The sequence below is a fragment of the Sceloporus occidentalis genome, unplaced genomic scaffold, assembly GCF_023333645.1.
Source record: "Sceloporus occidentalis isolate IW3139 unplaced genomic scaffold, rSceOcc1.0.p SCAF_63, whole genome shotgun sequence".
Taxonomy (NCBI): domain Eukaryota; kingdom Metazoa; phylum Chordata; class Lepidosauria; order Squamata; family Phrynosomatidae; genus Sceloporus; species Sceloporus occidentalis.
The window spans coordinates 3629404-3701492 of NW_028317043.1; the positions used below are offsets into that span (position 1 = coordinate 3629404).

At 40.5% G+C, this 72089-nt stretch overlaps 3 protein-coding genes across 5 annotated transcripts; 1 reads left to right on the forward strand and 2 right to left on the reverse strand.

The window, feature by feature from the left end:
- Positions 1-9313: 9313 nt before the first annotated feature.
- LOC149287199 (ATP-dependent zinc metalloprotease YME1L1-like) lies at positions 9314-26313 on the reverse strand. 3 transcript variants are annotated; one of them, XM_089493207.1, is made up of 19 exons: positions 26281-26313; positions 20429-20560; positions 19718-19883; positions 19233-19331; positions 17683-17792; positions 17316-17466; positions 17145-17228; positions 16820-16902; positions 16143-16233; positions 15193-15345; positions 14723-14855; positions 14557-14619; positions 13753-13865; positions 12803-12958; positions 12059-12210; positions 11365-11491; positions 11201-11274; positions 10941-11027; positions 9314-9451 (listed from the first exon to the last, which is right to left on the reverse strand). In XM_089493207.1, the coding sequence occupies exons 1-19, from the start codon at positions 26311-26313 to the stop codon at positions 9314-9316; spliced, it is 2145 nt and encodes a 714-aa protein (XP_089349333.1). The 3 variants fall into 3 exon arrangements, with proteins under 3 accessions (XP_089349333.1, XP_089349332.1, XP_089349334.1); XM_089493206.1 differs by having other exon boundaries at positions 16820-16905; positions 17124-17228; XM_089493208.1 differs by lacking the exon at positions 19233-19331.
- Positions 26314-29643: 3330 nt separating this feature from the next.
- LOC149287200 (serine/threonine-protein kinase greatwall-like) lies at positions 29644-46987 on the forward strand. Its single transcript, XM_089493211.1, has 12 exons — positions 29644-29823; positions 31763-31900; positions 32121-32260; positions 32892-32980; positions 38198-38304; positions 38961-39105; positions 39756-39928; positions 40042-41187; positions 41922-42048; positions 45693-45806; positions 45886-45987; positions 46830-46987. Exons 1-12 carry the CDS (start codon positions 29644-29646, stop codon positions 46985-46987), a joined length of 2619 nt encoding a protein of 872 aa, XP_089349337.1.
- Positions 46988-50548: 3561 nt separating this feature from the next.
- LOC149287201 (acyl-CoA-binding domain-containing protein 5-like) lies at positions 50549-59934 on the reverse strand. Its single transcript, XM_089493166.1, has 11 exons — positions 59856-59934; positions 59125-59245; positions 58862-58934; positions 56978-57092; positions 56819-56851; positions 56233-56388; positions 53926-54026; positions 53051-53225; positions 51724-51914; positions 51116-51163; positions 50549-50662 (listed from the first exon to the last, which is right to left on the reverse strand). Exons 1-11 carry the CDS (start codon positions 59929-59931, stop codon positions 50549-50551), a joined length of 1203 nt encoding a protein of 400 aa, XP_089349292.1. The 5' UTR covers positions 59932-59934.
- Positions 59935-72089: the final 12155 nt, after the last annotated feature.

Below are 72089 nucleotides of genomic sequence, written 5' to 3' on the forward strand. Positions count from 1 at the left end.
CTGGGTGCCATGCATCTACAACACCCACGTTAATGCACCCTTGACAGAAACCTTGCTTTTTTGTTTACTTACACAATAACTCTGCCATCCCATACCTTCTCCCTCTATCCTTGCCCTGTGTGATGGAGGAGGTAGAGTGTAGAATGTAACTATGCACCCTACACCTACCAAGGGGGAGGAATGATGTCCATACAGCCATCCATTGGTTGATAGGAGGGCAGATTGTGAAAATTCACTGTATATTTGTATACACCAGTGCACCAACAATCCCAAGTGATTGTGGGTTGTATTGCTTTGCATACCCTCGTCTGAAACTCACCAAATGTAAACTTGTATTATAAGCACTCACATACACTAGCTAACGTCATATAACATGTTAGTTATTTTGAGGGTCTCCCTGGAGTCTTCATAATGAATAAAGGTATACACATACTGTCAAAATGTATATTTGTGATAAATTTGTCATACCAGACTCATTCAGATCTAAACTGCATACAGGTATTGCTTCTTTGTGCCTTTCTTTTGGAGTATTTCTTTCTCTTCCTGTCATGTTTCTCATGTTTCTAATATAGCTTATCAATAATTATGATGCATAGAAACTATTTTAGTTTACTAAAGTAAGCAAATGTCAATAATCAGATTTGTATGTCCATTTGTTTCCTAGGCAAAAGAAGATTATAGCAAAATATGGGGAGTAATATGTGGCAGTGCAGTAAATCAGGATGGAAGATCTATGACACCGATCACCAAACCATCACAAAAACAGCAGGAAGAGTTACTGAAGATCATCTACACAACTATTGACCCATCTAATGTTCAGTATTTAGAAGCACATGGCACTGGAACACCTGTTGGGGATCCAGTGGAAGTCACTAGCATAGGAAACATAATTGGGAAAAGACGTAAAAGTGGATCCCTGCCTTTAAAGATTGGCTCAGTTAAAGGGAACATTGGTCACACAGAGTCTGCAGCCGGCATTGCTGGTTTAATTAAAGTTCTCCTAATGATGCACCATGAAGTGATTCCACCATCATTACATTATTCTAAAGAGCTAGGTATTACACAGCTGGAAAAATACAATTTATCAGTTCCGATGAATTCAGAAAAATGGGAGAATAATGGGAACTTTGGTAGAACTGCTGGTATAAATAGTTTTGGTTTTGGAGGAACTAATGCTCATGTTGTGCTGAGGCAACATATACAGACGAGCTCTCAATATTTATCAAAGAGACCCATAGACATTTTTCTTTTGTCAGCAGCCTCACATAAATCTTTAAAACTCACCATTAAAAACACCATAGAGGAAATAAGTAAAGTGGAATCTTTTTCTCTGGGAAACTTGGTCTATACGTCTGCCTGCAGAAGAAGTCACATCAAAAACAAATACAGAAAAGCATTTCTGGTCTCTTCATTCAATGACTTACAACAAAAACTTGCATCAGCAAAGACTGAAACATCTCCAACGCAAGGGAGCCCTCAAATAGTGTTTGTATTCTGTGGGAATGGAGTCCTTTATAAAGGGATGTGTAGGATGTTACTGAGATCAGAACCTGTGTTCCGAGAAAAATGCATTGAGATAGATGAGTTACTCCAGGAATATACACCTCTTTCCATGACACAGTTACTAGAGAACGAGGCTGATGATTTCTCAAAACCTGACATAGCACAGCCTTTACTCTTCACCATCCAGGTTTCTTTAGTGGCCCTTCTGGCTTACTGGGGAGTCAAACCAGACTGTGTTATTGGAACTTCAGTTGGGGAAGTTGCCGCTGCATGTTGTTCAGGGCATCTTTCACTCAAGGATGCTTTAAAAGTGATTTATTACAGAAGTACACTGCAATCTAAAGTCACTGGAGGCAGAATGCTGGTGGTAGGCAATATACCTGTGGCTGAAATAACAAAAGATGTTGAGCCCTATGCAGGAAGAATAAATATTGCAGCTTATAACAGCCCTACCTCATGTACAGTCTCTGGCGATGCAGAGTTAATGGAAAAACTTAGTTACCAACTAAATCAGAAGTACAGTAAAAGGAACATATTTTTGTATGAATTAGATGTTCCTACTGCATATCACAGCTACATGATGGATCCCATACTACAGGAGGTAAAAGATAAACTGCAAAATCTAAACACACAAAAGCCAGGAGTTGATCTTATCTCCACGGTAACCGGAGGGAAAGCAACTGATGGGGATTTTACAACTGGACAGTACTGGGCCAGAAATATTCGGGAACCAGTTGCCTTTGAACAGGCCTTAAGAGCTTCTGTTCAAGGTAAAAGTAAGCCTCTGTTCATTGAAATTGGACCCAGAGGAGCTTTAAAAAGAAACATTCTTGACGTTTTAGGAGAAGAAACTATGATTTTACCTGCTCTTCATCCAGAAAAAGACCATGAGACAATCTTTACCATCCTGGTTAAAGTTTTCACAGAAGGATACAATCCTGACTGGAGTAATGTTTACGAAACATATAAATCTTTACCGACTCCTCTTCCTTGTTATCAGTTTGATCGCATTAAACAAAATATGAATTTTGAGAAAATTCGCCAAGGAAACCAAGCTGTAGCTGCCTCCACTCACCCACTTCTCCACAAGGTGAATGAAAACCTCACAGAATTCACATGTTCCATTTCTACAGCAGCCACGCCATTTATATATCAGCACAAGAACAACGGAACTGTTCTAGTTCCTGGAACATTCTATGTAGAGCTTGGTTTGGCAGCTACAATTTCCACGTTAAAACCTAAAGTGCCTTTGAATTCCCTCAGCATGAACATAAATTTCTCAACACCTTGTGTGGTTAACCAGGAATCTCTAAACCTGAAAATTAAACTGGAGCAAAAAGACAAAGACACTAATTTTGAAATCTTCTCCTCACATGTTTATGCATTGGGGCAAATTAAAAAAATGAGGGAAGATTCTAATGAGAAAAGAATCTCTCTTGAACACATCTTGAAACGATGCAATTCAATCTATGACGAACAAACCATTTATGAAGTAATATCGAAGTTTGGATTTCACTATGGGACAATGTTTAAACAGCTATCTGATCTCCATTATGGGGAAGAATTGAAGGAAGTAATTGCTACAGTAAATGTAAGCGGAGAGATTCAAGAAACAATGTATGAGTATTATATTCATCCGGTTATTTTAGACTGCTTTTTTCAAACAGGTATAATCGCCAGAGGTGACCTAAAAGAATCAGGAGTGTTGTTTCCATCTCAGATTGGAACACTGACGGTATTCAGACCCTTTCAAAACAAATGTTTATTTATGTAAAAACAGTCCAAGTAACAGAAAGCTATTATATCATCTGTGGATGCTTTACAGACAAAAATGGCTATGTTTTAACAGAAATAAGGAATGCTAAAATGGCGTTTGTCAGGCAAACTTTGAGTGGGGTTGATAACATATTCTTCCATAATAAATGGTTACCTTTCTCTGGGCTTGAAAAGAAATCAATACAGACACCAAGCGTCATCCTGTTTGCTGACATTGCTGGGATAGGGCTACAGCTATCAAAATACATACACAATGGGCTGACATATGTCATGTTTAATAACTGGCAACTGGACGATGCACAATTAAAAGAACTTAATTGGGGAGACAAGGAGATTGTGTTCATGTGGGGTGTCCATAGAAGAGGCGAAGACTTTTCAAATAATCTCACACAATACTTCGCAAAGTGCTGTGAGGTATATCGCCAGGTGATAGTTGCAGTGAGGAAAAAAAAATCTGTGGCTTCTATAAGAACAGTCACCTTCAGAACAGTTGAAACCACAGTGGATCACATTAATCCTGGATTTGCTCTGATTGGCATGACTAGAAGTTGTGCAGCCGAAATGCCTGATATTACATTTCAACTGATTGACATAGGTTCTTCAAAAACAGAAGACGTAGAAGCATTGGCACAAGTCATTCAGAGTTATGAACCAAAGGAACACCCAGAAGTCTGGATAAAAGATGGGCAAATATACACCAGTGAGATTGCAAGAACCAAAATAGATATTGAACAACAAAAGCAGTATCAAGTGGCACTAAAAATGTCTGACAATTTCACATTGTGCATTGACAATCCATACAGAATTACCACTCTTTCTGCTGAATTGGAAATTCCAAACCTACAAAGCTTCTGGACAAGAATGTTGAGATTCAGATTGACCGAATCTGCTCCATACAGAAGATTTCTTTCCTGTGAGTGTTTCGAGTTGGCAGTTTGGAGACACACTGTATTGGAACGCATTGTCTATGGACAAACATAAACTCCTTGCTTTGGATTTCACTGGCACGGTGACTGCAGTTGGGAAACAGACTGGAAAGTAAAAGTAGGTGATCAAGTTGCTGTCTGTTATCCGACCACTGCATCATCCAGAGCGAGTCTTCCTGAAGATGTTTGCTATTCAATTAATGACATCCCAGTCTTAAGATATCTGCCATGTATTTCCCAATTTATTTTAGCTTGGGAAATTTTGTGTAATCAGTTGCAACAACCCAAAAATAATCTGGCTCTAATAATTAAATCTTTAGAAACACATTCAATTTTGAGCAAAATTCTTGCTAATGCAGCGAAAAATAGAGGTTGGGAAGCAACAGTCTCTAGAGACATTGGCATTAATGCCAAGCAAAGCAGTGCCATGATTATCCTACCTTTATCTGGAAACATTTCAGAAGAAGACCTTATTCAGCTACCCTTGCTTAAGGATGTATTCGTGATATCAGACCAGAAAAATTCTGAAGGTCTTCAGATACCAGTTCAGCACGACAGAGAGGATGTTCACATTCATTTACTTAATCCAGTTGCCATCTTTCAGAAAGCATATATTAAAAGAAATGCCAAAAGCCTATGCAAATTCTTAGAGTCTGTTGATGCAAATATATTTCAAGATGCGCTGAACACAAACTTTAGTGGTGACATATTGTGCAGTTATTTCACAACACAAACACTGCCAATTATTGGACTTAACAAAAGCATTAGCACTAATATTCCATTATTTATCAAGGAAACATCTCTTTTCAAACGTAACGCTGTTTACATAGTCACGGGAGGTTTGACTGGTCTTGGACTGGAAACAGTAAAGTTTATTGCACGGCATGGAGGTGGTCATATTGTCATTCTGTCCAGAAGAATCCCCACCGTTGAAATGCAACAGGAAATAGAAACGATAAAGAATCAACAGATGAATACCCAAATAACATCAGTTTGTTGTAATGTAACCAATTACTCAGATGTGGAAAAGGCCATGGATTCTGTTCAGAAATGTTTTCCAGATATTCCAGTGAAAGGCGTTTTTCACAGTGCTGTAGTTTTACATGATGGAATTCTAGAAAGTCTGAACCAATCTCTGTTTGAGAAAGTGCTAGGTCCAAAGGTTGATGGGGCTCTAAATCTTCACTACGCAACAATTCATAAACAATTGGATTATTTTGTGTGTTATTCATCTGTTTCTTCATTTACTGGAAATGCAGGACAAGCAAATTATGCTGCTGCCAACTCATTCCTAGATGTGTTTTGTCAATATAGAAGGAACATGGGTCTTTGCGGTCAATCCATCAACTGGGGTGCCCTCAATCTTGGAGTTTTACTCAACCAGGACAAAATACATGACATACTGCAAGCAAGAGGTATACTACTTTTCAACACACAGGAGATACATGAATATCTTGAGAAATGCCTGCAATTAAACAATTCTCAGCAGGCCATTGTGAAGTTTGATTTTAAAGTTTTGCATGATAAAATGCTGTCTCGTATTCCAGCCCTGAGGAAGCGACTTTACAAGGTGGTATCTGAGGAAATCAAAAGTCCGACAGGTAGAATCCAAGATAAAGTATCTCCTAAATATGACAACATAAAATCAGAAGATTATGTTAAATTAATAATTAGTGAACTGGCTGGTGTCTCTGTAAGTGATATCACAATGACCTGTCTCCTAAATTCTTTAGGAATTGACTCAATGTTGGCCATGACTTTACAAAATAGCATTTTTTGTGAAAAAAATGTGAATATACCCATGTTAAAATTGCTTGATCCCAGCACAACTGTCTCATCGGTTGTATCACTTTTGAATGAAAATGCTAATGAATAAGTCACATGAATTAATTTACTAATGGAAACAAAGCTATAGGTAGCTCATTTTATTTATAGGAAGCACGATAGATCTATCCTATAAAATCTACAGGAAAACTATAGCAAAACAAAAAAACAATGTAAATCCTCCATAGAAGCCAAATGAGTCTTCTAAATTTAAAAAAAAAAAGTCATGGCCAAAAGTTTTGAGAATTACACAAATATTCATTTTTACAAAGCCTGCTGTCTCAGTTTAGATGATGGCAATTTGCATGAATGTTATGAAGATTGATCAGATGAATTGCAAAGTCCCTCTTTGCCATGAAAATGAACTTAATCCCAAAAATACATTTCTACTGCATTTCAGTCCTGCCCCAGAAGGACCAGCCGACGACATGTCAGTGATTCTCTCATTAACACGGGTGAGAGTGTTGACGTGGACAACGCTGGAGATCACTCGGTTATGCTGATTGAGTAAGAATTAACAGACTGGAAGCTTTAAAAGCAGGGTGGTGCTTGAACTCATCGCTACATGTATCACCACCGCTGTCTTCTGACTCTTGTCTACCATCATGATGTCCGGTTAACCGGCTGCTACCTGCTTGTCTGTGTGGATCTGGAAGTCCTGCAGGATCTAAGTCCTGTTATTTTCCACAATCTTCCGTAGAATCTCCCAATTGGAGGGCTTAGCCCATACATACTATGTGCAGATGTTCCTTGATTGTCAACATACATTGAAAAATAGAAAAACATATTGCTTTAGCAGAAACCTAAAATAATAAAAATAATTTGGACTACATCTTCTAAGTTGCATGTCTGACACTTACTCATGGAATCCCCTAGGATTCAAAATGGCAAAGTCTTTATTCATTAACTTCATCAAGTATCTAACAGATAGAGGAGTCAGACGCTCGCGCAGATTTAAAACTGTGCCTGAAATCCGGACAGCTAAGAAAGACAGAAGATACAAGTTTGCAATAGGATTTTGAAATTTATTTACATTTTAAATAATGTTTCATACACCTCAATTTACACATGTATATTTATTACATTCCAAGCTTTTGAAATAAGAGTACACGGGATATCAGAAACAGTAATATACAATGTCAGATTTCTTCTTTCATATTCTCTTCTAATCTCTGCTTACAGAAAAATCACAAAGGAAACCCGGTATAATGCGTGTGTATCGAAAGAGTATAATAAAAAATATACTTTGCTTAACATTGTCAGCCTTTATAATGGTCACAGAACGTATTTTTGAATGGCTGATGTGCTGCAGAGGTCTATAAAAATATACTAATGAAATAGAGATAATCACTTAAAATACGCTACTTTTTTAGTTCACCTCTGAACTAAACCACTGCAAAATAATTTGTATTTGCACGAGATGTACAAGGCAACTTCAGCATTAGGTCTTGCAATAAAACAATAAATGGAGCAAAAATACGTTTTCCAAATCATTTAGGCAAACTTTACAAGCTACCCTACACGAGCCTTGTTCACTCATATATAATAATAATTAAAAAAAAAACCACACACCAGAGGTTAGACCTACAAAGTTGGACCATAACAATCAATGCAATAGTCCAGTAACCAGAATCAGCTGTTATGACCGCTTTTCAAACTTTGCACCAGAATACCTTTTATACATAAGACCCATTGTTCTTTGGTAAAGGGTAACTTCACATCTGCCTCCTGCATTCTTGATGTAGACTAGAAGTCAACATTGACTGTTCATGTTCAGAACGATCATTAAAAGATATCACTTGGAAGGGCAAGTAGACATACAAGATATAATGAAATAATCAGAGTTTAGGTCAGGGGTTCTCAAACTGCGGCCCTCCAGCTGCTGCAGGACTACATCTCCCATAATGCTCCTTCAGCTAAGGGGCTGGCTGAGGAGTATGGGAGATGTAGGTCCCCTGGTTTAGGTCATAGGTTCCAAAAAAAAAAATTTTTTTACAGTAAGCCATCCTTTACTTGGCAGGGTGTGCCCTGCGCAGTTTTCCAAAATGCCATAATATGGTTATGGCATCCATAAACAACATTGTAGGTGGAAAGTTATGTCAACTCTTTAAAAAGACTCTGGGGAGGTATACTTAAAACTGGGTTCTAGTTTAAAGTTCTTATCACTATAGCAACCAATAAAATGTTCCTGCTCATAAGAGCATCCCATTGGTTGCTACTGTGAAACAACCACTTTTCCAACTTAATGACCTTTTATATATAGCACCCCCTCCTCCAAGCTGTATCAGATTTTCAGATGTCTTTGAAGGCTCTCTACCCACAGAGTACAGCGCCTTAAATCATGCCTTACACATGGTTATAACCGCCAGCAATCTGGACGAGACTTGTAACAATCTGGGTCATATCTTCAAGTACTTTTTATTCCCTAATCTCTTAAGGAATCACATTGAACATGGCAACCACTTGTGTTTCACATACTGCAAATGAGTACACGTCATTCCCTACTGGCTATCGGGATCTAAGGATCCAGTCTTGAGACCAATGCACTTTGACCCATTTGTGGTTACAGCGTTCAACTAATCCAGCATTAACCATAAATGTATGAGCATAAAAAAACCCCCCAAAAAACGGACTGCTCATTATCATGTGGTAAAAGCACCATAGTTTGTCAGCTCTGTGAGACATTCATACACTATAGCAGCTGTTCTAGTAGGACGTCTAGGATATTTCATTCATTCGCAATTATAGAAAAATGGTGTTACCTTGCGAAAGTGCATCAGCTGGTAAGTGCCCACAACTGCGCAGCATATATATATATAAATATATCATTCTTTTTGTGTATTTTAAAGGGACGTGCAACTGTTTCTCAGAAGCAGTAAGCACAAAAACAAGAACTACACTTAAGAGCAATCAATATTTTCTGTAAACGTGCAGAAAGTCACAGTGTGTGCCACGGGCTGAAGGATTAGGTGGGGCTTTCAAAGCCGTGACCAAACGTCCAAGTGGAATAAAGATTAACCCTAGATTTCTGATCAACATACAGTCGCGTGTAACGTCCGCGAAGCTGTGTTCAGGTCTTGCGAGAACGTTCATCCAGAGCCCTTCTTTTCCCACTTGAGCGGTTTCTGAATCCATGGCCTACTTTGACCCAAGCGTGGCTTAACACGAAAAAATATTGAGAACTCAAAACATAGGAAGATTTTGGCATACCCTCAGACAAATGTGAAAGTAAATATAAAGAAAGCTGAAGTGATATTAAACGGGAAATGGAAAGCCACCAAAAATCATCTAACTTTTTTCCCTTCGAGGACCATCTGAATTTCTTTAGCATCTAATGTTTCATACATCAGTAAAGCTTCGGCGAGGTTTTTGTGTTCCTTTGCGCGTGTTTTCAGAATATGTCTTGCTCGTTCGTATGAGTCCTAAGAGAAAAATATAATATGGGAAGTTAACAGAAGAGTTCATTCTTAAAACTTATTTTAAACTAAAATTATGCCACCTCAACCCTCCAATGCCCTGCATAGTCTGTGTGAAACAATCTTTAGGGCTAATTAAACCCTTCACTAGAATGCATTCTAGGCTGACAAACGAGGTTCTGGGCCAAAGGCACAGACAGGGAGATACTAGGTCCAGTGACAATGTGCACACCCATAGCATGTGTGTTCATGCGCAGACAGCCTAGGATCATGGCTGAAAAGATTTCACAATTAAAAGATACCGCTTAGAAATCTTTAGTTCTACCAACATTATCTTATAAAAATGAGCTCAACTCAGTGATATTTTACTTCTAATGAATATTGAAATAAGTCCAATAGTTAAAAGGGAAACCGTCAACGTCACATGTTTCACCTTAATGACATTTATTGTGTTTTTTGCTGACAAACACTTCATCTCACGCAATGTTTGTCACCAAACATTTCATCTCATAGAAGCCCAGAGATCAGCCCCCGTCTGTGCCAGAACCAGCATTATAATAATCAGTCTACGGTCCTGAAGTTCTCTGCCTTCTCACTCACCCCTAATTTAAAACTTTATTACATTGTATAGAAAGGAAGAAAGTTGTTTTAGGGAAAAGCAAATGATGGATGGACCATTTTTCCCCATCAAAATTAATATCATATATACACACACATCCATCCATATTCACGGCGTTCCTTGCTTGAATTTAAAGTGTATTCAAACATAATATATCCATCAATAATTCGGAGCATGCACTGGTCTTGTATCAGTAATAGAAATGTGTGTGTGGTGTGTGTATGTATGTATGTATGTATGTATGTATGTATGTATGTATGTATATATATATTTTTTTGGTGGGGAAAAGCTCCTAGAAAAGATTGTTATGGACGCATTCTGCAAAAATTGTCCTTAATATGCTTAACCCCCTCGGGATGACTAACCTGCCAGGGAAGTCACAAAAAAACACACAGTTAATGACAATTGACGTGCCAGGCATGTCCCAGGGTTAAATGAGCTTAGTGAGCAATTGACAATTCCTTTCTTTGCTCAGCCAGTGTTGCGCCAATCCCTCTATATCGAGGCATTGCGCAACACCAAAAAATATGCAGGGGCGCTGTGTGAACGTTCTCTGGAGTGATCATATTTGCCAAAAATCAAAGTCGGTCTGCGATAAGCCCTGCTTGGTTGAATGAATAAAAATGTGATAAAACTTACAAATAATAAGGACACCAGTCATATCACCATGACAACATAAGGGGAACCATTCAGTTACAAGAAAATGTAAAAAATTTAATGTAAAATAGGTAGTTTAACATGCTCGACCACTGCTAGAAATATACAATAAAAAAAAAATCAAAAAAAAACAAAACACCCTTCCTTGCCCCCAAACTACAAAATAAAAAAAAATGTGTGCTACCTTCCAGAGCATTTAAAAATAAATGACAACCTCACCTTTAAGAGAGTTCTAACTTCTTGTTCGATAGCCGCGCGAGTCTCTGGGCTCAGCTTGCCTGTATCAGTGTAAGTCATGACCCCAAGCTGTGAATGAGGAACAAAAAAAAAAAAAAAAGCATATCACAATAATTTATATATATATATATATATATATATATATATATATATATATATATTACACACACACATACACACATACACACACAAAGTTAGTCTTCTATTAAAATGCCCTCAATGTCATTTTAATGCCAATTTACCTTTTCACTCATCCCGAACCTGGTTACCATTAGCTTTGCTATTTTGGTAGCACTGTCGAAGTCACTCGATGCACCTATTTGTAAACGACACAAAGCCACATGGGTCAGGATTTAAGACTGGATTTTAAATCAAAACTTTAAAAAGGTCTCTATCTTTAGATTACCTGTGGTGATGTTCTCTGCCCCAAAGATGATTTCTTCGGCCACTCGGCCACCCATACTCACATCCATCTGAGCAAGAAGCTGAGATCTGGTCTCGCTCCATCTATCATTCTCTGGTAGAAGAGACACCTGCAAAACGTTCGTGGCGTTGTCCTTGTAAATGCAATTTATAATATGTATTACATGTTATACTAATACATACATATATATATATATATATACACATATATATATATATATATATATATATATATATATATATATATATGTAAGTTCCCACTTGCATTTGCTCTTTTTCCCAGCTGCCCAGCAATATGCCGTGCAAATGACATGCATATCGTCTGTATCTTGTATAATGAACGCACAAAGAGGGTATGTGCTTTTGGATTATTTGCATTTAGCAAAAATCTCAGAATAAAATGTTCCATAATTTATAGGTTCTGTTTCTAACCTTCCCCCATAATGTATAGGTTCTGTTTCTACCCCTCCCCCTATTTATTATTATGTATACAATCCAGTGAAATGAATAAAAAAAAACAACTTAATTCCTTCATCCTGTTATCACCCCATTTCCATCCATTAACAAAATAACTATTATAGGTTTAGCTGTAGCGCCTTCAAACTGTTCTTTCAGTATGCATTCTGCAGGATACACAACATTTCTTTGCACGGCATTGTACAAACATACGGACTTACATGTCCAAGAGTTGGACCTCGGGGCATTATGGTAGCTTTATTAATAGGCATAGCATCTTTGGTATAATAAGCAATAATCGCATGACCAGACTCATGATAGGCAGTGATTGTCTTATTTTTGTTGTCTATCTCCACACTTCTTCTTTCAGGACCTGAAACACACATATCAAAATACAACCGTTATGGGCTTATGTACACAGAAAGAAAAGCAAGTTGTACACTCTTGTTATTCTACAAATGACAATAGAAAGTTTTAATAGCTTGTCCTAGGGTCCACCAATGGATTGCCCAATAAGCACCCATTCCATCTTCACCTCAATCTGTATTGATAATAGGGATAGTTAATTTAATCGAAAAATAAATTCAGAGGTCCAGTTCCATTCCCTCATCATTTAGTACCCATAGTCCCAAGGGGTACCTCTGTTCTACGGCATGGGGACAACCAGAGTCTTCAGCTTGTAACTGTAATTAAATGTACTATGGTTTCAGCTGTTCTTAGCAGCCCAAGTGTAGCACCTAATTACATAAATTTAGTGGGTCTAAGTAGTCACATGATGGGCTTGGAGGAGCACTACAATCTGTAAGGGGTTGGGATAATAACCAATGGCTAAAAAGGCCATCATGTCCCCCCTATTCAACTGCGGCTTTATTATAGGACACAAGCAGAGAATTATTTTTCCTCAAACTAAATTTATTTAGTAAGATTAGATTAGATTAGATTTGAGTAAATCCTCTAAAACCAACCCATGAGTATTTTATCCTTTGCAAACTCCAGCTCCTTCAGCGTAACCATATCTTTCCCATCCACCGCAGCTTTTAGCGCAGCCTGATTCACCAAATTCTCCAGCTCTGCTCCAGAAAACCCTACCGTGCCGCGGGCTATAATCTCAGGGTCAACAGCTAGAAAAAAAGAATAAACGTGTTTAAAAAATAATAATCAAGTGTATAAAGGGTCATTTAAACATGCAAAACTACTTGTACATTGTGTGTAGGGATGGCACATCACAATACAGCATGTTTGTGTTTTATAAGGAAATGTATTATTTGTCTCCCCCCCCCCCAAAAATGAATGCCCATTTAATTATAAACATATTGTTCTGGTTATTGGATAATAAGAGCTAATTCAGCCTTTAGTGTTGTTTCTTTTGGTAAATTGAACATCAAGGGTGAACAAAAAAAACAAAAAAAAAACAAAAAAAAAAAACTTGGCGATGACAGCTTCACCGACTTAACAAGTCTTTGCAGTGCTCTCCAATAACTGTTTGGGACCCTGCTAAGCTTAAACGGAAGCGCGTAGAAGCCTAATGGCTCAACTACCATCAACCCATCCACTTCTCCCTGAAGTCTTGAATAAAGTCAACAAGGACACAAGTCTGGTGAACTTAGACATGGTGAAAGCAGCTCGTGCACAAGGAATCTGCAGGTACAATGGCTGAAAATCAGGGACATTTAGTAAATCTCTCACGTGGGCTCAACAGTGGATGTAGGAACACCAGCCATGCTCTAGTTCAAATATTAGCGCAAAGTCTTAAAAAGAACGGTTTAAATCAACAACAGTACAATTTGTCACTTTGAAATCTGCTTGAATTCTCATTATATGTATAGTTTGGTAAGAGGTGATTTTTGTGCCCGTGTTGGAGTATAAAATACAGAAACTGGGGGGTGGGGGGGGGGCAAACATTCTTCCAACTTACACATATCAAACTTTATTTTGCTGAGGTACCACTTCAAGATTTCAGTGCGACCCTTGACATCTGGTCTGGGAACTGTAACCTGCATATCGAAGCGGCCAGGACGCACCAACGCACTGAAATGGGCAGAGAGAAGGCTTTATTGCATGCAAAGTAAAAGGGTACTTAAAACACGTCGTTTCAAAAGAAATGGAAGTATGGTCCAGATATAAAAATTCAGGAAAAAGTCGGGAAAAGCTGCATTTTACTGGTGTCGAGATTATTGCCCTACAGCGCTTCCATCAGGGTAATTTGAAGCTTCGACATAGACAAGAAAAGCCTTGACAAGAAGCCCTGCAATCACATCTTCATAGTGCTACGTCATGGTGATGCCGTGGGGGCAAGTAACCTGCTTCACGTGGTACGAGCCACAAGACGAACAGAGACTGAAGAGAAGATGTAGACACAGCATGACATCTCTGGACTATCACGTTCACATCTGGCTGCTACGTTCTTTTGAATGACCGGTAGCCTGTTCCATTAAACCCAAATCCATCTCATTATTTACGGGCATTTTTCAGTATTGGATGGTCGCCGGGTGAATAGGGTAGCTGGTCATATTTATGTGAATAATGAGACCATGGGAACAATAATTTTGAAATCTTGTTCATCTATACCTTTTAAGTTGATTTAAATTATTTACACATTTTCTACGATTTCAAATGAAGGTTAGGTTTTAATTAAATATTTACTCAAAGATTTGGTTCATGTAGCAGGCTCAAGTTAATAAAATATACCCAGCCAATGTAACTGCATTTCGAAACATACTTATCCAACGCTTCAGGGAAGTTTGTTGCTCCTATGATAATGACACCTTCATTGGGTTTAAAGCTGAAGGGATACAAAGGATAGAAATGCAGGTTAATGTATTGCTCAGCCACATTAAAATAAAAAAAAAAAGGGAGACAAGTTTCCAGTAGCTAATAGTGCTTACCCATCCATTTCTGCAAGAAGCTGGTTTATGGTTTGTCTGGAATATGGATGCATGGGAGATTCGATTCTTTTGCCACCCACAGAATCCAGCTCATCAATGAATATTACACAAGGTGCATTGGCCTTGGCTTCCCCTGACAAAACAAAATTCAAATATCACATCTCAGCAAGGGGGGGGGGGGGGGGGGGGGGGAGAAAATGGTGGAGGTTAAGTTCCTTTTCAATACAATGTGCTTCAGGGAGTTATATGTGGCCAATAATCATTTTATAGCACAGATCAATTAGGAAACAATGTGTTAATATTTTGGGTGATCATAAACCTGAAAAGAAAAAAAAAAAAGCCACCTGTTCAATAAAAATGTATCCTACAGTGCACTTGCCGAGTGGAAGTGACTTGGGTATAGTATGAAGAACATAATTTGTGTTCCGACAGGGAACATTTAAAACCAAGAAAATATAATCGAGACATACTGAAAAGGTTTCTGATGCGACTTGCTCCCACTCCAACAAACATCTCATCAAATTCGGAGCCAGAAGCATAGTAGAACGGAACATCAGCCTCTCCGGCAACAGCTCGAGCTAAGAGAGTCTTCCCGGTTCCAGGAGGTCCCACCAATAATATACCTGAAAGATAATATTATAATATAATAATATTCAGAAAATTTGTGTTATTAAAGAACTGCTGCATAAATGGCAACATGGCATGTCTCTGTTATAGGACATGCTTGAATGGATTTTTACACAATTAACTTCTTTTTAACCCCCTTAAGGATCAAGTTGTTTTCTTTTCTTTTACCGTTTGTGAGCGAGGCTGTTTTAACATTTTTGTGGTGCTTGTGTTTAGACACCCCATGGGTATTTCCAATGCCAGTATTTTAACTTTCCATGCCGGGATTTTTTTTGGAAGAGCTGGACGGTTCCCCTGATGGTGGTCACCAGAGAATTATTTTGACATGTTACCACACTTTTTTATTTTACCAATTGTGATTAGTAAGCCAGGCTACTTTGACTTGCATGGTTGAATGCAGTACCTGTATCCAACCATCAGAGTTCTCAGGAGGGTCTGGGGCTTTCTGTAGCGGTCACAGTGCATCCTGGGGTGTGTTTTCAATTTCCCTGAACACCTTGCTATCAAGGCATTTCAGCAACACCGTTTAAGCTTAGAGGGAGATTGTGGATGTCCTCCTAAGCTCTTTTAAATCAGGCGTCTGTTGACATATTGTATATGGCAGTCATCGACTCCCCCGGGGAGGGTTCACAAGGGGTCCCTGGTGACATTGAGTCATTACAGTAAGACCGCAACCATTGGTTGCTTTATAAGCTCGTTTAATGCCATATTGAACTGACCATTTTCCCCATGATGTGTCTGGCACATCATCGGTCGTGAAGCGGCAAAGTTACCAAGGTTGTTTTGTGCTTACCTTTAGGGAGCTTGCCTCCTAGCACTGTAAATTTCTGGGGATTTTTCAAGAACTCAACAACTTCTTGCAGCTCATTTTTTGCCTCCTCAACCTGTATACATAGAAGAAAATATATTGGGGTTTTTTTAAATATATGTACTAAGAATTTTATTAGTCCATTAACTGGCATGCCTGCCTGATACCCCAGAGACTGAAGCAGTAGGAGGGGAGTGAATAAGAGTAGCTCTTTATATATAGAAACATACAAACTATACAAATAAAAAAAAATTACACCTATACATTTGCAAGCAAACCGACTAGCACAAGATATATTCCTCTTCACTATTAAGCGACACCATGTTTTGCCGACGGTCTGTGATCATTAACCTAGTCCTATGCCAATATCTAACAGTGACATCTTGTGGTAGATTTTGGTAATGCGTTCCTTTTTCTTCCTTACTAAGTTTATAGCAGAGAAGGAATAAAACAAATTATGTTCTTGATAACACTGCCTTTTTGGATATGCTCTAGGCAACCCAAAGTCAGTTTCATGGAAATTCTTAATAAAGCAATATCACTCATTTCTTGCCATTTGTTCAACAACAAAGTCTGGTTAGATATTTGACTGACATTTCCACAGGCTCTGAAAGATAAGTTGTCTAGTGGCACTGATAGTGTAAAAATATATTTCTACTCACCCCTTTTACATGTTCAAAAGTCACATTTTTCATATGAATTGGATCTACAGCTGCATCAAGTCCCGATGTTGTTCGGAAGCGAACTGAAAATAGGAATGTTAAAGAATGAAACAATAGAGACTCACAAAAGATTCTGTTTTTCAAATCGAATCGGTACAGCAAATATAGATCAGAAAATGTCAAATCCTGAATGCCGCTGCCTTACTCCATTGTTCAGTACCTCTGTGCACATTCTTTCCTATCACATCTATTCATTGGGGGAAGTAAAAGTTAAGATGATGTATACAGAGCCTTCACCAAGAAATTAATGAAAAGTGGATTTTACCTGATAAAAATGGTGTTTTTGACAAGCCATAAATTCCAAGCAGCAGCAGAACTAGAAGCAACAGCCGTGTTCTTCTCAATGAGTCTAGGTAAAGATACATAAAAGCATCACACACACACACTAGCCAAACATAAGCGTGAATAAGAGTGAGTTAGTCTTTATATTATTTACCATTGGTTCTTTGTGTGAGAGCTTGTGCTTTTAAGAATCCTTCCGCAAATCCCGTCTTAAAAGCATCTTGATGGCCCTCAGGAACATTTTTACTTTTAACAAGTTTGTCCAGGTTTTCCACATCCGGAACACGATCTCTCAGCAGAAATCCCTAAAAGAAAACATTACAGTTTGGTAATTATGTCAATTAATGAGGGCAAGCTAAAAATTCAAGGTCTAGAGACTGGGAAAAATAATTGGAGACAGTGATACTAAGGTTTTGGTAGCGGTCCCTCGGGGTAACATCTATTTCTTCCTTAAAGGTGTAAGCTGGGATAATTTGGCTAACAGGACAGAACAAGCTCGGTATGGACTTCAAGACATGTACCTTCATGAAGGACGGCGCGACACTTTCAGCCTCAGCAATCCTCTCAGACGTTGACTGCAGGCGTCGAACTTTCGGTTTCAATGTTTTAAAGCCTCGTGACTGAATTAAAACTGCGAGGACAATTACAGATGATCAGTAATATTAAGTTATACAGCAATGATGTATATAATGGAGCTTTAGAAATAATTGAGAGAAGTAAATGATCTGTAAAAACTATACATTGTTCACTGTGTTTATTAAGAGTTTGTATGCTACCCATCTAAACATTATAAATACCCTCACTGTTTTTATCCTTATGAGGATATAGTTGCATTATTTCCATAGCCATTAATGTTACATTAAACAACAGTCTTTTCTCCCACGGGCATCCAGTTCTCAGAGTGAATTTAATAGTTTTTAACCCAGTTGCTGCGGAATATGGTACAAACAACTCGATGAATGAAGACATTTAGGAAGTGGTCTGGTGTACAAAGAGGGAATTACCGATTATAAGACGACCCCCCAAAATCTGAATATTAATTTAGGGGAAAAAAAAGAAAGCCTGAATATAAGACGACCCTATAGGAAAAAAGTTTTACCAGTAAATTTTAATTCATGTAAACTATTACATTTTTTAATAAAAGCTATGATTGAGAAAAAAAAATTTTTGTTTTTATTTGCTTGTATTTTCCAACCTGCCCCCCAGTTACGCACATCTGCCGTGCCACTCCAATATGGCACTGTGGCCCATGATATGCCTTTTAACCCTCTATATGCCACTGTGCCTCATGATATGCCTTTTAACCCCCTATGTGCCACTCTGCCTCCAGAAATGCCTTATACCCCTATATGCCACTCTGGCATTTAGGGGGTTAAAAGGCATATTATGGGGCAGAGTGGCATATAGGGAGGTATAAGGCATTTCAGGAGGCAGAGTGGCGTTCAGGGGGTTAAAAGGCATTTCATAGAGCACTCTGCCTCTAGAAATGCCCTATGCCCCTATTTAACACTCCCCCCTACACACACACACTTACCGGGGCTTCCAATTTCCTGCTGTATACCGGGGCAGCGGGTTGACGTCCACGCAATCCGCGTAGACAACGTACACTGCAGCCGGAAGGAGGTGTGGCTAGCAGCGGGGGTTGTCTGCGTCCATCGGGCAGACCTTCCCCGGCTGTCAGAGATCAGAGTTCCCCGGCACCGACGACCCCGATTAGAAGACGAGCGGTATTTTCCAGAGCATTTGCTCTGAAAAAAACCTCGTCTTATAATCGAGCAAATACGGTAAGTCGTAATTACTAGCACAGGCCTTGGCGTTATTTATTAACATGTATGTGCAGTACAACGAAGCATCACCAAAAACATTGGGAGAACTGGAATAGTAGTATAAAAATTAAGAACGTGTTCCTTGCACTAAATTTTATTAAATTGCAAAGTACAAAGCATTGTGTATATAAAAAAACCCATTGTAGTACAAGTTGTTGAGGGCTCTGGGTAATCCTAAAGTGGAAAGATTTTTAAAATTAAATCTATATAAGAAATGCCAGTTCCATCCACTCAGGACTCCTTACCTGGCCAGTACTGTAGATCTGTACAAACTTGCTTTAATGGGCTAGGCTGTTGCCTCAGCAAGGAGGATGAGCTCAAAGCATTGAAAACCTTGGAATATCCTTAAACACATAAAAAAGAAAGTTAGCCCAGGTTTACCAAACTGAAATGTGATGAAAAAGAGCGTTCCACATATAAGGTTTATGAGCGAAAATACGACCTTGGCTTTACTTTTGTATATATTATATATATATATATATATATATATATATATATATATTATATATATATATATATATATATATATATGGCTTCTCCCTATAAACATATAACGTAATGATGAAATTTCCAATGCACTTTGTGAAGTGTTCCATACAGATTTCCTTGGCTATACACAGTGTTCCCCCAAAGGTGAACAATCCATTACTGAAGCAACGTGTTATTTCTTCATTCTACTGTCTAAGGAAAGCATTTCAATGAGGGTATAAGAACAGGGCCACCCACTCACCATGTTTATTCTCAAAGAACGACTCCGCAGAGACATGGGATGTGTGCCAGCGGGAAGAGGGGCTTTTTTTGTCTGCGTGGATGCCAGGAAGAAGTGTCTCGAAAAGCTTGCCCAGTTGTTTAGTTCTTAGCTCAGATAAACCCAGGTCTTTCAGATTGAAGGTGGGCTGGAAAGAAGAAAAAAAAAAATTAGTTAAGTGTTATCAGAACGCAAGTTCAGAAAATAAATGTCCATTCTCACAGAGGACGCTGCCTGGCTTGACATCCGAAGCGAGTGCAATAAAGTCATCTGTAGTTGTGCGCATAGATCGATAAGCAATTCTTTGGCCAGTAGTGCTGCTGTATAATTGTATCTGCAGCTACAGGTAATCGTGGCGTGGGCACAGAAACGGGGCTAAAGTCCATTTACGGCATAGGAGATAAACCTAAGCGCACCATAGATCAATTTTAGCTGTGTGAGAAGGGAAAATCCGACGGGAATCTTACTCAGGGGAAATATACTGTCTACGTACTCACAGCAATGGTGACAAAAGCATGATGCAATCAGAGAGATCTTTTATGCAAGATGGTCATGAGTGTGATTGTGAGCGGAACTGACCGCCTGACACAATGTCGGCAAATACCTTACAGAGTATTACACAACAAAAATAGGTCAAGTTACAGAGCGGATTCTCGCTTTCCTACAGTATTCTCCGTTTCCAGGGGTTCTTACCTCAGAGGTGTGGATTTCATTGTGGGGGTTCACGTCACGCTGGGGGTTCTGGATAGAGGCAGAACTGGGGAAATAGGCTGTGGTTTTGGGCGTATGAAAGGCAGTGACGAGATGGCTTAAAGGTATCGTTACCTGTTAAATAAAAACAAAAAGAGAAAACGGTTGGATTATGAACAAGGCTTTTCTTGGGAGGACAACCGGAACAAAGTGACAGCCTGAGCATTGGGATCTGTGATAGACAAATCCAACATATACATAGAAAGAAAGAATTTGATGCCTGTCTGGTTCCTGCTGTAAACACCTTCAATCAGTCCTTGGTCTTGTCTGAGGTTCAGAAGCCATTTCCCCATCCCATACATGTTTAAATAAGCTTACGGTGGCCCTATTTCCAGACCAGTATCAACAACACACACAAATCTGGTGGGAGATGCAAAGTAAATAATAGAGAGCCAGCTATTAGAACAAAAATGAGTCTTGACCTCTTATACAGCGATGAGTTTAACGTACATGACCTTTAATCAAATTACCAGCAGAGATAGACACGTCTGCATGAACCGGGCTACTCTGAAAAGAAGTACCGGTATATGACGACAGCAAAGTACATTTCATATGACTGATTATAGTTAATAGCTCAGTCGTGGCTGTCTGGATGTACCTGTTCCGAGTTAGTTTTGTCCAGTTTACAGTAAGCGAGAAGCAAACGTGCCAAAAGTGTTTAACAAATGTCTTGTTTTCCCACATTTTGCTTGCAAGGCCTCATGAACACGATACAAGTAACTATTCTATTTTCTAGAGCACAAGAACAGTCTAGACACAGATCTGGAGAATCAGGGGGCTGTGGGATACGGTACACGCTGGGGGGTTTTACGTATAATGCGATACTTTGGTGTAATGTGGTGTAACCACCATAGGCGACTTGATCCACATCTACTGCCATGGAATTTCTACAGAACCCGTATTAAGCGTTACAGTTGGGATGTACGTATGTATTAGGAAATGCACAATGTTTAGGATGGTTTTATAGACATTATATACTATGTACTGCAAACAACCGGTTAAACTGTTTCCTATGTTGCAAGATTTAACCCTTGTGAAATTATTATAAGTCCCCAGTCGACCACGTTTCTGTTTCCAAGGGCACGATAATGGCTGCTGCTGTTTAAACAGAAGTCATTTATAGCGGATCACAGAGGCTGAATGATCCGTGCTTCACAAATAACACCCGACGGTACAAAAGGCTATCTGACGAAAGGGTACATTAGCTAATACTATAACGTAGCATCCAGAGACAAATTACTACTACACATCAGGCACTCTGTGAGCTATTAGAGACATCCCAACCATCATATACAGTATACGTTAATCCACAAGACAGCTGAATGGTCCCTTTAATATAATCCTTTCCCCCTTGCAAGGCTGGCAGCGAATATACCCTACGGGCGCAGGCACCAGAGGTTTCGGGGGGGATTCTGCAGAGGGCAAAATTATGCCATTATGTAGGGATGCATCTAACGATCATTTTCATAAACAATTAGCTGGCCGGTTATTTTTTCGATTAATCGGATAAAAAAACCAAAACAGCACATTTTTCATTTATTTTAAAGTGGGTGTTAAAAACAAACAAACAGCAGAAAAAAAAATGTAAAATTGACTTTAACGTGTGTCATGGTACTCTTATCTCTTTATTACAATGGCATTTCTCATAGAAGTACCGGGCAGCAACGTTCACTGGCTGCCAGAGAGGAGGATTCAGGTCCCCTGCAGCGCTGCGGGAGATCTGGTTCTTAGTCTTAAAACTAATTCAACTAATTGACTTTGAAAATCATTAACGCTTTAGATTATGGATTAGTTGTTGCAGCCATAATTTAAATTGTTCTGGGCATGCATTTTCATCCATTAAAAGCACGTTTCAAGTCAATCTGAATTCAATCATGCCATTATTTCAGCAGGAAGACCAGTTCTCTGGGTGCAAAGGGTGGCACTACGAGTGTGTAGCCTGGCATAGGTCTTTAACATCAGACAATAACACAACTGCATATGTGAACATATGTAAAGTAAAAAGCGCTGCCTAGATCGGTGGCGTTATATAAATTACCTCCAGTAATAATAATAATCACAAAGCGTTCCAATATGAAACCATAGTCTGGTTTACATTACAGATTCACGCTAATTATGTCATACACGGATTGCGGCTTGAGTTACATGTGCTATTTACAAAAGGAAAGCAAATGATTGACACAACAGCCTCACTCTCATATTTTACACACACACACACACACACACACACAGTTACAGTTAGTAGTCAGCGGTTAAACTAGGATCTGCCTTCGGTACAGTTTAGGACCAAGTTGGGCATGAAACACAAAACTTTCTCCCCAAGAACTCAGAGAGTACTTTCATGGCCTGGGTAAATCAGGTCGAATTCATTTACCAGATGGAAGTTCTAGTGTGGTCAGCTAGAGGTGCGGGTCATAAAGTTGAACTTAAGTGGTTTCACGGGAGGTCATTTGTCACGGCCCTGGAACATCGCCCTTTACCTATTTCCTTCTAGGCGTCCGCTGCTACTCTCCTACTGAGTCTATGGCCCTCGAGACTGTTATTTCCTGCGTCTCTTTACGTTTACTTTTATATTAGTGCCTTTGGTCGGAATGACTAAGTAGTGGAGCTACCTGCTGGACCCTGGGACAGACATGTTTTATTCTGTTTTTGTTTCCTTTTGTTTCACATATTGTTTTATGGCACTGCAATATTGGGTACCTCAATGCTTACCTGTCTTATTCCGTCCTCCCCCCTAGGGGGTGGCTTTATTCCACTGATGTACCTGATTTGTTCCATTAACGTTCTCAATGTCTCATGTTTTCCCTGCTATTTCGATCACTTCCCCGTACCACATCTGCCTCAGGTCATGGAGACTTACTCCTGCTCTATAGTCGGTGCTACCTGCGTCGATGGCCACTATGCGTGGGCTGGCCTCGTGTCGCCCACTGGTTACGGTCTCGATATGATCCCGGTTTACCCACTTACCGGCCCATGGCGGTATGATATGTTTATTTTTTCGTGTGCAATATCCTCCTATGCTGTATTTGTAAACTGGTCAGATGATGTGACTCTGTACTCGATACTTTGTGCCATGTCTATGTTAACATACGTGCAATAAACTGAGAATTGAGAAAAAAAAACAAAAAAAAACTCCGAGAGTATATGGTTCGAAGAGACATGGTGAGCGATAAACGTAGTACTGGATATATCATACACCGTATACAAAAAACAAAATACTGTCTGCGCTTCTCACCCTAATAAAGTTGGCAACAAATATATAAACATAATATAAATGAGAGGTTTTGGTTATATGAATTGGCCAAAGCATAATTAAGCTCACCCGCCACGTCAAGGCACACTCTCAATAGGGTGAGATCCTACTCTCACCTCCTACATAGTGGGCACACAAAGCAGTTTATACTGCTACCAAAACCTTATTAATGAGTTGGGGGAGGTGCAATTAAACCTCCTCCCATTTAACCCCTGGACAGCAAGCTGCAACCAGACTGATGAGGAGCCAACAACCTCAATTATGTGCAAACAGGGAAAAGAAAAAATGTCAGTGCGCTAAGCTTAGCGCACTGACATTTTTTCTTTTCCCTATATCATACACCGCACAGACTTATGCCAGCAGATTATTGTAAGAGGTGCTATGAAAAATTGTTGGCGCTATATAAAAGATAATAATAATAATAGTTATTAAAAAAAATACATAATACATAACGAAAAAGAAAGGAAGTTGGGCCAGCTTGCAGGTAGAAAGTGTGTAACTTAACTGGTAACATGTATGCCATTGTACAGCGCTACGGAATTTGATGGCGCTATATAAAACAATAATAATAATAATATTGTCATAAAGCACAAAACATCCAACAGATAAGAGAACAGAACATATGCTTTTAAGGATATTATTAACAAGAAGATCGGGGAGCAAGTGTGGAAAGAAGAACTGAACTGTGCAGTTATAAAACAAAGCGTTGTAGAGTTACATAAGCAGGTCACATGTTTAACCAGAATGGAAGACTACGCGGGATAAGGTTACTATGTACACGGGAGCCTCAAAGTACGCCTGTCAACCAAAACACCGTGGGACTGACGAGCATTCTCCTAGCTGGATACTAAGCTTCCAGTAATGTTCCTCGGTCCCAATACAGACACACAGATTCCCCCCCCCACCCCCCACCCCTACGTGTAGATGGACAGATTCTATTTGTTTGATATTAATTCTGCACTGAGAGGAAGCGCTGGAGCAATGGAGGCTCCCAGGAGCGCATTACAACGTCCTGTACATTCTAGGATCATGCACAGACACAGAGGGGTTGTGTACAAAACAAAATAATGCGGGTCACCATACCAATCAAAGCCACGACCCTACAGACTGGACCAGTCCACGCGTTACTACACAGGCCCCCGCATCACAGTGTAAAGTTCTGTAACGTGTAAAGACGTGACCTCCAATGTCACAAAAGCTCATTCAATAAAACATCAAACCCTTTGTTTGCTTACATACAGACACGTCAAGTAAATAAATAAGAAATATATAGGGGCACTCACGGACATGGCATTTAAGCAGTTTAGTAGCCGAGTTTGAACCAAGACCCACTCAACTTGGAAAACACAATATTATAAGTAGCAGAATTTCTGATTAGAGGTGAAAACACATTAACTTGCACCGGGCAGAGAATAACATTTCAGAAATAGCATTGTTATGCGTTTAAAGGTCCGCTTACACTAAAGCAAATATCTGCAAAAATCGGAAGCAGGGGAGGAAAAAGACACCCAAGGGGATTAACGTTACAGCAACAAAGCAGCAAGCAGGTGTTCATAAGAGTATATACACTACACCTAATTTCTTCTCATCTAAGCCTTCTCTAGGACTACCACCTACCCCTGGAACACCCTTCCCCAGTTTAATGCGAATCTCTTGTTGTCTTTGGTCCTTCATAATAGAAGCTCCCTGAAGACTCATTTCAGCCATCAACTGACAGCTTAAAGCTCGCCAACAGCCCACCTGCCTCCAGCTCACCTTCCCGAGCCCCTCTCCTCCCGATGGCTTATACTTACGCCCGGCAATATTATTATATAATGTTTAGAATGAGATACATGTATACCGCTGGTCCGGCACAAAGATTGCCGCTACAGAACCTCTTGTGTAATAATGTAAGCTCGCCTTTTATTCCCGTAAGTGAAATTGCTATAATGTACTCATGGACAGCACTACGGAATATGATGGTGCTATACAAATCAATAAATAATAATATAGCCCAACTTTCTAAGCCTTCCTAACATCTTGCTTGGATAAGTCATAATTGTTATGTTACAAACTACGTGTAATGTCCTGTTTACCCATTGTACATCGCTGCATTATATGACGGCGCTATATAAACCCAATAAATAATACATCACACTTAGAAAATAGCGACATCTAAACGTGGGACTAAATCTGTTTCTGGTACACCTTATATGCCATGTTAGCATTCACCAATCACACACACCTCTGACTGACAGCCTACCTGCCAGATAATTTAAGAAACTAACAGGTTTTTATTTTATTTTTGAAACTGAATACAACTTACTCTAAAAATAATAAAACTGTTACAGAGTTCAACATAATCCCCTCCCCCATACAGCTACAATGTGTCCGCATGTATTTGCTTCTCTGTATCAGACTAACGCAGCGTAAACTGCCGTGCCGGCTGATCACATCGGGTAACGTACTTTCGCCCCGTACGTCACACTAACACGTTCCGGAATACAGCCTGCGTGTCAGCCGCACCCTCAGCCAAGCCCACTGCCCGTCTCCCTCCGTTTACCTGCGGCTGCACCGTGCTGCACAAGGAGAACATGTTACGGGGAAAGCCGGGTTCACAAGGCGCCCGGTCCTCTCAATCACCAGCCGCTCGCTGACTGCAGGAAGGAACCTACACGGCGTGATGTAACAAAGGTGACCCGGATAACCCAATAATCAAACGCTTCCGGGGTGCGTGCGTCACTTCCGCTGGTTTCTTTACCCGATGCTCCAAGCGATGATCCTCACTTTGGTTCCGTTTGCGGTGCGAGTGGTTATCGGCGTATTTGGCATTTACCGTGAAACGTGCGGTTTTTGCTATAGTGTAGCTGGGAAGTCCTCATAGCAGAAATCACATTTTCAACAGAAACTTTCCTTATATCGCAGGCATCATACTCTATATGGGGCTTCTCTTATAGTTCCCATTGTACAGCGCTACGGAATTTGATGGCGCTGTATAAAACAATAAATAATAATAGTTAAGCAAAAGCAGGAGAGCAAACCTCACCAAGTAAAACTTATCGTTTTAATGAAATTAGACCCAAAATCAGTCCCGACTTACTGTCCGCTATCCACAGAGATACACAGTGTGCCGGATACAATGTAACAATATTAATGATTCTGGGAAGTGACACAAAACGTTCATCCAGATCCGCAAATGGTATTGTATTTGTTGGAGTTAAAAGATAAGAGTGTAACAACTAAGTATGGAGAGCGTCCTATTTCTATCTACCCGCAAGGTGTGGGAATGCCCGGTAGCAGCAGGAACTACACACAGCTTTAAACATAGAATCTGACGGCATATAAGAACCATTCGGCCCCTCTAGACAGCCCGTGTTCCCTGTTGTAACAACTCAGACTTTAATCAGTCCATTGTCTCGTCTGGGTTCAGGATAGCTTAAGACCTGTCGTGTGCGTGTTTAAATTCCACCACTATGTTAGCCTCTACCACATCCACAGAGAGGCTGTCCCATTTACCTAACACCCTCTCAGTAAACATTTCGCTGACAGAGGTCTGCCTCGTCAGATGAAGCAGCAGCTGAGAAATAGAGTCTTAAACTTTGTGTGGACTAGAATGATAGAGCGTAACAAACACTCCATCAAGCGTGACATTATTAGTGGATCTGGATGAATGAGATGTTGCGTCGCTCTGCAGAATCACTAATATTATTCCTACATTGTATCCGGCATGCTGCGTATCTCTGTGGAAATCGAGCAGTGAGTGGGGACTGATTTGGGGTCTAATTTCAAATGTAAGTTTTACTGGGTGATGTTTGCCTTGCTGCTTTTTGCTGAACTATAAGGGAAGTCGCGTATAGCGAATGATGCCTGTGATATAAGGAAAGTGACAGTTTCTGGTGAAAATTTTACCCCCTATATATATATATATATATATATATACTCATATATATATATATATATACCCTGGAGCCTCTTAAGATAATTTCAGAATTAAAGAGAAGCAGTAGAACACGGTGGAGACATTAGACGTTAATACACATACACTTTTTATGATCTATCGTAGATAATGACACATTGTCCTAGTAGTTCGCATCCGTGTAATAAATCCCCACTTTGTTCATTTAAAGACCGTCCCTGTTAACCAATAAAGCCTACAAAAGACAAGATCAGCATCTTCACAAATGTTTGGTTTTTATCTTAGTCTTTATAAAGCTTGGCCAAGATAAAGGTTTGCAAACTTCACACTAATAAAGCTGGATATTCTTCACCAGACTGTGAGTGTCTGTAATATTTACTTAACCCCGGTATCTGAATAGCACTGCTAAACGCTGAATCCACAAAAATCCTTCACTCTCAGATAAACTAAATGACTCTTTAGGGTTTATTCACTAAAGTGGGAGCTAGAAGGTGAGTTTTAATTTTATCTCATTTAGATCACTTTGCATTATGAAGAGCCATCCATAGTGAGCTTCTCAAGCTGGAGACACATGGTGGATCCTGTCTAATGCGTACTTTAATTCACTTGACTATCACTTCTCCAACTATGCATTATACAGGGTCAGCTAAGTCCTGGCAGGAGATTTCAAAAATGTATTGTGAAGTCAGTAAAACTGCACCTCGCCTGCAAAACTTGACACACTTCAACATTTACATGATACATTTTACGTGTGACCTAGAGATCTGTCACACTAGTTACATGCAGTTTGCTGCATTAGGGCGTCTTTAAAAATGCTCCTTTAAAAATGCATCCAGCTGGGCAGCAACACTATCAAAACATTCTTGGAATAGACCTGCATGACCAGGTAAAAGGAATATCTGATAGTCCTACAGTACTGTTCAAAGGTTTTGGGTCACGTATAAATCCCCTTGTTTTTGAAAGAGAAGCAAACATTGTCCATTAAAATAAGAAATGGATCAGAGATACAGCGCAGACGGGGTTAATGTTGTAAATGACTATTGTAGCTGAAAACGGCTGATTTTTAATGGAATATCTTCATAGGCGTACCGAGACCCTTTATCACTCCCATCACTCCTGTGTTACAATGGCATGTTGTGTTTGCAAATCCAAGTTTAAAAGGCTAACTGATCGTTAGAAAACTCTTTTGTAATTGTGTTACAGCTAGAAATGACCTTGATTTTTGAATGGTAGCGAGTGTGTATATATAAATATATTTATATATACATAGTTTGTTTGAGCAGGGCCCTCCTCACCTGTTGTCTCTGTAACTCAATTTGTTATGTTACATACTACTTTTGTCCTGTCTACAGCGCTACAGGATTTGATGGTGCTATATAAAACAATGAATAATATATATCTATTAAATATTATATACCATCCCCCGAAAGCTCCTCTTTCAAAGATGGAAATGGATCACATACTGCATGTTTCAAATGCTTTCATTCACTACCTATGGTTGGCCACTAGATTGTAATATTATTGTAATATATATAATAATTAATATAATTGGAGCTATTTTAGATGCAATAATAAGAGATGGGTAACTGCAGACTAAGAAACTCCACGGCACGAATTTCCAGTATAAAGGCGACCCTTGCACGCTTTCCACGTGCAACCTAAACCAAACATGATGTCAAATGATTGCTAATGCTAAACCGAGCAACCAGGGAGACTTCCCTTAATAAAAATGGCGACGCTTCCCAATGGCTCAGCCTATAGGAGTCAATAAAATGAAATGCCCAGCCTCCTTTCCTGACAAGCAGAGGTAGCTGCAGCTCATTGGCTGAACGGATTCACTTGTTTACTGAATACCTTGCGTTCCATTCGTGGTCCGGCGCATCATTGCGTCATTGCCCTCTCCAGCCTGAGCATAGGATTGGTTAGGAACTGCAATGACTCTATCTGGAGGCGTGGCTTGTTTTTAAACCGTACTGGCGCGGGGCTTCGGACAGGAGAGCTACTTGCATAATGGGGGTGAAGGAGAAGGCACAGACCGGGGACACGTCTGCCTGCGGGGAGAAGAAGCTCAACGTCCCCCAGCCCCCTTCTATCGAAGACTTCACCATAGTGAAGCCCATTAGCCGGGGCGCGTTCGGTAAAGTCTATCTGGCCCGCCGGAAAAACAATGAAAAGCTCTTTGCTGTCAAGGTGAGCTGACCGGGTCATTCCTGCGCATTAACCCTGTCTCAAGAGCCACGTTCTTTAGGCACGCACAGAACTATCGGGACAGTGTAAAAAACTTGAAACAGCACGAATAGTTCACGTGTTGCTATGCTGATTGTGCTGTAATATAACTAGAATATATATAGAATGTATAGTACATCCCTTCTCTACATGGAAGTCGCTATCTGCCCATAGAAGTGGATCCATGGGTCTTCTCATCATGTTCCTGGATGTCCATGTTTGGGTAACATGGTACCTGCTGGGGGCTCCTTATTCCCCGTTAACCCTTTGCATATTGCTGGAGATGTCTACATAACGCAGCCTGATATTTGTGATGGTTCTCCTGCATTCATAGAGTTTCATAAACTACTGCTTACTACTACACTAAAGAGAAATAAATGTTATTTTGGTATTGACCGCTGGACCTTTCGTTTCCTTGTAAATATATATGGAGAGAAGATGTGATGGAATCATTTAAGTACATAAAGGGGTTAAACAAAGTACAGGAGGGAAGATTATTTCAAAAAAGGTGAAATGTTAGGATAAGAGGCCATCATCTCTGACTATAGGGTCAGAGGTTTAGATGTAATGTAAGGAAGGTTTATTGGATGATGCGCACCTACCAGTTTTACTTCTCTGAGAGAGCAGTAGATAAGAGGAATAGTCTCCCAGCATAAATGTTAATACCAAGAGGGAATTTAAACATACATGGGATCACATAATTCTTTCCTGAATCTAAGGCAAGACTGAGGACTGATTATGGTCTTACCAGAATAAATGGGCCAAAAGGGCCAGAGAGCCCTAGTACTTTTATTTGGTTCCTACAGAATTTGACAGCCTACATGGTCATAGATTGTCCTTAATGTCCACATCATGTCTGGACATGTCTTTCTAAGGGAGATCTGTCTCCTCCCAGGCCTTGCACTCTAAAATGCTCTACACTGTGACTAAACCTGTTCAACCGCTAACAGATCAACATAAGTAATAAATACTAGCCTTGTTTATACCGCAGGGAAGGCTACAAAAAAGTATTTTTTGCCTAACATAGGGTTTTTAGACTTAATTTACTGAACAGGCTATTACCACCGCTATGACCACACTGTTACTGATTATGTAAGATGTTTCTGTATCGAGATTAACATACTTTGTAGATCAAAAACGATTTCTGATACATGTTGTTTTAAAATCAGAGCTGCTCCTGGATCATTATCTCCCGACGCTTCCTATTAAATGGTATTGGGATATTTCAGGCTGTTGTGTACGGACTTCTCCCATGGATGATGATGTGATTCACAAAAACCCCTGATAGGTTTATTTAGCGGCATGGTAGACACAAAGGGATAAAGCGAAAACAAAATAGGCTTTTATGATAAATCCCTGATGCTTTAGCTTGTAAATCCCGTCCCGTTTGAGATATTGTACTATAGAGACAGACCATTATTTGAGTGGATGAGCCCCCCCTGTGATTGTTCCATTGTGTCTAATATGAGGATGTTGTATGTCGAGTGTTAACCTGGGTGCGGTAGGCATTATTATCGCTGTATGTTATCCTACTCCAGTGGGTGAATGAAATAAAGGAGAGAGGGGGGATGCGGTGTAAACATTTTAATACATAAAGGGATTTAACAAAGTACAGCAGGGAAGTTAATTTCATTGGAGGATGAAGGTTTCAATAAGAGATCGTAATTCATAACTAGAGGATCAGAGGCTTACATGTAATGTATGGGAGAGGCATAAAGCTATCCTGATTCTAAGATGAGACCAATGACTGAGTCTCTGCGTCGGGAGATATGGGTAGTCCCATCAGTGACTTATAAACGCTATGCATGCTTTTGATTCATCTGCAGTACCGCGGTAAGGACGATGGCTCGTGTATAAATGCACCGCTTTTAACCCGTGTGTTCCTGTCCTGTTCATCATTCAGGTTGTCAAGAAGGCGGACATGATTAATAAGAACATGATGCAGCAGGTCCAGGCAGAGAGGGACGCCTTGGCTTTGAGTAAAAGCCCCTTCATTGTTCATTTATTTTATTCTCTTCAGTCAGCCAACAACATATACCTGGTGAGTACAAACTGGGCGATGACCCACCTTACACGCCAGTAACACGCTCATTGCAGTCTGCATATTGAGTCCATATTGAGTCCTGTATTTACATGCAGCTCATACTGTATGTCCCACTGAATTGCACTCATAAGGGACTATACGGTTTAATTATCGTTATCAGCCACATGGTAGGGTTGGGAGAAAGGAAAAGTGGTAATAAGTAAGGATTTTCTTTCAGGTCATGGAGTACCTCATCGGTGGGGATGTTAAATCTTTGCTCCATATCTATGGCTACTTTGATGAAGAAATGGCAGTTAAATATATCTCAGAAGTCGCGTTGGCTCTCGATTACCTGCACAGACACGGTATCATTCACAGGCAAGTAGTCTTTATCCTCGGTTACTTTATCCTATTACCTGGGTACTACAAACGCTCCAAACTAATGAACAAAAATGTCTTGCATTACTCTTTAGCTGAAATGGAAAAAGACGTATGTTACTGGGCACAGACTGTATACATTTTATATATTAATTGGCCTCCAGCACACTTAAGCAAAATTTAAACGCGTATTCAACAGACCTCAGTAAGCATTCTGAAGGCCAACTCCATTGAGCTTCTTCTGCAAGAAGGTCTAGGCTTGCCCCTACATAAGGTGTAAATCTAAGATTTCTTGAAGGCACCTCAATGACTTATACATTCTGAAGGGCCAGCTCAGCCCTTCTAGCAGGGTTGGTCCATCATGATGTATAATGAAGTCTGTATGTTGAAACTTCAGCTCTCCTGCAAACTTCTTTTTTAGCAAGTAAACCTCTACAGTGTCTGTTTTCTTTAACTTACAGAATGTGTGTGTACCTAGGCTGGGCCTGCGTACTCTTTTGCCAGAAGAGTTTATTTTCTATATATTTTTTTGTTAAAAATCTAACGTTATCCATGGTTTTTTTTTTGGTTTTTTTTTTACTATAGTTTAGAATATATTGTTTTTATTCTAATATATGTTTTTCCTCCGTAGGGACCTGAAGCCCGACAACATGCTAATCTCAAACGAGGGCCACATAAAATTAACAGACTTTGGCCTCTCTAAAGTTACCCTGAAGCGAGGTGAGTGCCAGGCTGACCTTTATCCCAACTCCTATTCACATAAATTTCAGTTTAACAAATATTTTCCTGTCATACAGTGGCAGTACAAGTGGGTAGTATTCTTTCTCAGGACAAGTAGAACCTAAAGGTAATTAAATGGTTAACACATCCGAAGCCCCTCCTCCTTATCCATAAAAACCGGCACCTCTCCAAAGATGGCAGTTTTTTTCTTGTCCCTTTCAGGGACGGACAGTAGATCCTCGGTTCCGGACGGACTTCGCTGGTGAGGCGCACGGGTGGCTGCCTGGGGGTTCCTCTTGCTACGATTGCTCCCAGGGTGGTGAGCAGAGAGAGGCTTTTCCTTCCGTAGCAGTTCGCGTTACGGAAGAGGTCTGTTTTGCATCCTTTTGTGGATAGGATGCGGGAGCATGCGCATTGTGGTGGAACGCACGCCCGGGTGTCGTTGCGTTCCACCGAAGATCCGATCGCGCTACTGAGCATGCGCGAATCGGATCTTCCGGGGGGCGGCATTTTTGCTTTAAAAGGCGCTTTTTTCCTTTCTGACTGCAGGAGCATTTGCCAGTACAGGATAACCGTGTCACCAGCCCCCCTACACGGTTCAGAGGAGTTTAGGGTAAGATTTTGTTTTATCTTTGCTCTATACTTTCTCTGCCCTCAAAAAAAAAAAAAATTCCTTTTTGTCAGATGTCTAGTCCGGTTCCTATAGAAATTCCGGAGAAAGATAAAAAGCCTCCACCGGCTCCCAGAAAAGCTACTTCTAAGCATGTGGCTTGTTCAGAGTGTGCTACCCCACTCCCGGATGGTTGTCGTAAGAAAATGTGTAATTCATGCTCGGCAGAACAACTTGCTACTGAAAAGCAAAGAGACTTGCATTCCTTCCTGGGTTGGTTCCAGGAGAATGTGGCCCAGACCTTTGAGGCTTTTCAAGTTTCTGCTGCTCATTCCCAAGGGAAAGGAAAGGAAAGTTCGCATAAACGCAAAAGGTCCAGATCATCATCTAAGTCAGACCTTTCCTCCGGTGAAATCTCTCAATCATCTCTTTCTACTACAAGTGATAGTTCAGAGGATGAGGTTTTTTCCCGCCTCAGGAGCTTCGTAAGTTTTCTAAGGAGGTAACACGAATGTTGCTGGAGGAGGATTCGGAAAAGGTTAAAGGTTTTCCGGTTTTACCGAAATTAACAGAACTTATGGAGAGGGAATGGAAGCACCCAGGTAAAAGAGCCTTTATTTCAAAACCGTTCAGACAGCTGTTCAAACTTCAAGGGGAAGACACATGGGACGATCCCCCTAAAGTGGATTTCCAAATTGCACAGCTTTCCAAAAAGACAACCATTCCCATTGGAGGAGTGTCATGTCTTAAAGACCCCATAGATAGAAGGGCAGATACTTCTTGCAGGCGCATATTTCAGGCTGCAGGTTCGCAGTGCAAGGCAGCGGTGGCCAGCGCAGCGGTGGCTAGAGCCCAGAATATTTGGATTCAGGCCTTGGGAGAATGTCTCTCCGATGACTCAGATTCTGAGATTTCTAGACTCCTCAACAGGTTAAAACTCTCCAATAGTTTTTTGTTGGATTCATCTCACGAATCTCTTAAATTGTCAGCCAAGACTATGGGATTATCCTCTGTGGCACGGAGAGCCCTGTGGTTAAGATCCTAAACAGCGGATTTGGCATCCAAGGTCTCTTTATGTGATTTACCTTTTGAAAGAAAAGAAACTATTTGGAGCTCCGCTAGAAGACCTGATCAAACAGATGTCTGATACCAAAAGAGCTTTCCCTCAGGATAGAAGGATCAAGTGGAATCGTAAATACCCTTATAGAAATGCCAGACCTTTCCAGTCTTCCCACTCACAAAATTTTCGTAGTTCCTACGGAGACAGAAAATTCCAAGAACGTCCTAAAAGGCAAGAAAAGAGGAAGTTCTGACAAAGTAGGAGGAAGATTGCAATGGTTCAGAGACACCTGGGAACAGACTACTCAAAATATTTGGATTCAAAAGATCATTTCGGAGGGATACAGAATCAAGTTTTTTCAACCTCCTTTGAGCCAGTTCCTTATTTCCTCATATCCTTCGGAAATCAAAAATGTAGCCCTATATTTGGCATGCCTCGCACAGCTACAAAAGGGAGTCATAGAGAAGGTCCCAGTTCATCACAGATTCCAAGGTATCTAGTCTCGTCTCTTTCTGGTTCCAAAGCCGGACGGCTCCTTCCATCCGGTTTTAGATCTGAAGAGGGTCAACAGTTGTATCCGCTATCAACGTTTCCGGATGGAAAACCTCACTTCTGTCATGCAGATTCTGCAGAGAGGAGACTTTATGGTTACACTGGATTTAAAAGACTCCTATCTTCATGTGCCTATAGCCGACGCATCCAGAAAGTTCCTCAGATTCTCTGTTCGGGTAAACAAGAGGATTCATCACTTTCAGTTCAAAAGCCCTCCCATTCGGTCTGTCATCAGCTCCAAGGGTTTTTACCAAGATCCTGTGCCCATTGACGTCAAGCCTAAGACTACGGGGTGTCGCTATCGTACTATATTTGGACGACTGGCTCATCAAGGCCGAATCTACACAAGAACTGCTGGCAGACTTGGACACCACGATTCGTTTTCTAGAAAGACATGGCTGGATCATCAACAAGGAGAAATCCAATCTCCTTCCCTCCACCAGGATCCAATTCCTGGGGTTGATAGTGGGCTCAGTTTCCCGGTGCATCTTTCTCCGGCAATCAAAGATCAGGAAGATAAGACGGGAAATTTATTTTCTTCAAAGGAATCCTACCTGCTCTTTCAGAAGAGCTATGAGTGTCCTGGGTATTCTCACAGCATCCATCCCTGCGGTCCGTTGGGCAAAGTCTCAGCTGCGTCCCTTACAATGGCAGATCCTTTCAAATTGGTCAAGAAGGGAAGAAGACCTAGACTCAAACTTCACAATATCACACCAAGTCCTATCTCATCTGAATTGGTGGAAGAAGTCAACCCATCTTTCCAGGGGTCTCTCGTTCCAACCCCAACATTGGATAACTCTAACCACGGATGCCTCAAGAATCGGCTGGGGGGCGCATTTAGGTTGCCTCTTCACACAGGGAATTTGGTCTCCAGACGATTCTCATCAGTCTTCAAATTACCGAGAATTAAAGGCGTTCCTTCTAGCCCTCATGGCTTTCAGACCCTAGGTAGAGGGTCATTCTGTGACTGAGAATTCAGTCAGACAACGCGACGACAGTTGCTTACATAAACAAGCAAGGAGGAACACGAACACGAAATCTCCAGATTCTATGCTCTGTGTTAATGAGGTGGTCCCAACATCTGCAGGATATCTCGGCAACCCACATCAGAGGCTGCTACAATCTTATTGCGGACGACCTCAGCCGGGCAAGGTGGTCTCAGGCAGAGTGGTCTTTGACCACTCAGACCTTCTCCATCTTGGTGGCAAGATTTTGCCTTCCAGAGATAGACTTGATGGCTACCAGAAGAAACAGGAACGTTCCGGTTTTTGCGTCCCTCAACAGGCTGGACTCTCCTCATGTTCTGGACGGCCTTTCAATTCAATGGAATTTCCGTTTGGCCTACATATTCCCTCCTGTAGCCTTGATTCTCCAAAAGATTTGTTCGGACAGAGCCAGGGTCTTGGCCATCATACCTTACTGGCCAAGTCGAAGTTGGTTTGCCCTACTCAAGCAGCTTACCTTGGCATCCTGGGAACTTCCGACTTCAGATCTTTTGTTGGACAACAGGAAGCTTCATCCAGACCTCCTTCGGATGTTTCAGTTGACGGCCTGGCTGTTGCAAGGATGATTCAGCGGAACCAAGGTGTTGACGGAGACCTGTCTGACCTTCTGTTGAATTCTGTAAGACGCTCTAGATCCAGGATGTATTTTCGAATTTGGGAAAAAATTCCTTCTGTGGTGCTCTGCTAGAGGTTTAAATGTTTTCCCTCAGAATATCAGCTCTATTCTTCAGTTTTTGCAAGACGGGTTGGCTTCAGGTCTCAGTGTCTCTACCCTAAAGGGTCAGATCTCGGAGCTTAATCATTAGCCCAGACCTCTGATGAAGCTCTGAGGAGCGAAACAACATGTCAGGGGGACTACTTGTCTGAGTTTTTAATTAGCCTCTGTCACTGGTCATAATTGAATTATTTCTGTTGTTAGGACTGCAGCCATCAACAGTATGTATGATCTAATATTAGTGTTACACAGCTTATGTTACAGTGAGGTATACCTTTCATGGTAGGACTGGTGACACTGGTGTTTTTAAAAATCTTTTTTTGGTTATACCTTTTTAATAAACATATTAATAAAAGTTATGTTTTAGGGTGGGGTTATCTCCAGGTCAAGTATCAATCAGCCCTTGGTGCTTCCCTCATTTTTTCCGTCTCCTTCCTCCCCGGAAGAATGTAAATGGCACTCCTTGGATGTTAAAAGGGCTTTGGACATATATATCAAGCGTACTTCATCCTTCCGTACCACCGACCACCTGTTTGTTAACTTTTTTTTTTGTCATTCTGCTGGTAAAGTGGCTTCAAAGGCTACCATTTCTCGATGGCTTGTTGATACCATTCGTATGGCATACCAGGCCAAGGACAAGACGCTTCAATGTCCCGTCAGGGCTCGCTCCACTAGAGCCGTGTCTGTTTCATGGGCTGAAAAGGCTTCAGCTTCTCCTGAAGAAATCTGCAAGGCGGCTTCCTGGTCCTCGTTCAATACCTTTATACAACATTACCGACTAGACGTCTTCTCCTCCTCTGTGGCGGATTTCGGGCGTAAGGTGCTCCAAGCGGTTGTCTCCTAGGCACTCCCAAATCCCCCCCCCACCCCTATTTCTCCAGGATCTTGTTACATCCCACTTGTACTGCCACTGTATGACAGGAAAAATAAAAAAATTTTTACTTACCGTAAATTCCTTTTACAGTGGCAGTATGGATTTCCCTCCCTTCTTTGAGAATAAACTTCCTTTTTTTGCATCCATTTCTGTGTGTTCTTGTTACTAACTGCCATCTTTGGAGAGGTGCCGGTTTTTATGGGTAAGGAGGAAGAGCTTCGGATGTGTTAACCATTTAATTACCGTTAGGTTCTACTTGTCCCGAGAGAGAATACTACCCACTTGTACTGCCACTGTATGACAGGAAAAAGGAATTTACGGTAAGTAAAAAAATTCTGTTTTTATTGACCTCTTTCCTGAGATTAATAGGACTTTTTTTTTTTTTTTTTTTTATATATATAGAGATTAATATGATGGATATTTTAACAACACCATCCATGGCAAACCCCAAGCGAGATTATTTCCGAACTCCTGGACAAGTGCTGTCATTAATAAGCTCATTAGGATTTGTAAGTATTTCTTCTTCAATACTAACCTTAATAGTAATAAATGCACCTTAATACAGAGCGAGTGGCTAAATGGTGAGAACACTTGAGCAGGATCTCTAGGTCCCTGAGAGAACGCTAATTACATCTTCAGCCAGTATTCAAAGCTCTTTAACAGGCAAAATCCACGATTTAGAAGCGCCAAAGCAGCCAATAGTAGTCCTGTTCTGCGTGTGTATGCGTCGGGTCAGTCTCATGGCCGTCCTCCGTCAGAGTGCTGATGACATGGAGGGCTACGGTGTTTCTGCACCTTGCGGTTACTCTCGAAAAACTTCATCAGGGCAGCAAAACAATTCTAAAATCACTGGTACACTGGAAATGACAAAAAAGTACATATAAAGTGCTATTATTAATCTAAAAAACACTTATTAGTTAACCCATTTATGTATTGTATAGAGAAAAAGGTATGACTGCTCCCTCAACCAACCCCATCGGAAGGGGTACATTTGCCCACAAATGTCTCATTTCAAAGTAACATCATCTGGGTCTGTGGTCCATACTAAAAGGTTTTGGGTTTTTTTGTATTTTCATACTTTTCTGACTTTTCATACTTTTTGTAATACAGCTTCAGAAATTAAATTATTCTAATCAGAATATAATTGTATGCTTTTATTTAATAGAACACACCGGTGCGAAGTAAAATGCAGACATCTCTTTCATCTTTGACTCCAGCATCTGTAGACAGAAGCCAAGGAAATGTTTCTACTCCTATTTTAGCAAGAAAAAAAGAGAGCTCGGCAAAAGGCAGCAAACTCGTTATAAATTGTGAGTATCATTGATCCAGCCTAGCTGGAAGAGATTATATTTTTCCCCCTGCTTGAGACTCCTTCTGATTTTCCATAATGTTAAGTCACTGTTTTTAACTCTGTTTCCGAAATGATCATATCTATATATTATCTGGGATCATAAGCTTGGTGTTAATGTATGAAAGATATCTATCTATCCATCTATGTACAATAAATATATATTTACATAGACTTGTGCATTCGGATTTGTACAAATCGCGAATTTACAGTTGTCTATTCGTACAAAGCCACAAAAACAAAGCCAGGCCCTCCCATGAAGAAGAAAACAAAGCAACAAGCTCTGAATTTCCATTCAAAATCTGTGGGCGCTTTTCACTCTCACATTCTTGTTCACACTATCTCTCATGCTCTCTACATTTTTCCCTACATTTGACATCTTCATCCTCATCTCTGCGGAGGTAACACGATGCAAACTTCTGCCAAAATTGCAGTGCCTCTAGTGAGGTCCTCTCCCCCTGATTGGAGAGTCGGGGAGAGGGCATCCCCAGAAGCGCCACCATTTTGGCAGAAGTTTGTGCAAGGTAGTTTCAATAAAATAATTTGCTTGCAGTACAAGCAATCACGGTTACAATGTTCCTTCCAGAACTAATGGTTCTCCATTGCTTTTAGGTCCAGAGGTCAACATGTCTAGCCCCAGCATGCCAGTAAAATGTCTGACTCCCAACCTGCTTAAATGTAGGGGCCGGTTTGGCACATCTAGCACTAGCAGTCAATCCCACATCGGTATATCGAGTATAGAGTCAGATTGCTGCAGCAGTCCCAGATGGGAAAATGGACTTCAGGTTAGTCTACTTGTCTGGCGTTGTCTCCACAAAGACCTCTTTTCAGCTATTATTAACTATATTGTGTGTTACGTCTGACTCAGCCCTGACCACCCATGTTTTTATATTGTCAGGACCCAGATGGACCTCCTTATTTGAACTACAGTCGCTTGAAGAATAGCTTGTCTGATAAATCAAGGAGCAAAGGACCAATCGGCACAGTTGTTCAGAGCATTAAACTAAATGAACTGGAGTGTGCTATTTCACCCATCATTAATCGAAGAGGTGCCAGGAAGGTGAATGTCCAAGATGAGCCTGTTCTAGGGGATACCCCTCTCGCTTTCAGCGCAAAGACTTTTAGCAGGAAATGTCTTTATGAAAATAATGCTGAAGACAATAAGGAGAACAAGAGTAAAAACGACATGAAAAGACTTGAAAAACTACCTAGCTCTCCAGAATCTCCCCCTTGGCTGACCAGTTCTTCTTTAGAAACTATGGCATATAATGATGAGAAAAACCTGGATAAAAGTGGTGTTAAAAGGGGCTATGAGTTGGTTGAGAAGAGCCCTGGACAAGATATTCTAAAGGAGAAGAAGTGTACTGCAGAATACCAACGTGCTTTTAAAATACCGAATGTAGGGGTCAATTTCAGCACTGGTTTAACCATGGAGATCGAGTCACTCTTACTTTCTGGTAACAGACGCTCTGCTCAACAATACCCCGGCAATAATAATACAGAGAAGGGATATGTTCCTCCTCCCCTGACTCCGGAGAAGTCCAATACAGAAAAACCTGTTGCTAAAAATTTGTTGTGTGAGTTAGAAGGAAAGGATAGCCCAAACTCTTCCAATGTATCTGGGAGTGAAAATCAGCTGGAAAAGGAGGTCTCCGATGTTGACAAAAGTATGAAAGAACTATCCTTTGAGGAGTCGGAAAATGAAGACCGCAAGGAATCCACCCCTGAGGATAATGGCGTAGGCTCTGTAGTTGAGAAGACCGATAAGATCAAGCACCACAAACCGGCAAGAGAGGAGTTGAATAATACTTCGTGTGATATGTGGGCATCTCCTGCTCCAGCCAGAGCACTGACCAACCCTAAAAGGAAGCCCGTGGTGGCTTTTCGAAGCTACAATAGCACCGTGAATGTATCGAATTTCTCAGAACCCTCCAGAATCAGTATTGGTTCCATGGATAAAATCCATTTTTCTATGGCGTGCACAGGTTCTTATCCATTGGCTGTTACACCGGCTCAGAAAGACAGGAATTACAGAAATTCTCAGGTATAACTGCTTTATTGTCCTAAATGTGTGCACCAGATTGCTACTAGACAACACCCCCACCCTACTTATTATCATGTTATCTCATGGACGTTACTATATATATATATATATGATTCATATATAATATTAAGTAACCAGCCACTGCTGTGGCTGCCTACAAAGCCGGCTAGCATCTTGTCCAACCGTTTAAATGAATGCTCTTTTGCCTTCCAGCGTAAACACAGACACATTTAATTGCTGTAGCTGCACGTTATCAATGTGTCTTTTTTTTTTTTTTTTTTTTTTTTTTTTTTTTTTTTCTTTCAATGCGAAGGCTGGTAGACTTTGCTAATCGTATCACAGGTCCCTTTAGGGCAGTAGAGTCGTGACTCTCAACAGAAAAATGATCACGGTCAGTAATAGGCTTTCCATAAAAATAAATGTCTTTCTGTTGGACTTCAGTGTCACGGGAAGACCAGAAACCGCACAAGAAAAGGATCCACAAACTGTATGAAACACGACAACACCCTTTATGAAAATGTGTATTAATTAATAACATTTGAAGCTATTTAGGAGATAGGCATTCTCCGTATAAATTGTTTTATTGCCTTAGACTGATATACTGTTAGGGTCCTTGCTGTATGAATATTTGAGGAATCTTTCCATATTCATTGCTATGGAATTTGATGCCGCTATATAAAACAATAAATAATAATATTCTATTTTTCTTTTTTTTTTTTTTTGTTCTTGCAAAGGGACTTGCGGAGACACCTTACAGAACACCAAAGAGTGTGAGAAGGGGAGCACCGCAGCATGAAAATGAGAAAATTCTCGGGACTCCAGACTACCTGGCACCAGAGCTGCTTCTGGGCAAGTTTCATGGTGAGTTACAGGCGGATGGATGCTCTGTGCTGCTGATGCACATATAGCTTATGTTTCTACCCCCCCAAAAAAAGAATTTTTATAAAATAGATCATAAAATCAGACCTAAAAAAGAAAATGAATAGTGGTTTTATAATCTGTTGTAAAGTGTAATTTTGTGCAGCAGAATATAACTTAGAAAATCCAATTTGTTTTAATGTTGTGATTGTCTTCGAGGAATATGTAGTGCTTACACATTTCTTGAACTGAATATGAACATAAAAGCTTAACCGGCAACATGAGCTCACACTGATTTAGTTAAGATGGTAATCTTTTGAAATGACTGCTTTTGGGGACATCTGTATGTGCAAATAATGGTGATCTTCTTGTTCCAGCAGTAACACTGTATGGGCGCATGTTTCACGTCTCGCTGACACTAAACTAATTATTAATAGAAGCAGTCCTCGTTATACATTGATTGTTCTTGCCGTAGTTCACAATGGCTCAATGCCTCAGTTTTAGATATGACCTCGAGTCACGCTGTATTACATCATATTATATTCTCATCATTATGCCCTGTTGACCAGTAAAAGACTGGACTTGTTTCTAGGCGAGTACACACACAATCCCTGGCCTGTTCGTGGTCCGGGGGGGCTTGGAAAGTTGAGCAGCACTGTGTTCAGCATACGGTCTATTTAATGCGATTAATATAGTTTAATAAACATTGTATTGTATGGTGCTTGTTAAAAGAACGGGTATTTCACCTTTTGCTTAGGAACATAATTCTCTTTTCCTGGGCCCTTACCCATTATAAGTGCAAGAGCCATCTATATTAATAAGAAGCAATTTTGTCAGTGAACAATTTTTATTTATTTTTTTTATGGATTTTTATATAATTTTTATAAATATCTTTCCTGGAAAAATGTACATTTTAAAGATGTGTTTATAAGGCAATTAAGCTCTATAACCTGTTTTGTTTTATATACAGGGCTGCTGCCATGTGGTGAGTCCATGATTACCGCTTGGGCATTGGGCTGCTGCTTTCCATACAGTCAAACTTTGATTCTCTAGATCTACCCAGTTTTAGCGGCATATGTGACTTATATTCCAGCATCCGATAAATATCGTACTGAAAAGATTTACCTAGATATCTTATCTTTCTGGACCGTCGCTGTCATGTTACTGAAGGGTTTTAGATAAACCCTACCTACATGGCATGCTAATGTATAACTTGGGCGCGTGCCTCTGAAATGAGACCATTCTCTGAGGTTTATTCAGTAAAGTCTTTGAGTGTAGTGAACAGCTCTCTTGCCCTCGCTATACGTTAAGAAGGTCCAACCCTAGAAGAACCGTGTATAATGCATAGTTAAATCTCCTGCGTTACCTATGCCTTGTGCATCAAGTCTCTGAAGTTTTATTTATTTTAAAAGCCATATTGATTATTGAAATCTACATTATCCAGCTCAGCCTATTTAGTGGTTGGACCTTCTTAATTCCTAACAAATTTAGTTATTTGCAAGTCCTCCTGCAGTCTCTGATTTAGTTAATAAATAAACTCTTCTTAAAGACAGGAAGAAGAACATTGTAAGTTTTCCAATTTCGATTCCAATCAGGACTTCTTTAACACTTCTGTAAAGTTGTGTAAATTGTATCGGATTGGGTGATTTTTAAACACATGCTTTGTTGGTTCTCCCAAGACTATATTTAACTTGCATTTTGGGTCTGGATGAGTCAGAAAAGCCCATTTGTCTTTGCGTGTCCTCTTTTCATTGGTTTCCATGGCTTGCTCCACATTTCTATCCGGAATTTCTTTAGAAAATTAGGCCATACATATGTGAGTTCTTGGTGCCATTTGGTAAAAGCACCATTTTTTACCTGGGGGGGGGGGGGAGACGACGACTATTTTTTAACAGTTGAGTATATACTTTTCACTTTGACTGTACTGAAGGCTTGGGGGTGATCTCTGGTGGCTTCCAGTCTTTAAACTGGAATATTAAACATATCAAAAAAACTTTCTCAAGTGTATTTTTTTTGCATTTTCTAGTTTTTACTGAGGTTTTACAAAACTTCTCACCCATTTCTTAGCCAATGGTTCAGCAAATGCATGAGAAAAGGTTTCCCTACATAGTGTTTTTTTTTTGTGTGCAAATCTTACCTTTTCATAGGTTACCTTTTTTCACTGTTTTGAAATACCGCCTTAGTGGAGGTTTTCTTTATAGCGTTATATGTCCTTTTTTAGTTGGGAGATGCATGTCAACGCAAAGCTGCTGCCGTTGCTGCACAACGGCTCTAATATCTGTCGGGGTTCTGGTGGCTGACGGGGGATGTTTAAGCTGGATGGTGCGCTTAGCTTGAATTGGGGGGGCCACGCTGAAATGTGAAATAATCTATGTATGTGGTTAATGTCATATAACCAAACACATAGGGTGGTTCCTTGTTTTTACTCTGAAATGGTCAAATGGTAAATAAGTCTTCGAAATATATTTTATGGGGAAAAAAAAGATCATTTTTAACTAAGGTTCGAACTACTTATAGCTGTATACACATGATCCTTTCCCTAGTGTCTGTGAATGTGCTCCGGTAAGTATAATTTTTTTTTTTTTACGTATATTTTTTGTTTGATTAAATGGGGTCATGTGCAGAAGAGGACCTTGTCACCCGGACATTTGTGGATGATGGCACCAATATAGTTGTATAGCTCTTCTTGCACCTTATAATTCAGGGCTTGACAAATTTGTTGTGAATCTAGGCGCCAGGTAAAAAAGTTAGGAGCCAGGATTTTTTTTAAACTAACAGTTGGTCAGGAGTGATCTGATCATCATCATCCCACTTACTAAACTCACAGCATTTGACCTGGAAGCACCCTGGACTTTCAGGTCAGTGCTGTTTTTTTATTTTTATTTTTATTAACGCTTTCAATGCTGATGTTCCATTGGAGCACAGCATTGACCGATATTTAGTCCCCACAAGCTTTTGGGGACAAATGTTAACCCCTGCAATGCCACGAATGTGTCATACAGTTGTGGCATTGAAGGGGTTAACGCTGCACTGTCGCTCTCATGGAGCGATCGGACAGAAGGGGAGGGTTGGGGCTGGTCTCCACACTCATGTGGAGAACGAAGAACCTTCTCCCCTGTCCCTGAAGCTGCCTCTGGCATTAAAGGGGGTTAACGCTGCACTGTCGCTCTCATGGAGCGAACAGGCAGCAGGGGGGTGTTGTCAGTGTGGGGACCCAATCAACACACAACCCCCTTCCCTGAAGCTGCCTGTGGCAGCTGAAAACACGATTGCTGGTTTTCCTGCAACCGCGTTTTCAGCCTACAGGATCACTCCGTGGGAGTGATCTCAAGCTCGGGGGCGGGCTCGAAGTGGCTGTGCTGTCTGCCCAGACTCCTGGGCAGACAGCAGCAGCAGCGCCCCCGCGTGGTGACGTGGGGGCAATTTTTTGTAGATGTAAGAGGCTGACAAACACCTAGGCGCCGGGACAAAATTCTGTCGACCTGGCGCCTGGGATTTGTCGAGCCCTGTTATAATTATTGTTCCAGGTATTTACCCTGCAGGAGGCAAATACATATTTTTCATTCTATTTTAACATACCCTCCTTCCTACTTAGAATGATGTAATATTACTGGGTAGTCCCTGATCCTTGATATCTCTCTGTCCAGATCACGCTGTGGACTGGTGGGCGCTCGGCGTTTGCTTGTTCGAGTTCTTAACGGGCATTCCCCCTTTTAACGATGAAACACCGGCCCAAGTGTTCCAGAACATTCTAAATAGAGGTACGTCCAATATGAATAATTAAGAGACAAATCCGTAACAACTGTGTTTGTGTGCTAAATCTTTGTCTGTCTCCTGCAGACATCCCCTGGCCAGAAGAAGAAGAAACCCTATCTGCAAATGCCCAAGGGGCTATAGATATTCTCCTGACCATAGATAACACAAAGAGAGCTGGGTTTAAAGGTATGTTACTGCTGTGTAAGCCGGCTGTATAAAGCAGAAAAGAAAAGTACATCCAAGCTTTACTGAACTGCTTGGTTTTATTCCAAAATACTTTGAGATTTCCATGTAAAATATAAATATGTTCATCATAAAATATTGAGACCCCTGGTCTTTACTAGAGTATTTTTGCCATGTAGACACAAAAGGGTAGTAGGGTCTTTGCTACAAACATGTTTTTCTTCAGAGACTGGCTGTTTGCTTCAAGATTAGACTTAAAATCCTCACCTGTAGCTTCCCCTACTTTACATCTCCTTGCGTATCTCCAACTACACACCTACTCGGTTGGTCCTCTCACCTGGTAATCCTCGTCTGTCCTCTGCTCTGATTTCGAACTCATGTATATACAGTACTTCTTTAGGGATGCCCCCCACTGGCATATCCAACCTACCCCTCGTCTCCAGTCCTTCGAAAGACCCACTTCTCCAGGGAAGCCTACCAGCTGATGGGTTAACTCGCCTCCACCCACCTACCCCTGCCTTGCCTTTCTAGCCTCTCTCCTGCTTTTACTCTGTACTTACGTCCAAAAATACTATTGTTTAATTAGCATTTTCGAGATAAGCATGTAAATCTGGTGGAAAGTACTTGCCTCTTGTGCAGCAATACCTCCAACTCCTAGCTTGTCGGCTTGTCTTGAGCACAGCTTTAAGAATAGTAAGCGTTAGCGGCTCGTCTGAGATTTGACTTTGCCTTCCCTGCCTGGTGGCGCATTAAGCCACATCGTGATAAACGGTCGCTGTACATTTTGTTCCCACGCTCCGGTAAGGTTGTGCTACAGTGTAACTCGAGTCTTTGTGTCTGTGTAGATCTGAGAATTCACCCGCTCTTCCACGACATTGAATGGGACACCTTACAGAACCAAGTTATGCCATTCATACCACAGCCCGATGATGAAACCGACACGGCTTACTTTGAAGCCAGGAATAACGCGCAGCATCTTAAAGTGTCCGGCTTCAGCCTTTAGGACCCGCTGCTTTATTGCACGTTGTACTTTTTAGAGACCATAAGATACTTTGATTCTTTAATTATTTTTTTTTTACATAATGTGGCCCTTCAGATTTTAGTTGTATATTCTCCATCAAAAAAAGTTTCTGAATTGAACGAAAAATGTAAATATTTCCTGTTTTATAAGGAGACCTCCTGTTTGCACCTTAAGCTATTAATATTCTGAATTTAACTTTAAAATAAAGTAATATAATGTTTGATATCCTAGACTAGTTGTGGGTACGCACCTTGTGGTGTTTAAGAAATGAATTTGTCATATTTTTTATTTATGCTGAGGATGCACTCTGTTTATAGCAGGTTATCCTAGTGGGTTTTTCACACTTGTGAATTGTTTGTGGGTTTTTTTTTTTTAATAGTATAGATCTGGATCTTTTTTTGCTCGTTCCTTTTTGTCACATATAGTAGTGAGTTTTAGAAAAAACATTTTTTTGATTAAGCTACACCCCCCACCCGGGCTCTCTGATTCTTCTGTGAGATCCTGTAGAGGCCCTTTAGTAGATAGGCTTGGATGCCAACATCGGATAGTCACCAAACGACTGATACAAAAGCTCTTGGGCCAAGATCATTGCGGAAGTAACACTTACTGAAATGTAATAAACAGCCTCGTTTGAAGCGTAACTGAGGGTTAAGAGAAAAATCTTCCCAAGTTCTTGCTTAATGTACTCTGTCTCACTCAAATTTGTTTAATATGTGCCAAGAATGTGGGTTCTGACTCCAGCCAAGTTACATTTTGTCTACAAACTGTGTTCACAGAATAAATGAATGTCAAAACTATTGTCAGTATGGTTGTAAGGCACCCAGCACGGTCGTACATATAAAAGTGCTGTTCAAAAGAATAGTTGCATACGAATTGATTTATAATGTAGATAAAACATACCTGATGTACAAGACATGAAGTGTAACTTAAAGGAGCGGTTCTATGGGGAGAGGATTTCTTTAAGCATAATAGTGCTGTATGCAGTGATGGAGGTGAGGATTGATTTGACCTTTTTTATTTTTTTTGATCCAATAAATTATATCTGCAGACCTGGAGGCTGCCGTTGTAAGTCCTGTGATATTTTGAGCGACTTTCCCAGCTCAAACACCACACTTAGCTGAATATTTGTTTAATAAAAGGGCTTTCCTTAGATACCATTATTTTGATTATATAATTTGAAAAACCTTTTACTCATCTACAAAAGTAGCAATGCAATTTTAAAAGGGTGTAGACTACCCCTATATTCTACACTTTTTTTTTGTGTGTGTAGTGGGAGTGGCTCAAGGTGTTTGTGCACCTACTTTTAACTGTGGGGGTGCCGAATTGATGGGGGGGGGGGAATAAACACATTTCCTTTGGCACTCACTCACAGTTCAAACCTCCATCTGACTTTTTTTTTTTTTTTTCTTTTTACCTGTAGCCGTGCTCAGTTCGCTAAACCTTGTTTAGAATTCAAAATTCTGAGCAACACAATTTCTCAATGTGTTTAAAACTTACTTAAAATTAGCTTTTTTCTGCTCACAATCTGCCAAAATGGTATCCAAGCTACTGTAAACAGCAGTGTCGCCTTCCAGACGATTATCTTCAGCGAATCTGTTGGGCAAAGTATTAGAGCCACATCTTCAGGTTTAAAGAAGGTGTCGTATATTTCCTCTACCAAACATCCATTACGAATAAAATTCTGAGATTTCAATAGTCCTTTCTGCAAGCTTTCATCACCAAAAAATTTCCAATTACCTAGCTTTTAATAGTCAAGATGCAAAAGCCTTTTCTTCTGCATCAGTTCTTGCTTTTTTTTTTGGTTGTTGTAGGAAGTATCTCCAAGCTTTACTGCATTTCAAACTGTTTTGTTTAATTTTGGTGTTACTTTAGCTTTTAAAAGCCATTAGTAAGCTCTTCCATTTGAAAACTATGCAATGACAAACCGAGTTACTTGGTTACCCAAGTCTGTCTTATTATAGAGACGATAAAGTCCTGCTTCCATTTGATGTTGTACACAAAACTGTTCTCACAAAAAAAAAAAGATAGCATCACCCAGAAGACCTTCTTGAAGGACACCAACCACTCATGGTCTGCGGGGGCAGAGCAGATCTCTTAATTTTTGAAAATTGTCTTGTCTTCCACCAGACTGCAGAAGAAAATTCTTATTAAACCTCCTGAGGAACTTGTCCACAAAAGTAAACAGTGGAAAGAAACAATTGATGGAAGTCAAGATTCTTCACTCTTAAATTTGAGAGCTACTTACGATTTACAAATATCTTAAGCTACTACACAATTTAGTGGTATATTAACCCCTTAATGAAAAAGCCCATACATGTACAGGCTCAAAATGTATTGTTTTCAATGGGTTTAGGGACCGCCCATTGTCCTTAAGGGGTTAATAAGGCTTTATTTATAACCAATTTATTTATGCCATTAAAAAAAGCTAACCCGGGAGAACCTACCTTATGAAATCATATGCTTTGGTGAAAAATTAAAATCTCTTGGCTTCCCAAATATTTTTCTTTAAAAAAAAAAAAAAAAGTGATGGAGCTATCTTAGACTAGGACACAAACCATACCACCCCTGGATTGGGAAAAAAAAAAAAAGAAACCTACACACATTTTTTCCTATTTACAGGTAAATTTTATTTGTAAGAAAAAATATCTCCACCTCAACTCATTATGTACCTGTAGGATTATAATACATCTATTACATGCTCTGTGTGTTTAAAAATAATTTAGCCTTAATTGAATTCAAATGCAGTAAAACTATCAATCCTACAGCCCACCCATTATCGATATTTCTCATTATTTAAGCTTTAGTAAAATTAGTCCTTATTTTGTTATCATTCATGTAGTGCAAAGTATTTACTATAGAAAGAAAAAAAAAGGAACTACATCTGAGCCGCTGCGATCGATGCAAGGACGGTTACTGGACGTCTCTGCAGTCTTTCAGTCTTCTGAAGGAGATTTCCCGCAGATGATTAGGTCGGCTTTCTAAAAAGTGAAGTGACAAAAATATTTAGTAATCCTGATGTATTACAGAAAATCAGCATTTTCAACCATTTTATATATTTATGCACCATTGGTTGGTTACATTTCCCTACTTCTGCTGCTAGACGTGCTGAAATAGAAGGATAGTTCATTGAAAATCCACTCCAGAGTGGGTTTGGAGAGTCTGACATTTTGACAACACCATCAGACCACCATTCACTAGGGTTTATTCACTAAAGGGAGAGTTGTTTCACTTCTAAGATGCAATATACAGCCATATTTCACTATATATTATGAAGGACCAAGCCCAGTGAGCTTCTGCTGCAGGAAGAGCTTGGCTGGTCCTATACAACATACACCTTAAACAGTGGAGGAGCTCAAAAAACCTTCCCTTTAGTGAATTATCCCATATGTAGTATCAAGGGCAAAAAGGGGGGTTTGGCCCCTACACTATAGCCAGCAAGAGCTACAGTACGGTAAAAACGCATCAGCAAAAGAGTATTTTTATTAAAACACAATGGTTATGAATGCATATGGATTTAGAGGAGTCAGATTTAATACAAACAACCTACCTTCTCTTCCTTTGAAGGTACACATGTATTAACCAATGTGCAACAAACGGCCATACTATAGCAAATGCGAAATTTCCTGGAGAAAGATCAAATGGCCACCAAGATGGACTCTAACAAAGAGAAAGCGTTCACATCATAAAAATGTATCCATTGGCATCTTAAGGTTATGTAGAAAGAGTAGATCTAGCGCTAGTTACGATCATACAAACTGGTGGAAATGTCCAATTAGCGGCACCATTCCACTGATAGGTGGAACAATAAGCCCCTCTTCGAAATGTACACCAGAATAACCCCCAATGTAGAAAAATGTTTTACAACATCAAATTAACTTTTTCATCTCCATTTATTAAAACATCCTCATTCAGCAGATTTCCCACAACGACTTCCTTTACAATTTGTCAACATACATTGCTACACATGCAGATCATAAACCATCATAAACCACGTATGCTGAAGACATGAGAATAAAACTTTATAATTGTAATTTACAAAGTATACTCTTTTAACTGTGATGTAATGTAAAAGAGGATTTATAAAGTGTGGCAGTATTAAGTATTATTTACCTTGTTCACAGCCTGCTTATAGTTAGATTCAAGAGCCAATGAGCGTGCCTAAAAAAATATAATAAAATGAGCAGTTATTTGACTTAAAATGGATATGTTTAAGAGTATGTTATTTTTCTGCATTCTCGTCTGCATTACAAGACAAACAGCAAAAGTATCGCAATGCTTTCTTATAGGCAGTTATCAATTCAGATTTTCTTTGTTGGTATTAATTCAACCTGATCGCCTATATATATATTTTCTGGGTGATATTGATTCGTAGCACTACTGGGCACTAATGATTTATCGTGGCACCCCAGGGCTTGAGAAAACCCAATAACAATGGCTTCCATGGTGCTTAGGTTTTTAGATCGGGCTCCTAAATTTTGAGCCATTTTATATTAATCTCTGTGGGTGTACCTCCTTCTGGCTCCTAAAAATATCAAAGCTTTTTCTCAGATTTGTATGCCTGACTCCTAACTTCTACACATTTTGCCCAGCCCTAAGGTAACCTATACTAAGAAAAATGTCAGCCATGTTCTTTATACCTATAAATTAACAAGGGGCTGCTGGCAAAACCCTATATTGACTATTGGATAAGGTTATCCAGGTGCTGAATGGGATAGTACCTGTGAGGCAGTCAGATTCTCCAATGCATGAAGTCTTTGAATTACATTCTGCATATCTTCCTGTAAGCGTGTAAGTATTACAGCGATCTGTTCATTTAGGCTGCTGTTCAGCGATTTCCAACGTTCTTCATCTCCACTGCTACCCATCTTTCCTCCTCGGGATCCTTCACCCACAGTGTGCATACGACCAACTTTAAAACACATTTTTAATATGCATTAAGTGACATCGTTGACCTGGAATTGCTACATTCATTTCCAAGAGATTTAAATATGTGCACCACATCTGGACCTATATTTTAAATCTAATCTAGCATGATTTTTTTGTAGTGGAAGTGGCACTGGATAACCTAGAAATGAACCTCAGAAACAATGTGAAGAAATAGCACCAACCCAACACTGTCCAACAATTTCATTATTATCCTCCCTTCCCCATAACCCTAAACATACCCCCCTCAGCCCTGTACCCTCACATCTCCCATCATCCCCTTCTGATGTCCTTACCATCGCTCATATCTAGTCCCTAACCAAATGCTGCCGCCTCCACCTGAAAAGCACCTCCCAAATTGACCATTCCTCATGCAAGAAACAACCAAAATACTAATCCACTCCCTTGGGATATCCAGTCTGGATTATTGCCGCTCCCTACTAACTGTCCTTCCCCCCCATTCCTCCTTTCACCACTCCAACCCATCCTTAACACTGTTGCTACATTAATCTTTCTCTGCCATCTGCTCCTCCACTGTGCCAATCACTCCCTATACCCTCCAGAATCAAATTCAAACTTCTGACCCCAACCTACAGATCCCATATCAACTCAGAACCCCCTTATATATTCACCCTCCTGTCCAAATACACACTCTTAGTTCCTCTCTTCTACCATCATTAATTAGTCTCTCTCCCGCATTCAGTAATTCACCTGTGCTGTACCCTCTCTCTGGAATGCCCCGTTCCCTCAGACTTTCTCCCTTGTTCAAAAGCTCTCCAAAAACAACCTCTCTCCCAAACATGCTCAGCCAGCTTGCTAATCAAACCATCTGAATGACCAACAACCTCTACAGTTCATCCTGACTCGACCAACTCATCCCCATCCAAGGAGTGCTCTCCCCCGTCAACCACCAACTAGATTGTAATTTTCCTAGAGCCGGACACTCTCCTTTTGTACCAGTTTGTTGTGTGTGATCTTAAATTATTCCACTGATTGTAACAACGCAATAGAATCTGCTGGCACCACATAAATAGATGTAATGTATAGGCTGATACAAACTCTGCTTAGAGCACGTCAATATTTCAACTCTGATATGTAATAAAGCAATGATCCAACATGTACCTCTTCCTCGCCTGGAACCAACATATTCAGACTTGTCATGTCCAGGCCTATCTCTTTGGGGTAGGTGTCCAGATGGTCTGACACTTTCCCCTCCATCTTTGTCTTCTCCACCATCTGCTGTTTTCATAGGGTCGTTGTTTAACAAGGCATCTTGTAGCAGCGCACTGTGATCAACCTGTGGGGACAAATAAACTGTCAATATGACATGGCATTTTATCTCTGGCCATCTACTCTGCACATTAATATTAGAGTAAATTAAATTACTGTGATTTAGATAAAAAAAATTAGTTTCTGATAAATGGCAAAAGCAGATTACACTATATTATTTCAGAAGCAATATACAGCCATATTTTATTAAAACATCATTTTCTGATCATGAAAGAGATTGTGTCCCTAGCAAAAGGGAACAAATAAAAGGTCTCTGTTAGTGGGCAGTAAACAATCGAGTACACCCGTTAATAAAGCGACGATTGTAACGATGTCCCTGCGCTGTGCTGCCACATGCGGCAATCCAAAGGTTACTTTCACACAACAAACACAGAATGGTTTCCAATGGAATTCCACGCAGCCAGCATGACCTTTACTATTGTCTTATGTACAAGCGGACTTTGGATTACTTGTATTTCATACGAGTGTCCTTTGTGCCGGTTATGAAGTGTCGGACCTCAGCACACGTGTGCTTTATGTGGTCCCTCTGCATTCTCCCTTAATCATTCCAAGACCACCGCTTGCCTCCCTTAATTCCTGAACTTCCATAACAAGAGACAAACTAATACAGAATTTAAATGTATTTGGCCATTGCCTTCAATGCAAATTACTTCAGCCTGCTTTGGGCTTGAATAATTAGCAGCATCTCAGATGATACGAGAGCTTACCTCCTCTTGTCCGAACTGCTCCATAGAATCACAGAAAACCTCGCTGTCTGAGTCACTTGTTAGGTGCTGCATTGCAGCGATATCGTCAGTGCCATCATAGTCTACAAACAGAACACACATCAGCGATCAGCTAAAACCCACTCCATTACTTAGTGAATGGCTTAAATGGATCAAGATGTCCTATCTCTCCAGAGAGTACATGACAGCAGATAAGTTGATAGCATGATGGAGCAGATGCCTCCTTGGCTACACTGACACAGAATGACCCTTATCATGCTTTATTCTTTAAATAAGTAATAATGATTTATACTGGCTATCGATTCAAACTCTAAACTGGTGATTAAACTTTCCATCCAATTCATGTCTGGTGGATTTGTATCCATTAGTGCTGTATACAACCTGGTTTTCATCTAATTTTGTTCCACTAAACTCACTTTATCTTCAGACCTGGAGGCTGCCATTGTTGCCAGCCATGATATTTTTGGCAACTTACTGTTCATACAGTACACTGAGGTGACTCTTTACAGAAGGGCTAATGGTGTTCTTTTGCCCTATATACATTTCATTAATCAGAGTATCCACCTGGGTAATTAAGACTGAGCCATTCTATTGTTTACACAGGTAGTACGATCAGAAGTCAGTGTTCTAGCTGTTATCTTAGTCCAATCCACTAGACAGAGACACACAATCCGAAAATGGAGCTTTCAAAAAACAACATATAATATATATAAAAAATAGCCCTCCTAAAATAGAAGACACAATATTTTTGGAAACTAATCAGTTTTAATGAAATCACCAGTGAAATGGTGGGAGTACACCTTTAATGTTTGCGTTGGTTTAAACTGTGCAAATAATAGCAATTACCACATACTCAGGATCCTCTTGCAAAACATCCCAAAACTGGAATGACTGCTTCTTTTAGACTCTTTCAAAAATACAAATAAAAAATAGATTTAATGAATTATCCAACTACCTCTGTCTCTTTCCAGTGCATTCACAGCATCTTCTGTAATAAGCTTGTCCTCATTGGTATTCTCCTCACCGATAGCCTTATTGAGAGACGATTTGTTGGAGATGTGATTTCCTATTTCTGGGATGGAATTGACATGATCTACTTTTACATCAGGACTGACGGTGGTCTTTGGGGGACTTTGGGGAACTGAATCCTGCTCCACATTCTTCTCTTCTATTATAAAACAAAGACATACCGGTAATTGTTATCTTCTCTGCAAGGAAACAGGTGATCGGCAACTTCTTAATGGAGTCTAGTCCCAAAATCAATATATTTATTTTAATGCATATTGGAATGCATTTTGCACAGATTCTATTGCATTTTTTTGTAAGCAAATCGATGCATGCATGATTTAGTTATTGGGAGTTAGAAAATTAAACATATATTACAGTAAAACATTCTATTGATCTCAACAGGAGCTGAGTAGCTTCCAACAACTAGAATGGGAGTGCTACTGAGCACGTGCAGAATGCTTCCTGGCTACATTAGAGACCACCAGGGAGGCGTTAAATAAGACAGGCGTCTCATTTTCTATTAACGGAGATTAAAGAATGCATTCACAGACTTACATATAGTAAAATGGCATATACATTTGAAATAGGGCAGGAGCGTTGCTTTAAGGATGTCAAAGAAGCTACAGAACAGCAGTGAATATACTAGACAGACTAATGGTGATGTTAAATGACAAAAATGTATTATTATTATTATAGCACGTGAACGGAGTCTGGGTGGTTGATGACTTTGGCCACCAATTCTATTTCTAATATAGAACAAGTATTCATTCTTGATATCCATCTAACTTCCCTTGTATATCTACCCCAATGCATTCTTGAACTCTCCAACTGTATTACCCCCCAAGAAATGCCTTAGTTGATTTTATCTTTTATTTATATAGCACTTCTCACGATCTGTACTTCGATATATTAGGCAATAAGGGACCAGCTCCCAAGTTTACACAGGACAGAGTGTAAAAACATGGCCTTTAAATTCCACTCTGACTCCAAGTTTCTACTATGCCACCTGCTTCTATTCGTTCCCAAGCTATACCCATTTTGTCACTTTTCAACTGGCCATAAGAGAAAAATGATATACAGATTTCAAAATTGAATAAAAAACACATAAGAAGCAACATTTAGAAGACAAATGTGAGCAAAAGCAATTAAGTTATTTATACCAGGAGATAATACATCTTAATAAATACATTTTAGCACATCAATTGGGGGGGGGTACATTTGTATTTTGTGTTCCAAACAAGGCACAGAATAATGTAATCAAGAGAAGATGTTCTAGATCACCTTGCTCGCTTTCTTCTTCATCATTACTTTCTTCTGCCTCTCCATTTTTATGTTGCGTTGGCTCTTCTTCCTCTGACTCTGCTCCGCTGTCACTGCTTTCTGCCTTCCCGTTAATAGCCTTACAGTTTGGTGTGGAGGTCAGGACGTTGCTAAGATCTACAGAGAAACGTATTTGGACAATGCAAAAAATATTGCAAGTGCTTATTTATTAACAATGATTAAATAAATACGACAAAAAATTGCCCACCAGTCACAAAATTAACAGGGTTCTGTGCACAGCTTGACTCCATGCAGTTATTAATATCAAGGAAGGATGGAAAACATATACAACTAAAATATTGCAAAAAATTGCCTACAACTAGACCCCACTAAACATTACAGGACGACACACCATGTGGAAAATTATTTGAATATGGATTAATGTCTTATTTTAGAAATAAAACCTTGAAATGTGCGTGCCACCAAAAAAAAATACAGAGCAGTAAAAAAAAGCTACGTAATTCATGAAAATGCTCCTGTTTCAGAAATTTGTAGCATACATTTTTGATACATAAAACTGACACGTGTCTATTTTCACCATCCCTACCTTCTAAAGATTTAGTTACTTTGTCCAGGCGCACTGCCATGCAGAAGGAGGGAAAAAAAGAGAAAGCTTAAAGGTTTGAGAAGCAGAGATGGTTAGAAAGTCGAAAAGGAAAACGTTGGCTAAGTTTGTATTAGGATACAAAGCAGACGTTAGCCCAACCTGATGTTACAACAGATCCCAGGCCGTGTTTTTGGTCTTCCACCATTTCATAAAAAGGACCTATCACTCGAAGCAATTCTTCCACTTTCTCAGTCATTGGCATGGTCTCAAGGATCTAGTGTCCAAAAGGCAAGATGTCACAATACAACATTTGTATATGAGCCAACGATGGCAACTAGCTGAGGTTTATTTGTTAATATAGGCTTATTCCGGCACTGGATGAAAACTACAACAAAAATATAAATGGTGCTTGAGTTATATCAAGCAATTTTGATAATTTGGTTATAGATGCAAATTACCCAGGAACGTGCCATGCTAAATTTATAGCCTATCCTTATCAACTTCCCCAAGCAACATGTCCCACAGTGCCAGCTTTGCCCCCAAACAGCTTATCAGTGCCATCTAATACCCCAGCTTGTCTTTGCCCCCAAAACCCTTTGTCTGTGCTCCTGTCCACACAACTTACCTGCAGGAGTGTTGTGTCTCTCTTCATCCATGCTGTGTGCAGACTAAGGATGTGATGTCACTTCCTGCATGCTGGATCAGTCAGACACAGCATGCAGTCAGAAAGTGTGAGAGGTCATCCGATTGTACAATCCCATACTTAGCAGCTCTAAAGAGGCGGACAAGTGGTTGCCTGAGCCCCTTAGAGTAGTGGGACCAGTCACGGTTGCGACCTTGATTGCTACTCCCTTGCCTATTCCTTTGACGCCTCAGTAAAATGTAATTCATTTTATTGGTTCAATAAATGTCACATAAGCCTTTGGGTTCTCAGAGGCCTCTTCTTCATTCCATCTGAAGAAGAGACCCCTGGCGGGCAAGCCACCAAGTAACTACACCTGTAGTAAACAGAACGTCTAAATCAGTGGTTGCCACCAACCCAGTCCTCAATGTACACTAACAGTGCTGGATTTAGTAACTGCCAAATTCTATTCCACTAGGGAGCAAACCTGGACCATTTGTGTGCCTTGAGGACTGGGTTGGAAATCACAAGTCTATAACTCTTTGAGGCAATACTCTGACTCATAAATGTTTATGGAGGAAAAAAAGATTAGATAAGGAGGAATTCATTAGCATTGTCATAGACAGTCTACTCAGTGTGGTGTTTAAGCCAACCTATCACAACACGGCAATTTCAAATGAAGATAAAGTAAGTTTATTAGAACAAAAAATATATATATAATATATATATATATATATATATACACACATACACTGTAAAAGCTTGTGTTTAATAATTTGCAAACAAATCCACTAGCATTATCACAGCGAAGCAGCTACTATTTATTCCCAAACACCACACAAGGGGAAGAGTTCTATGTAAACATCAAATGTACTTATTTAAATACATCCGCTGAATCTTTAAAAGGTACGTTGATGTGACAAAGTCACAAAGTGCTGGGATTAAAAAAAAAAAACAAGTGGGAAAGTACCGGTATTTGTTTCTTGGACCCCTTTCTGCATTTTGACTTATAAGCATTGTATAAAATAATTTGTCGAAACTGTCGGAATCAGGAGAAAGAAAGAAGAAAGAAAGAAAGAAGAAAGAAAGAAACAAAGCAGTTTAGGTATTCCCACCACATCACTATAGTGACAAAAGAATATGTTATAAAAGGTATAGATATAACTGCAGAACGTCAGTGCTTTTTAAGGAATAAGCCCACTTCAAACAGAAACAAAGACTGGCCAATTTACCACAATAAAACAAACACAAAAAAAACACTTTTCAAGTCAAAGGTCACTTGGGAAAAAAAAAATTTGTGAACTTTACCTGGAGCTACTCGATAAGATATATAAACACTATGTATATATCAAAATTTCCAATAATGTTTTTCACAAATAACAATACGTCCCAAAACGTAGATAATACTTGAGGAAACTTACCTTTTTCATTTCATCAACATATGCAATCATTGCATCTTCTTTAGACATGTCACCCAAAGAACTCCAAGAATCCCTAAAAAGTGAAAACAATTAAAACAACATCATCATACATAACTGATATAACTGACATATTGATAGCGATCCTTGGAACAGCAAATATTCACATGCATAGAAATCATATAGCATTATTGAAAGTGAAGGGAAAGGGGGAAAGAAGGAAAGACAGAACGAAAGAAAATAAGAGGGGGAGGATAGCGAGTTACCATTTGTATCGGCCAACAGGATCCCAAAAGGCAGGCTTTGGAATATTACACGGTCCTTGAGTAGCTTGCTTATAGAAGCTGTAGAATTTCAGCATCATTTCATTAGATGGCTGGAATGACCCTACAAAATAAAGCAAACTATAAACCCACAAACCAAAAAATCTAAACATGTGAAGTGTGTTATAACTTAACCACTTAATTCCTCCTAAGATATTATATTATCGATCATACAAGACAATGTTCTGGAAGACAAATGGAAAATGTTTCTGCTGGTAACCATTACAACTTTGAAGAATAACCTCAATATAGTGTGTCACATTGTGTACACAGCAGAAAAACAGAGAAGAACAGCCGACCAACACAGGACTAACGTCACCAATACTCAATGTGGCCACCTGTACGCACTACTCACATTTTATTATGTATTGATTTATATATCGCCATCATATTCCATAGCTCTGTACAATGGGTAGACAGGGCAGAACGTTTTTGCCCTACAGAAGCAAAAGAGGGCCTTGCTCCAAGGAGCTTACAATCTTTACAACAATGAGGATGGGTCCACTTGTATCATTGTTCTGCATGGCGATCTTGTGATAAGGTCATTCAAGCACTCCTATTGTCCTTGGAGTATGTCATTATAGTCATTGACCTCCCCACCAAGCAGCTATGCAGAACACGTCCTTAATAAATGGGGATTTTAATACCGTACCAATAATCCATCGAACACCTACCATTTTTCGGCAAACTCTGTATCACGCTCACGGCGGCTTCAAACCTTGTTTGGTGAAGGGATTTTGTGTCTGCCATATTCTCGGTGGAAAAAGCTTTTCATAAGAACCTGCATCAAAATGGAAGTAAATGGGAGATTAGGAAATTGAAATGCCCCCAGAGCTTCGATGCCACAGGTAGGGGATGTAAAGTCCTGTGACAGGGTCCTTTGGTTTTCATAATTACACATCATTAACCCTTAAATGATCTTCCGCATTGAGCCGGCCTTCCAGCGGAAACACTAAATTAGAAGCAGAGTTTTGTTCTTTACCGCAGTAAGTTTTTTTTTAAAAAAAGATGACATACGGAATCAATATTCCATCATGTTCTAATAAAAAGGTAAACTTCTATTTTAGCCAGTTATTTTCTCAACGGCGGGTTATTTTTTGTGAAGACAGATACACAACGTATAAACCGTAACGTAATCTGGGAAAAAATTCACTAAAATATAAAAACCCTAATATACAGACACTATATATAGATGTACATATTAATTTTATACAATGTATCGGTTTGTCTTAGTCTGTCAAATCTAGTCTTGTCAGACCCCTTGAATATACATATTGTAAGGAGCGCTGCGTAAATTGCTGACGCTATATAAATAAAATATAATATATATTTATATACGTGTACATGTTTTACTGAACATTTTATATCATATACAATATATCTATATATATATATATATATTTAATAACCTATTTATACATTAACCTGCACCCGTACAATAACACATACATACATAGGTGTAATCATGTGAAGAATGGTGCTTTTAGCAGTGAGCATTCACATGCATTATATGTATAGATACACATCTTTTCTATATGTATACATATACAATATGCATTGGTTACTATGACTACGCTCTTAGGGTGCAAATGGCCGGATTATATGATATGTAAAGAGTCTGCAGCAGAATTAGCTCTTTAGCCTAGTACTGGAGGATCAAGTCAGCTGCTCTAGGATTACAAAGGTCGGCTACACCGCAGCCGAGCCCTGAGGACTCTAAATAGGGAAGCTTCTGGAGGGGCATGGCGGATGCGGAGCTGCCTCTGTGTTACCTCAAGCTTTATACGGAAGAGATAGGTGGGCACCGGTCACCCTTCAGTACACCTACAGACCCCACAGCCGACATAGCGCTGCCGCTGTTTCCCCACTGTCACCGCTGTGCATGACGGGAAATGTAGTTTCACCCTCCCCCGACCTCTCCACCACATCAACGCGCGATCGCACTTTGAATAACTTTATTTAAATCCGCAAAGAACCAACATCAAGGACAATGGCAGCTACTCGGCTTTGGCCAATCAGCTGTAAGCGTAGGCGGAGCCGCCATCTTGGGTGGTTCGGGCATTGTCTAGTGGGGTTGCGTGTTTATTGTATTATTCTTATTGTTATTATGTTTTATGCTTGATGTGTTGGGTCACGGGTCATACATACATAGTAACTTGCATTAGGAAAATCGCCTGGGATACACTTTTATTGTACGGGGTGCAGTTAGAGGTGTGGCCAGGGGCGTGGCGTATATACATTTCTATGTACATATGTATTGCTGATCTAAATATACAGAGAGGGGCAGTGGTGTTTTTTAATGACAGAATTTAATGTAAAAGGATATTATTGTTCATTGCTTGAAAGGTTATGTGTATACCCGGGAATATTATGGCCCCTGCTATCCAGAGCCCCCTCCTTGCGGGACACACCGCTGATTAAGGGGAAACGGGCAAGCAGCGCTTGCTCCCGGTTTGGCCCCGGCCTGGTGATGTCTGTGTCTGGCATAGGAAGATTTTCAAAACATGCCGGTGTTCGGAGCAGGTAGGGAACATAAAAATGTGTCTAGGAATCCAGGTCTCTTGTAGTGATTACGTATAACGTTGAATATGCCGGCTCAGTCTCTCGTCATTATATCAGTAAACCTCACAAGGTGCTCAAACGCCAAAAGCTTCCCCGAGGGCATAGCAAAGACTTTCATCAAAAGAAGCACCGGCACGATCCACGTTCAATAAAACCTCATGCCGTAGAGCGTACGCCTGCACCCGCTTAGATGAGCAGCGATCTGCCTCTGAGATTGTGTGGATTACGTCAGATATCGTTTTTTATTTAATGGATTATAATAAAGCTACAGAATCAGTTTTGATTTGAATCTAGATCGTAATTAATTGTAGTGACGATCGTACCTGGGAACTTTATAGCTCCGGCAGCCCAGAGTCCCCCCTTGGAGGATGCGGGTAGGGGGTCCCACTGGTGTCGCAGGCGCTCCCACTGGTGTCAGTGGGTGGTCCAACTGGCGTGGGACACATGCCATTGTTGGAGGTGAAGTGGGGCGTGCTGCAACGCTGCTCCCGCGACCTGGAGTCTCCCCGTAGTGAAGTGGCGTTTCACTGGAGCCTCCGGGCAAACCCTGGAGAGTTCCCAGGTATGGTGGTTAACCAAAGAGGGGTAAACGAGGCCCTGTGAACCGAATAGAGTGGATTCAGCAAGTACTTTCTAGGGGAGCGGGGCCAGAAGCTGACACACATACCCATACCTGTGAAACAGGGCCGGCCCAAGGCAAAATACCGCCCCCCCCCCCCCCATTATCTACCCTTCCTCTCCCTCCGTCCCTGCCGCCCCCTTGTACTTACCTTTCAGCAGTCCTGCGGCGAGTCTCCCTGTTCGGTCTCGGTGCCGGCTTGTAATGCTGAGCGCCGGAAATCTTCCGGCACTCAGCATTACAAGCCGGCACCGAGACCGAACAGGGAGACTCGCCGCAGAGGAGAGAGAGAGGGGCGCCGAGCGGGTACTGACAGCTTGGTAAACGAAAACCACTCGGCGCCCCTTTCTCTGTCTTTCGCTTTTAAAAAAAAAAAAAAAAGTGCCGCCCCTTCAAAAGTGCCTCCTGGAGCGGTTGCCCCACTCAGCTCCATTGTCTGGCTGGTCCTGCTGTGAAACTTCTGACCGCTGACCCTGAGACTCTCTAAATATTAACCCTTTAATGGTCCGTCATGCAGATTCTATGTAAGGGCATAGCAAATTTGTCAACCTATTCGGTTCCAAAGGTATTTAGACTTTTTTTTGCAGTTTTTACCATGTATTGGTTTAAGCTAGATTTCCCTTTTCTACGTTTGGTGTAACCACACAAATTATACATCCTCATTTTCTGAACAAATGGTTCTTCCATTTGAAACCATAGAAGCATGCAAAAAATAATAATTGTGAGTGCTAGTATGTAAAAAAACAAAAATTATACTAAATAGTAAATACTAATTTTGCTTAGAATTTCTTCCACGCAGTAGGTGCCCCTGATGAACAATGGCCCGGTTTATGTTTAGCAACAAATACAGAGCTACCCCACATATATATTTTGTTTATATTCTAGAGGGCCACATCCATCCCTTACATAGTACCTTATAGGCAGGCCCGGACTGGGACAAAAAATAGGCCCAGGCATTTAAGCCTGAGCAGCCCATTTTTATTTATTTATTTATTGTTAAAGCCCACCCTTTATGTACTATCTTTGCATTTACTCACTCATTCACACAAATCATTAACACATTCATTAATGCAGTCTCAAAAATCATTTAAGCAATTCATCCACACATGAATTCATTAATTGTCATACGCATTCACAGAATTCATCCACACATTTATTCATTCATTCTCATACGCATTCACACTACCCTCTCCCCATCTTATCTGCCCCTTCTCTGTTCCCCCTTTTCACTATGTACCCCCTCTCACTATCCATCCCTTCTCCCCATTTCTAACTATCTAACCCCTCTCTGCACCCCCCTCCCTCACCCTACTTACCTTGTTGCCGGAGCAAGCAGCAACTGCGACCGGGCCCGCAGCAGGGCCGGATTGACTTAGGGGCTGATGGAGCTGCAGCTTAAAATAGGCCCAGTCAGTCCGGTCCGGACTACTCCTCTACGGCCGCATTAACGTAGGGTCCCTTAGGCCTGCCGCAACTGACTGGGCCTCTACGGCCGCATTAACACAGGGCGTAAGGGGCACATGCCCCTTAAGCCCACCGCAACTGCGACCGGGTCCGCCACAATAAGTGGCCGGGAAGCCCCCACCAGGGCCGGCCTTAGGGGTCTGCGGCCGCACAGGGCTTAAGTTAAAACATCGGGGGTTTTTTTTTTTAACTTTATTTAACATCCTCCATGTTAAATAAAGTTAACAAAAACTTTATTTAACATGGAGGATGTTAAATAAAGTAAAAAAAAACAAACCCCCCGATGTTTTAATTTAAACCCTGTTCTGCTGCACACCCGTAAGGCCGGCCCTGGTGGGGGCTTCCCGGCCCCTTAGAGTGGCGGACCCGGTCGCAGTTGCGGTGGGCTTAAGGGGCATGTGCCCCTTACGCCCTGCGTTAATGCGGCCGTAGAGGCCCAGTCAGTCCGGTCCTGACTGGGCCTATTTTAAGGTAGGGGCCTGGAGCTGCAGCTCCATCAGCCCCTAAGTCAATGCCCGGTGAGCCTGATGGCCAGTCCGGGCCTGCTTATAGGGTAGTATATTTAATACCTCTGGTTTAAAAGGTTTTTGGGGTAATGAATGAGGAAGTGGGTTATATATATATATATATATATATATATATATATCCTCTTTTGGGATCATCTTATCTATGCCAGTAATGTCACAACAACATCACTGAGCTCACTGTATTGTTTATTTTTCATCTTTGTTTATATTTTATTAAAAAATACTTTTTTTTTTTACCTTTGTCAGAAGAAATATTTAGACTTATATTTCCCCATCAACCTTTATATTTCAATTATAATAAACAAAACCCCCATTCTCCAGATAATCACACTATTAGACTACAGAGAAGCATTGTTTACTGGCCAATAAGCAGCATATTAATGAAATAGAAGATGGCAGTCTTGTGGATTCTTACAGCACACAATGCCCGTCCCTTTCCAGGCAGCCTTGGTATGTTTAGGGAACCTATTAATATGAATTAAGGTTATACACCTGGCTGAATCTGCACTTCTTGGCAGTCCAGCTTGGATCTGTATCTCTTTGTGTGTCTTTTTTTGTTTTGTGTTACATTTTGCTACTAATTACACTTGTAGACTATTCAGTATGTACGTTTTAATTTAATAATACCTGGCTTTCAATGCATTTATCCCAAATTATGCCTATAGGGTGGCCAAGTTACCGGGGTTAGCAACAAGCTTTATGGTGGACATCTCACCAAACGTCCCATCTGTACATATGATTTCCACAAATCTTGGAAGGACATTTGGTGTCCTTATGCTGACACTTTGGTGACAGGCGACAGGGGGTTACTTTATTGACCCCCTAATTCTTTATTCTCCAGCTACCATCTGAGCTCTTCAATGCCATATAATGTTTTCTTCTGCGGTGGCTTGACTTGGGTGCTTCATACCTTATGGATTATGGTGGCTGTATATAAAACAATAAATAATTGTAATAATGTTAAGTAGGATACTTCTATAGTATTTGTGCCTACAATCATTAACTTTATATTTTAAACAATAAAGTTGTGTATCTGTAAAGTGTGCGTCAGCTTCATCTACCTATTTGCAGTCCTTGCACCTCTATAGAGGAGAATCAAATATTTTTTTTGGTTAAGCTATTATCACTTTCATTTCTCGCTAACAGTGTATTATATTTTAAAGGTATGAGATATATCGCGTAACGTAATCAGTGGGTTGGGAGATGATCCAGGAGGCTTAAGAAGTGCTCAGTAAAAGGTTTTCCTCTGAAGCAGCCAAGCCGTCTGCTGGTGTAAATTAGGTAAATGCATTTCAGGGAAAAGGAAGATATATTCTGTTGGTTGACTAGGCTTAACTACTTAAGTGCTTAGACAGCGGTGCTTTCAAAAGGCTACTTACCCACAGAGATCTGTAGAATATATATATATATATATATATATATATATATATATATATATCAGACTTGTACAAAGGAACGAAAAAACGATTAAGGCAAATTTTTTGTTACATTTTTCATCCATTTGTTTTCAGACAACAAACTTTGTCTCCTGCCTATTCGGTTTGGACGAAATTCGGGGGGCTTTTTACTTTCGCAAACAAAGTTTGTTGTCACTCACCATCATTCACTCTCTCTTGCTTTCTCACACTCTCTCAATATATTCCTGTCTCTTTTCCCACAGCTCTGTTTCTTACTTGCCTCTTCTTGTTCTTCTGTCTTCTTTATTCATCTGCTTCTCTTTGAACCTGGACTCCTGGTGCACTTTTGCATAAGGGGTGGAGCTTCTGGCCACACCTTCTGCCCTGACTGGAGGAATGGGGCAGAGGCTGTCCATGTGGCTCTGCCCTTATGCGGAAGTGCAGCGATAAAAGGAAAGAGAGTTACAGAAACGCTTCTTTTTCTCCACGTATCTATCCCGAAACAAGATGTCTTGGGGTAGCAAATTGAAGTCCCTGTAAAAGAGCACCCTGGGTCCCACGGACCCTCGGGACCCGTGTAAGGGTGGGCTCTGATTTCGGCTGTGATAAATCAGTAAGAAAAGCACCGGTGAGCATGCTCATGTATCCACGAAATATAAGGAATAAGCGCTAGACGTTGTGACACTGGGGGTCCACCAATTTACACTTATAAGATTGGTGCAAAATCCTTAAGACACAGAGAAAAACTCTGGGTATATCCGTTAATACCCTGATGCAGATTCAGGGGCAAGTAAATGGTGTCACCATTTTCAGGTCAAATCAAAGATTTTGCATAATTTACTGATAATCTGATTTGTTTTATCAAGGAAACAAATCTTATTGATTGATTCAAGGATGCTTTTCTAACCCTTTCAAATTCAAATCTCAAATATTGGTACTAGGAAAGAATTGAAGTTCTTGGCTTTTTTACTTTGTAAGTTAAAAAGAAAAAAAATACTCCTACAAAACTTATTGGCAAGTGATTGATACAATAGATGGAACCATTTTATAGTCATTGAAATCCTGTTACAGAGCTTTTAACACCTTGGTGTACTAAGGTTATTCATTAGATTAGTGATTTATTTGATCTCATCTATGCATTATAACATCCCATTAGCTTTAATGCAAAGGCACTGCCACGTAGATTAAAAGCAGACAGTAATAAATACTTAATTCAGGGATGCATCTGTGTCAGTCAGCACCCCCTCTACTGGGCTGAATACTTTTTTAATTCGATTTCCTGTGAATCTCCTGTTTCAAATGTAAATTAAAAAAAAAAGTAAAACAAATAAAAATTAAAGTATGGATACATCAGTTTAAATAATAACTGGTGTAAAATATCATGTATAATACATTGATGTATTTTGGACATCCAGAGTCAGGGCCGGATTGGCTATGATGACGCAGCCCTGGCGCCTGATGATGTAAGTGCGGCCGACTGCTACATTTTCATGGGTATATCTTGATCTGCCGTGGGGAGTATATACTCAGTCTACGAGATGGTCGGTCCGGGCCTGGAGGGAGGTGTATATTATGTACATGTATAAAATAACATGTCCTCTATGCAAAGTGGGTTTAAAATGAAACATCTTCCAGTATTCATTTCTCTGTTTATTTATTTTTTTACTTACACAGATATTATTCACTTTAGTACCAGAATGGGGGACCCATTATCCTTCAAGATATTAGCTAAACAAGTGGTGAAACTGGAATGCTGCAGCTGCCAATACCAGATAGTCTATTTAACCGAAAAATGCATCTACAATATTCAAGGAGTGCTTCTGCAAAGGGGCGGAGCCAGAGGAATCACAGGGACAGCCTCTTCCCATTCCTCATATTGGGGGAGAGGGTGTGCACAGAGGCTCCGCCCTTTTGAGAAATAGTCCCCGGGGGGGGGGGGTTAGGGGGAAAACATGACTGCCGCTCACATGTACAAAGTAAAATTACGAGGTAAAGTTCTGTGAACGGAGCAAACTTGGTAAGCTTCCGCAAGATCTCAGATTCCACGAGTGAACATATTTGTTTTCTAATCTAAATATCTCCAAGACAATTACTTTAGTTTTAATAAATCATCCTGCCATTCCCGTATCTACCTGGCCTCTGCTGTCTCGTAAATCCTTGAAAAACGGAATCCAAAATTACAAACAGCCATAGCATGTTCTCAGCGAATCGACAAGTTTGGCCTTCAGCTTTGCAAAATTGTTGTCATTCCACTGAGGCAACACGGACAAAAGCTGCGCAATATGCACTGGTTAACCTACGCGTTAGAAAAAAAAGTCACAAAACAATTTATTTAAATCATAATCTGAATGTACTAAGTACCCCTCCCCCATCGGCAATGAGTGGTACTTTTGTGGAGTGCTATGGTGGCTATAGTGACCTTTATTTGGTCAAATATGGACAAAACCCCCAAACATTCAATTGTTTAACCCAGTAAAAAATAAGGTTCTGCCCTCGCAGTGATATTGAACTACAAATCCCATGAAAATTATACTTTACAAACAGGGGTAGTAGTTTCACTGACTTGACTTTTAGTGGAATAGTACAAGCAAACACAGTAAAGGACATAAGATATTTATAAATCTATACTAAAGAGACAAAACAGGAATGATACGCTATTGCATTATAATGCTCAACATTAATTATATACAATGTTTGAAGAAAGATACAATAAGTGCTCTAGAAAGCTTGCACTCTAATTCAATTACCTGATATCCTCGTCACTCTAATTAGTTATCTTTATCACAACTTGTGTTCTCCTAAACCTCTGTGTAATCTCTGTCTCTGACCGCCGTGCCTCACATTGTTAAATGATTACATATTGTTTTCTCCTCATCCCGAGACTATTACATTTGGAGAGTTATCTGGTATCTACATAATATTATTATTTTATTAATAATAATTTACAGTAATGCATGACATAATAATGGACTAAAAGAAGCAAAAGGTGAGGTAAGCCCTGCTCGCATGACATCACTACACAGCTGTTGTGTTTAAAGGGGCAGTGATCCTCCTTTGTTTTCAGTTTGCTGCAATCAGATAAACGAGTGGCACCTCGGCAAAAATACTCACCCCCTCATACTCACTTTTTATTTAAGCCATTTCCTGCTCTTTCTATACACATTATTCTAACTTATTGTGACTTTTAGGGCTGTAAGACTCTGAGCCCAACTCATACCCAGCAAACGTTCTGAGCGAGAAAACAGACATCAGGGGAGGAAAGAGGGGCAGATGGATTTGGAGACGGATGATCCCAATAGGGCAATCTGCCCCTTGCAAAAGGTCCTAGAGGCGGCCACCACTTTGGAGCAGTTTCCCTAGTAAATTGATGTCACTGCCTGGGACCCTCAGATTCAGGCACCGCAGGCTCTGTCATTTTACGTGTATCTATCTATATCTACATGCAGTGAAGTATCCTGGCACAGGTCCCGCGAGGCGGCAGTCCCCCTGCTGCTAAACCAGAGCCCACTTAGGTGATCAGGCCCCAGGTGTGCTGATCCTCAGGGGGTCAGCTACATGGGAGATCTCTGATCTGTGGGGCGGGTGAGATATTATCCAAGGAGAAAGTTTCTACTTTAAAAAATAAATTGATGAAAGTAAGAATCCCAGGATCTAAACATTATAATTTTAACACGGCTCAGTGTGTACATTTAATTGCACTTCTTGTCCATGACAGCAACACCAGACCTTTTACACCATTATGGAGGTGCAGTCATCCAAATAATGGACTCATTAGACTTAACAAATGAAATAACTGCATCACCAGATGTATTTTACAGGGTGTTTTTTGAGACTCTTCTAGCCTTTTCCGCTGATTATTATCGGGTGGATCAATGACACAAGCCAGTGTCTTCATGCGCGCTGGTCGCCCGATCATTTAATGTGATTGTGGGATGGTGAGTAATTCACAGACTCTGTATCTTTACATAATATAATCAGGTTGGGAATAACGCAGAGAATCGCACAGGAAAAGCACACCTTGTTAAAGGGATACTCCAGCCCTCGTAACGCACTTTACTGCATATAATAACTGAATGTGACCTTTACATTTTGCAGCCCCCCGCCATACATTTGGTCTTTTTCCTTGTCCTCATCTCCTTGGCCTGCCATTTTTAGCACTAAGCGCACAAGAGACCACTGCGCCATGGCCACACACTCCATGACCAGGAAAGAGTAGCGTACGGCTGTATATCCAGCTGCCGGCCGCAATGACGTCATCAGATGGCCACCGCCAGTCTGGCCCTGCGTGTGCCCAAATGAAACTTCTGATCTTAAGGCCTTATCTACAAAGATTAGTTCTAGGAACAGTTTGATCCAATCACCATGGAAACCTGATATGGGAGGATTGCCGTTCAATTGCTTGTGATATTGTATATTTATTTTTGGTAATTTGATCCCCCCACTATATTTTTCACTCCTAACTTCCACCCACCTGTCCATTTCCATCCAAATAACCTAGAATCTCTTAAACAGAGCAGTTTACAGTCACTGAGGACCCTGACACCCCACTAAAGAAGTTAGGGGTGAGCAGGTGTGTTTTGGAGAGTGTATGTATGAGCGTAAGTGCGTATGTTATTATTATTATTATCTTTTATTTATATAGCACCAACAATTTACACAGCGCTTAATACGATACATTTATTCAAGGGGTCTGACAAGACGAGAATTGACAGACTAAGACAAACCGATACATTAGGTTGAGAGAGCCCTGCTCCCCTAGTGTAAACGTGTGTATGTGTGGTAGTGCATGTTGGTTACCGGGTGGGGGCACAGGGCCACTCGGCTATACCTGTCCCTCGGGCCAGAAGGTAAAGGGCTTACCTGAGGTATAAGCTGCAGCCTGCAGCTGCCCTCCTCCTCTGATTATTTCAACTGGTTGGCAATGGCAGGGAAGCGCTCCCTTTGGAAACAATGGGAGATCTGTCCGCACATGCTCAGTGGAGTTGGCTTCGTTTGGCATGGTAACCAGTTGGGGTTAGAGAAAGGAGCAAATGCATATGGGGGTCTCTGCAGAATGCATCCATGCATTTGCAACGGGGGGGGGTCACCACTAAAATTGAAAGGGACCACGCAGCTATCGTATCTGCATTACACATGCTAGCTGGGGTGTTCCTTTAAGGTATTGGTAGTCCCAACAATATGCTAATTATCAGTTTAACCCCTTAATGACAATTGCCGGTCCTGGCACGGCACGGAAAAGCATGTGCTTTACGACAATTGACGTGCCAGGACCGGCACGTCTTTAAACGGGTGCAGAAAGCGATCTACTATCGCTTTCTGCACCCAAAAAGCGTTGCTGAATGCCTCGACCTCGAGGCATTCAGCAACGCCGCGATCGGCACGAAGGGGCCATCTCTGGCCCCTCCACGGGGCGTCAACATCCGCCATACTTTGTATGGCGGCGGACGCCCGTTTTAAAAGCGTTTAGGAGGCGATCGACGATCGCCTCCTAAACTTAAATGGTGTCGCTGGAATGCCTCGATCAGGAGGCATCCAGCGACACCAAACACTAACCTTTTGATGGGCTGTGACCGCTCCGGAGAGCAGCTGCCGGCAATCTTCGCCATCAAGGAAGATGGCCGCCGTCCTGTAACAGGAACCACAAATTTTAAAAGTTCGCTAGATGGTCCAGACCATCTAGAGAACTTTGGCTCCACTTGCAGGTTGAATACAGGTACTGCATTCACCATGCAAGTCAATGGAGCCCAGCTTTCTAATCACAGTGTGATTAGTAAAAATAAATTAAAAAATAAAATAAAATTAATAATAATTAGAAAAAAATTGTAAAAAAACAGTAAAATGTAAAAATCATTTCCCACTGATGTCACTATCAGGGGAACCTCCAAGTTGAAAAAAAATGTTAAATTTTTTTTAAAAAAAAATAATAAAAAAAAAATATATATATATATAAAAAATATATTTTTGTGAGCAAGTCCTAAAATTAGCATATTAGCTTAAAACAATTCTCGCATGGAAAGAGTTAAAATACTGGCATATTAAATGCCCGTGGGGTGTCTACTTTTAAAAAATGTATGATTTGATGGGGTAAATTGAATGGGCCAGGTTCAACAACGTCCCAATTAACACGGGGGGAAGGATGGCCACACATCTAATTTCCAATTAGAAAAATGCACACGTACCAAATGTGGCCTTTTAGTTCCCCCAAAAAATGACACACCCATGCATGTGGGGTATCACTGCACTCAGGAGATGTTGCTGAACACATTATGGGGTGTCGTGTGACAGCGGCATATACCAGGAGCTGTAAATTCATACATAAAGTAGGTGTGTGTGGGAAAA

Coding starts and splice junctions, on each gene's coding strand:
- LOC149287201 (XM_089493166.1), bottom strand. CDS start 59,931: ATGGCAGACACAAAATCCCTTCACCAAACAAGGTTTGAAGCCGCCGTG. Junction 58,935..59,124: donor CCTGTTGGCCGATACAAATG/GTAACTCGCTAT, acceptor TTCACTTTTTAG/GGATTCTTGGAGTTCTTTGG. Junction 56,389..56,818: donor AGTAACTAAATCTTTAGAAG/GTAGGGATGGTG, acceptor GTTTCTCTGTAG/ATCTTAGCAACGTCCTGACC.
- LOC149287200 (XM_089493211.1), top strand. CDS start 29,644: ATGGGGGTGAAGGAGAAGGCACAGACCGGGGACACGTCTGCCTGCGGG. Junction 32,261..32,891: donor AGACACGGTATCATTCACAG/GCAAGTAGTCTT, acceptor TTTCCTCCGTAG/GGACCTGAAGCCCGACAACA. Junction 38,305..38,960: donor TAATAAGCTCATTAGGATTT/GTAAGTATTTCT, acceptor TTTATTTAATAG/AACACACCGGTGCGAAGTAA.
- LOC149287199 (XM_089493206.1), bottom strand. CDS start 26,313: ATGTTCTCCTTGTGCAGCACGGTGCAGCCGCAG. Junction 17,793..19,232: donor AGATCTACAGTACTGGCCAG/GTAAGGAGTCCT, acceptor TTGTCCTCGCAG/TTTTAATTCAGTCACGAGGC. Junction 11,275..11,364: donor GGCAGAGAACATCACCACAG/GTAATCTAAAGA, acceptor GTTTACAAATAG/GTGCATCGAGTGACTTCGAC.